Source organism: Solanum verrucosum, unplaced genomic scaffold (assembly GCF_900185275.1).
Source record: "Solanum verrucosum unplaced genomic scaffold, falcon-dt-bn FXZP01000062.1, whole genome shotgun sequence".
Classification (NCBI taxonomy): domain Eukaryota; kingdom Viridiplantae; phylum Streptophyta; class Magnoliopsida; order Solanales; family Solanaceae; genus Solanum; species Solanum verrucosum.
The window spans coordinates 3,272,935-3,343,539 of record NW_026020477.1 but is presented as its reverse complement, the minus strand read 5'-3'; the positions used below and the strand labels follow the sequence as shown (position 1 = coordinate 3,343,539).

General features: G+C 34.1%; 2 protein-coding genes and 2 pseudogenes across 2 annotated transcripts; all 4 read right to left on the bottom strand.

Annotated features, from left to right (window-relative positions):
* Positions 1-12,221: 12,221 nt before the first annotated feature.
* LOC125809239 (uncharacterized) lies at positions 12,222-13,329 on the bottom strand (annotated as a pseudogene).
* Positions 13,330-15,722: 2,393 nt separating this feature from the next.
* On the bottom strand, positions 15,723-42,046 carry LOC125809264 (exocyst complex component SEC10b-like). Its single transcript, XM_049488929.1, has 24 exons — positions 41,978-42,046; positions 41,651-41,896; positions 41,497-41,571; positions 41,011-41,112; positions 40,649-40,699; positions 40,440-40,545; positions 38,832-38,951; positions 37,016-37,107; positions 36,670-36,835; positions 36,510-36,586; positions 36,087-36,185; positions 35,908-35,998; positions 34,997-35,082; positions 34,304-34,480; positions 33,260-33,313; positions 28,930-29,058; positions 28,732-28,824; positions 28,497-28,643; positions 28,212-28,309; positions 27,878-27,962; positions 27,143-27,201; positions 16,294-16,392; positions 16,126-16,209; positions 15,723-15,911 (listed from the first exon to the last, which is right to left on the bottom strand). The coding sequence occupies exons 1-24, from the start codon at positions 42,044-42,046 to the stop codon at positions 15,842-15,844; spliced, it is 2,475 nt and encodes an 824-aa protein (XP_049344886.1). The 3' UTR covers positions 15,723-15,841.
* Positions 42,047-48,912: 6,866 nt separating this feature from the next.
* LOC125809384 (uncharacterized) lies at positions 48,913-49,444 on the bottom strand (annotated as a pseudogene).
* Positions 49,445-53,276: 3,832 nt separating this feature from the next.
* On the bottom strand, positions 53,277-53,822 carry LOC125809383 (uncharacterized). Its single transcript, XM_049489036.1, has one exon. It carries the CDS (start codon positions 53,820-53,822, stop codon positions 53,277-53,279), a length of 546 nt encoding a protein of 181 aa, XP_049344993.1.
* Positions 53,823-70,605: the final 16,783 nt, after the last annotated feature.

Here is a 70,605-nt window from a genome sequence, read left to right as displayed (position 1 = left end):
TACTACTTCCAAAAATATACTTAGCTCATATGTTTTAAAACAAAACTTCTTTTTTTGGTTTGAGATAATTACAAACTTAGCTTAAAAGCTCTCTTGGAATCGATGTTCCTTTTCTTCCTCAAATGTGAAAATATTTTGAACTCTTGCCAATACTTAGTTCCCGTATAATGTTTTAAGAAATGAACTTTTACTCTTACTCTTTACTCAACTCAGAGCTTAAGTCTTAAAACAAAGTTAAAACGTTTGTAAAAGACTTTTGGAAAACTGTATGAATTTCTCTTCACTTGACTCTTAACCTTCCTTGACTTGACTCTTAACTTTCCTTGAATTGAATTATATATTCAAGGTTTGTGATTTGTGATAGGAACGATCTCATGATATTTAGAAGTGTTTTTAGATAGTTAAACATGAGAAAAGATCAAGAAATCACTGTCTGGAAACTAGTCCGCGACGTGGAGATGTATTTCAATATTTGGTCACGAAAATAATTTTTGAGGCAGCACGGTCTGTGACAGCTCTGCAACGCGAGGAAGAATTCTGCGAAACTGGGGTCAGGTCCGCGACGTGGACTGGGGCACCAGATTTGCCCGACTTTTTCCTTCTTCGTTTTCCCAACCCCAATTCACCTAAAATCGGTTCTTTTCCAAAAAATTTCTTTAGATTTATATACCCAACAAATGTATCTAAGAGCCTAACTCAAGAATGACATCAAATTCAAGAATACAAATCAAGAACATCAAACTTTCAACCCTTTTAGGACAAATTCACGCTGAGATAAACATGTTTGGCACGTGAGTGAACGTACCCAACGTTATGAAAGCCTCACATACCTCGTAGGGATCACCCCTTGACGTAATCCACAAGCGAATATTCTTGAAGAACTTGACGATTCCTGTTACTTCTCCTCTTTTCTCCTCTTCTTTTCTCTTCTCTCAAAACCATAACTTAGTTTTCAAAAGCGTAAACTGACCAAGTTCAGTTTAGACCCTTAAGTAATTACCAAAAATGAATTAATTTAGTTGGGTATGGTAAAGACCAAAATACCCTTCCAAAATCCGGTTTAGACTTTCCTTATTTGAACAGCCCAACTTCAAATGGGCATATTCACTCATACGAACTCGGAATCGCGCAAACTTGGCGGCGTTGGAAATATAATTCCAACATTGTTCCTACGGTATCTGGAAGCACACCTAAATGATCCTGAGCTAGGAGTTATGGTCGTTTTAAGTTGACCAAAAACTCAAACTTAACATAAATTAACAAATTTCCAGATTTTTCATTCTTTCCTAAAAAGACTATTTTCAATTCTAACACTTTCTAGTTCTTTGAATTAGAGAGATGTTACAGAATCTAATACTCCATTTGTTTCAAGTATAAAGCTTACAGAAAATAATGGAAGAACAATGGCTCAGTTATAGTATGCAAGTGCAATTGGCAGTTTAATGTATCCAATGCACCAGGCCTAATATAGCATTTGTCGTTGGTAAACTTTCAAGGTTTACAAGAAATCCAAGTAGCATTCATTAGAAAGATATAATTGGAGTACTTGAATATTTAAAGAAGATAAAACATTTGGGCATCTGTTATAGTGGTTTTCCTATCGTATTAGAAGGATATTTTGATGCAAGTTGGATTACAAGTATAAATGTTACTAAGGCTACTTCAGATTGGATATTTACTTTGGGGGAGGTTCCATTAGTTGGGTATCTAAGAAACAAACCTGCATTTTCCATTCCACAATCGAATATGAATTTATTGTATTACCAGCTGCTGGAAAAGAAGTGGAATGTATGAGAAACATGTTACTAGATATAAAGTTGTGGCAACAACCTATGCCAACCATTTCCATATTCTGCGATAGTGAGACTACTATGTGCGTAGCTCATAATAAAATGTATAATGGAAAATCGAGATATATAAGCTTAAGGCATGCTTATATAAGAGAGTCAGCTACCAACGGAATTATAACTATAGTGTATGAGAGATTAAATAAAAATTTGGCTGATCCATTTACAAAAGCATTAAATAAAGGTGCAGTACAACAAACTAGTGATGTTAATGGGATTAAAGCTCTTAAATTGAACGCAAATATCAGAAATCCAACTTTGAGTTATTATACACTCTGAAAATATAAGTTCAATGGGTAATAACAAGTTATTTGTGTTGTTTAAGCATGGGTCTCCTCACTAAAATTCTTGATTCCGGTGTACTATTTACTGTTATGGGAGGAGTTTAGAAGTTGTTAAATGTCTGTAATAACAAGGTCATAATCACAAATTTTAAAGTGCATATTGTTACAAGAAAGAGGATGAATTAATTCGTAGTGAGATTGACAAATGCCTATAGTAACAGGGCCATAGTCTATTTTCACCTATATGAATATTGAGGTGGTGCCGCTTCGAGCAAAGATTTAAAGAGTTGATCTTGTAAATATCCATGAATTTGGATACGCACACGTCTGTAAACATGCTAAAGCATAATATTGGATTATTTTGCTACTTTAAAATAGTATGTGTGTGATACTTTTGGTTTGACAAAAAGAGATGTGGTTCAAATCTTAGGATACCAACATCTTCATCTAACTTGAAAGTATTTACACTAACGGAAAGTTCAAATCTAGATAAGATATTTTTCGATATACGTGATATTATGAGACACATTACAAACTAGTGGGGGATTGTTAGAATAGTGGCGAAATTCCCACATTGGTGGTAGAAGCCATTTTTAGGTTCTTTTAAGGCCTAGCCCATTTAGTCTATTTAATAGAGTAAATCTACTTATATATATTGATAATATATATCTAAATGACTTGGACTTGGGCGCGGGCCAGGTCGGATCTTTAATTGAATTTAAAGATTTTTTTTCCGTAATTTCTTTTGAACAAATTGTTTATTTAAAATTTGAATTTAATATTTAAATTTTAAATGAAACAAAAACTTTTGTATGTTCAGATAGGGAGTAGCGTCTTTTCAAAAGAGAGCAACTAAAGATTGTAATTGTTCAGAAAATGAGTCTCTTTCATGAAAAGTCAATTGTACATGAAAGAACATGACTATTATGAAAAGTCGTGAAAGAACATGACTATTATGAAAAGTCATCTATGTTCATGAAAGAACATGACTATTATGAAAAATCATCTCTTAAATTCTATAAATACGAAGCATTCCCAGAAGTAGCGAATTCAATTGCATATATGTTTCAAGCTTTGTTGTATCTTGATAGAGAATTGTTTGTCATCCCTAAAAGAATATACATGCAATAACTCTTGAAAGATTGTGATCTTTCATGCCTTAAAGCTTTGAATTTCTATGTTATTTTTCTTCTAACAAAAGAAATACAAAATACAATTCAAAACAAATGCATTCTATGAAATACAAAAAATAATTATATACACCTGGATCATCACTGTGAGGGTGAGAGGGAGATAGAAGAGATAAATTTGCTATAAAACCCTACATATAACTATAAATTATAATTTTTTAAACTATAGTGGTTTATCGTAAAGACATATCATATGTTTGCCTTGTTATATAATTTTTCCTACTATTTTCCATTTTTTTGTGTGTGAATAACTAATTTCGATTTTCTTCTCAATAGCACTGCTGCTACAAGTGTTTTCATTGTTAAGAGTATCATTCGAAGATTGCGGGAGCAAACAACCAATTGAGAGTGTCTGCTTATGTGCAATGACGTTAAGAATCCAAAATCATTTGTTAAAGGAAGCAATCACAACGCCCTACAAAAAAAAGCGGTACCTTTTGCTGACAAACTACAACTAGTTAGTAAACACCCTCCTTTTAAAATAGGAAAAATTGGTCAAACATGCCCTTTTCTGAATAAGTATATTATTTTTTCTTTTTAAACACATTTCTTCTTAATTAAATTATTATAAAATAACCATATTCTTATTTTCTTTCTTTTAAAATCACTTTTAAAATAAAAATGCATGAAATATTTTTTTTGTTCTTAATCTCATATTATCAATTAAAATAGAATAACTTCATGTACCCTTTCGACAGATAATATATGTCATATATATAAGATCATAATATATCCATCATTAATTTATATTTATATAACGATAAAATATAATTATAATAAAATAAGAAATATTTTCATTTTTTTATTTTTTCTGAATTGAAGTAAGATAAACAGTTGCTAAATTTAAAAAAATATTATTAGAAATAGAATGTGTTAAAAAGAAAATAAATAATATATTTATTTGAAAAACTAAGCATTTTTTACCCAAAATAATAATAAGGGCATTTTTGGACAAAGGTATTGACGAAAAGGATATTTTTGGACCAAACTATAAATGGATGACATTTTTGTTCCTTTCACATAGTTTAAGACATTTTTTACCCTTTTCCCTTTAAAATAATACCTTATATTTTCACTATCTCAAATAACAATAATAATGGAAAAATTGTTATAAAATAATATATTGTGGATGTCAACTACATCAAAAAGTTACTCCATTACTTTCCTCCATTATGAAGATAACTATAACCTCCACCTTTATAACTCTTTATAACCATTATTCTTGTTACCTTTCACGTCCATAACCTCCCCCATTATATTCATGTTAATGTCATGTTTATGACTAACCTTTTGTATGCCTCTATGTTACATTATAAATAGAGGCATAAGGGTTCATATTGTATAGACTTGAAGACTTGGAATAATAAGAAAAGCTCTTATCTCTTGTCTCCTTATTTCTATTGCTTTCATCTTCTATATTTCTTGTCTTATATTGCTTTAGTTTTACAACACGTTATTAGCACGATTGTTCTACTATTGAAGGATTGAAGCAAAGTAAATATAAAGGAGGTAAAAATATTTGTGTTTATTTTTCTCTCTGAAACAAGATAAATTACTATATAATCTATTTTATATTTTACTTTTGATTATGCATTGTTAGTTTTCTTACCATCTCAAAATTATATGAGTCCAACAGTTTGATCACTTATATATTTAAAAAGTAAAATTAGTTTTGTAAGTTAATAATTTGTAAAGAAATTGTTCTTTATGATCTTGTTTTATTAAAAGATAAGTTATTGAGTTATGTGGCATATGCATATTGATTGGATTATCATTATTGGTTACTTTTGCACCTCTTTATTTTTTTATCTAAACATTTACTTGTTGAGTTATTAATATATTATTTGTACTAACAAAGTTTATTTTGAGGTTATTTTAAAATGGTTAGTAAATTATGTTAATCTTCGTAACAACATTGAGAATGAATGTTAAAAGGTTTTAATTTATTTTAACTTGAGACTTTTATATGATTTCAATATGTTGTTCTAATTAATTGGTCTTGTTCCATTTTCTAATGCTTTAAGTCAAATTCAGATGATATTTATGGTTTTCGATAATTATATTTTTTGGTAACATATTTGGTTTATCAAGACATTCATTGAGGGTAAGACGGTGAATTCAAGTTTCACCGCACCAAGTGGGTAAGACATCGAGTTAAAGTCCCGGTGCACCATGATAATAAGAAGTTGGGTTCAAGTCCCATTGATTTATGACCAAAGACGTCTTTAAATGGGTAAGACATGGGGTTTAACTCCTAATGCACTATAGTGATGATATGATGATGACTAAAACATAAAGTTGTATACATTTAACTGAAAGTCATGAAATTTGCCCAATTGATTCGCTCCATTCTCTTATGTGAATGTGGTAGCAGTGTACAATATGTCTGAAAGATGACAAGTGATTTAATGTATGAATATGGGCGTGGTAAAATGTTAATGGTCATCATTATGGTAATTAAAAGAAAGGACAATATGGGTTCTTAAGATGATCCTTCAAAAGTTATTTGCCACATTGTTGTTGGTGCAACCCAATTTGAAAAGTTTTGTAAATCCTCCATCAAAATAAAGGAATACAAAGTGGTAGTACATCTGGTACATTTGACCTCTTAAAGTGATGTTGAGGTGAGTCACATAAATTTGATAAATGCAAAATCATGACAATGAGTTTCTAATAAAAATTTAAGGTGCATGTTCAAATGGCTATGGTCTATTTCTTAAAGAAAATGTGACTTGTGTTCATATGGATAAGAACATGTTCATGTATTGTTGGATAAATGTCACTTCTCACCTCTACGGGAGGTTTGAGAGATTAAAAAGAAATATTTTGACATAAATGGTCATTTAGTCATATACTTTAAGTACTACCCAAATATTGTGGTATATTATATTATGAACTATTGAAGGACAAAAGAAAGAAATAATTCTTTCCTATAAAGGTTGTGACCATGACCAAAATAAATATTATTGTGTGTAACACAAATTTGTTATTGGTTGTCAAGAAATAAGTCTTGCAGTAATAATTTTAACCATGACAATGATAATAATTTTCTACTTGAAGGAGATGGTCACCATAAAAATGGTGTTGTGAAATTTGTTGTAGTACACAAAATTAATTGAAAGTTTCAGAAGGATTAATTTGTTACTATCCATAAAATGAAATAGTTCATAATATTGAGGTTGTAGTAAGTCTCAAAAGAAACTTTTTAAGTTTCGGAGGAATTGAAAAAAAAATTATTATATTGAGACCGTAAATTATTGAGAGATTAAATATCTTCTGATTACTACAATCAAAGTGGGTTATGAATATTTACATAAAAGGTTACCCGCCTTTTTTTTGTTTGTTGAATAAAATATGGGCATGATGAAGGAATCACATGCAAAAGTAAACTAGAAGTTTACTAGAATAAATATCAGTTAGCATAATCGGTTGGTTCCAGTTCAAACGTGATGCAAAATAAAATTGAGAACTCACGTGGCTATATGTTTGAAGAAATAAAAGATTCTTCAAGAATTCTCTTGTGTTGCTTGTTCTCATGATAAAATGATCATTGTACCAGCTAAGGTTGGGATTGTACCCCCTGAAATTATTTGGAACATATAAAAAGGTGAATATGGGCCCGTTCACCTGTCATGTGGATCGCTTACTATTATGATTTAATAGATGCATTTATGGTATGGTCACAGGTGCATTTGTATCAACTTACAATTTGATTTTTGTAAGGTTGTTTGCTCGAATTATTAAATTAAGAGCACAGTTTCAAACTATAAAATTATGTTGATAATATTGGTTGGTTTAGCAGAAATGGTTTGCCTCTAATTATAGCTAGACCATTGATTGTGAGAACAAATCTCTCAAATAAAATTTGGTGTGAGATGAGTTTGTTCAACATGTATGCATCAAGCCAACAAGGTTCTCCCATCACAATTGGTTCAGGGTCAGGAACCAAATAATTTCCATTTAAAATTTGATGTGTGCAAATATGATTTTATTGCTCCACCACACACAAAGATGGATCCCTGAATGAGGTTGGGGGTAAATGTTAGATTTCCTAACATTAGGGGGAGATATGTTTAGCAGCTGAAAATTATGTGTGGGGTGAATTATCTAGATCCTCGTTAAAAAAAATGAACTTGAAGTTCAAGAGATAATTCATTTGCAAAATGTTGCAAATAATTTGCCAGATGTATTTGCTGACCCAATATTTTAATTAAGCCGCAAATGCTCCAATAAATAGTCCTTGAAGGACAGAGTCTATGGTACGAGCGTGATAGACCAATCGATTTCAAACGTAAAACTCCTTGAGGAAGGAGAGGAGCAAATCATCAAAATGGTCATGATAATGATGCAAGTGCTTTGAAAGAGCACTATGACATAACACTTCATAAAACCTTGGCAAAGGTTCAGGTACCTGAAAGTGATGAAAAATGAAGAGATCTCTATAAGTTATGTCGTGTTGGAATCGATATCAAAAAGATTGTCGACGATATCTTTGATATGAAGTAGCACTCAATGTTATAAATGGTTATGAGGATCTTATTCGAATTTGTCATATAGTGTGGACAGATAAATGATTGGCACTATTCAAGTATATTTTGTTTCACTTAGAAAAGTGATGTTTTTGATCTTGTAGTTCATGGATCAAAATATAATGTCAGTGTGGTACAAATGAATTATTGTGCGAAAGTATAACCGTAAGATATAAAGTGTGGTTTGTGCCTCGAGGCATAAAGGGTTTTCGCAAAAATCCTGACATTATTAAATGGAGATATATTCTCCAGTGGTGGATGCAATGAGACTTGTTTCAGTCTGAAAATAGATGAAATATTTGAATATGCATAATGAATGATTATCATGTCTAACTAAACGATGAAGGTTATAAGAAAATCCTTGAAGAATTTAAAAGGTCTTAAAGCAATTCCATTGAATACCCAATGGTTTTGAGACTGCTTAACACAAAGAAATAATCTTTTTGATATCATGAAAATGATTTAAAATGTCGTGTATTAGTGCAATTGGTACACTTATAGATTGATGGTTATGCAAATGCTTATTTGATATACATAACGAAAGTTATGTGAAAGGATTGTCATATTATCATTCAAGTTATGATAAGAAACTAACAAAGCAATTGACTCAACACATAGAAGATATGTGATTTTCTTTGCGAAGAAAAGACGAGCTTCAATAGAATTGAAATGATCAATCTCCATGTCAAAAATAATTTGATTATGTAGATGCAGAATATTTATTTGATCTGCATAAAGCTCGATCACAAATGGACTATTTATTTATATATAGAGGCACAACAAAATCTTGGCATTCAAAGAATCAAATCATGCAGAAATAATATTGATCTATAAAGAAAGTCGGGAGTGTGTTTGGTTGGAATCATGATCTTTCATATTTAGAAAATATGTGATTTTCTTTTGAAAAGGATAACCATATACAAAAATGATATATAGCTCAATTGAAGGGAGGATACAATCAAAGGAGATCAGACAAAGTATATTTCACCAAAAGTTGTTTTCACACGTGATCTTCAACAAAATGGTGAGATAGACGTTCAAAGACCCATTCAAGTGATAATCTTGTAAACTTATTCACTAAGGATTGTCAACATCCATATTTGAGAAGTTGTGATGTAAGATTGGAATGCATCATCCCCGAGATATCAAGTAAAGTTTTTATCGAGGGGAGAAAATTACGCGTTGTACTCTTTTCCTTAACCATGATTTTATTCCAATTGGATTTTCCTGGTAAGGTTTTTAATGAGGCAACATTCAAACCGTATTAAAAGATATGTGTACTCTTTTTTCTTCACTAGGATTTTTTCCCAGAGGGTTTTTTCCTATTAAGGTTATAACGAGGCATATTATCTATGGATATCCAAGGGGGAGTGCTATAAAATAATATATTGTGGATGTCCACTACATTAAGAAGTTACCCCATTACTTTCCTCCATTATGAAGATAACCATAACCTCCATAACCTCCACCTTTATAACCATTATTCGTGTAACCTTTCACTTCCATAACCTCCCCCATTATATTCATGTTAATGTCATGTTTATGACTAACCTTTTGTATGCCTCTATGTTACACTAGAAATAGAGACATAAGGGTTCATATTGTATAGACTTGAAGACTTGGAATAATAAGAAAAGCTCTTATCTCTTGTCTCCCTATTTCTATTGCTTTCATCTTCTATATTTCTTGTCTTGTTTTGCTTTAGTTTTACAACAAAAAATGTATATAATAGCAAACTATTAATTCAAATTAAATGCTATAACCATAATTTGATTTAATTGTACCCCATAGCAAATTGTTGCTATTTCGCCTCTCTCCCTGGTGAATCTTGCTCGTCACTCTCGTTCTCGATGGGCAGTCTCGCTCGCCTCTCTCGCTTTTATACAAACACAAATGTGTAAAATGTATTTGTGTTTGTATAAAACGAGATAAAATTGTATATATACATATATTTTCGTTCCCCTCTTCCAGATCTCGCTCGTCACTCTCCCAGATCTCGCTCGCCACTCTCACTCGCCTCTCTCACTTTATACAAACACAAATGTATACATTGTGTTTGTGTTTGTATAAAGCGAGAGAAAATTGTATATACAAATACAAATGCATATATTTTCGTCCTATACACTTATGATTTTACAAATACGATCTTCCCCTGCCCAATTTTCTTTTGTCTTTCTCTCTTTCTCGCTTTATACAAACACATATTATACAATTGATTCTTTTGTATATGTATACCGAAACAGATTATACAATTGCTTTTTTTGTATCTATGTATAGCGAAATAGCCAGCTTGTTTTGTATATATGTATAGCGAAATAGTCATAACAAACATAAAGTTTGCTATAAAGCGCAATTATGCAAACTATATCTATAATATACAAATATGATTTTTGTGTTTGCTATATGTGAAAGTTGCTCTAATAATTACATATTTAATGTAATTTTACAAGTTGTCTTGAGAAGATAGAATGTATGTGGACTTTACATCAATGCAAATTTGTATGGCGTCAATATCAATTACATGCTTGAACCAAAAAGCCTAGAAGTCAACCTTGTTGGTGATATCAATGAACATGGTGTAATTATCATAAACCCCATTTAAAGGGACCTTTGATCACGATATTCTCCTTAAATTGGGATCAAATTTTGTGGATTGTTGGCATAATTAAGTTATTTTCTCTGTAATTCCTTCATTGTTGGTGGTTCTTCTTCCTGGAGCAGGTGCTTGTGCCATAGTACACACTGTAAATAAGCTTTCCGATGGCTCCATAAGGTGGAGTGTGAACCTCCTCAACCAAAGTGTCTGTTAAAGGCAGTTATGAGAGGAGAGGAGAGAAAAAAAATCATTTTCTGTTGCCTCCATACCATGAGTTGAGGTCGATCCCAACCTAAGTTTGCAAGTTTAGCCATTTGTGATTATAATTACAAAATTCACGTCAAATTTTATCTCAAGTTTAGCATATTTCTTGTGAAATTCCGACACGCGCATCAAAAGTTTGGTTTGCCAAGGTTAAGCTTTCGAGATATACGTCTGAACTCTGAAGTTTAATTTGCGAAGCCAAACTTGAGGCATTTATGCCTAACATCATATACACCTCTGGTTATGAATCATCATACAAAGTCATTATCCAAGGGAGTAATAATAAATTATAGGATGCAGTCATCTAGTAGATTTAACAAATACAATAAATAAATGTAGAAAATCAAGCAATTATGATAATTGTTACAACAATTGCAATAGTTGTTGCAACTATGGTAATACTAATTACGATAATACAGTTGATATAGCAACTGCAGCAGTTGCTTATATTGTTGCAGCAACTTCAACAATAGTAGAATTATTGTAGCAACTTCTGCATAGTTGCTGCAGCAACTTCATCAATTGTTCAAAAAAATTGGCAGAAAATGAGGTGGAGAAGGAGCTGGCTAAGGAGATAGTGGTTGTGACAGAGGAGAAGGTCGGTGGTGTTGATGGTGATGGTGGAAGAAGAGGTGATAATTGTTGTGGCGGTGGCGAAGGAGGAGGAGGAAGCGGTGGTGGTAGATGAGGAGAAAAACATGGTGGTGATGTCAATTCTTTAGTTATTCTCCATGAGACTATTACTTGATCATCAAGATGAATGTAATTGGGAAAAAACTACCACTAATATCGAAGTTCGATATAACCTTGAAGTCTAAGTGGGGAAATAGCTTCGATTGGTGTATGGGCAAAGCAGCTGCCACCCTACCCATTATAAGTAACAACAACTAGCTATCCATCTTACTAGTTGTGAAGAATGCATATTCTTTGGTAAGTGCAAAAAGGATACCTCTTTATACCAAAAAAAAACTATATCTTTCTCATCAATCATTATCAATATAGCAAATATCATGAGAAACTTTTGCAGGTTTCAAAAATATATCCTCCCTCTATTTTCAAGCTCAGAAATAAAAAGATCCATTATGAGATGGAAGAGCTTTACCATATCTATCTAAGCTACTAGCAGAAAAGGATTTCTTATCTTCAGAATGTAATTTCTGATCCAACTAAGCTAATTCCACAAGGAGCTGAACATTGATGCAAGCTTTGCGTTCTTGTAATCATCACGGAGTTGAATAAACCTGAATTTGCACACAAAAGAAAGAATTTCTATACTGCTTTTCTTGTCATTAAACAAGAACCATCAGTTGAACAGAAAATGAAACTGATATCAATTTCTAGTTTTTGTCATCCTGTAATTTTTTGAAAAGTCATCGTGCATCAATAGATCTCCAGCATTGAAAAGTAAACAAGCAGTAATATGCTTGACAAGAGCATAAAAAAGATATTTTCAAGGAACTGAATAAACCTCTTCGCTCTGCAGCCATTGTCTCCACTGTAAGGATTTCTCTTTAGCTTATACTTTTCATGTATAAATCATACATCTCAGGCATCTTTTCCCTGAAAGAAAGTACATATTTCTTTTGAAAATCCAGTTCAGAATATGACACAGCAGTGTAAAGACTTGGCCACCGTTTTACCAGCTGGTTTTCCTTGAGAAATTTCAAGATTTCATTCCTTGGCATGATCCTCTTCTCTAAGCTAAGCTTTAAAAGCAGTGCACGGGAAGCCAGATAATTAGGTTCATACCCCAGTTCGTTCATGAAAAACTTCAACGTAGTCCTTATCTTAGCCTCTGATGAAGTCAAACAGTAAGGAAGTTTTTGCACCATTAAGCAGATATCAGAATCAGACCATCCAAAACTCCGATAAATATGTAATTTCCTTTCTAATTTGGATTCATCAAGCGACACAAGTACTTGAACACCATGAAGAAACATCCCTGAACTGAGAGGCATATGAAAATCCTTTTCTAGTCGATTTACTGCTTTCTCAATCCACTCAGGACTATTGAGCAGAAGCCTAGGATGCCTGTGAAAAGCCTTGAGAATATCGGCCATTGAAAAGCCAAAATTTTGCAACAATGATATATTGGGTGTCATAACTTTAGGAAGATTACAGGAAAGCAACCTAGGCTCTTTAATAAGACTTATAGGTAGATGGTCATGAATGGGCAACAAATCCCTTAGATAAACAAGATTAGGCTCTATAACAAGTATGTAAACCTCTTCTCAAAAAAGAACTTTTTGTAAGAAATGTAGCAAGTTGAGACCCAGATAAGCCAAGTTGTTGTAAAATCTTAATTTTGGGTTTGAGATTTTCGTCAACACGACAAAACAACAATTGCGGAGAAGAAGAAACAAGGGTTTTGATCTGTGATTTGTTCATACCCATTTCATCAAGGAGATGAAGTAACAAATGCGGGTCATAGTGTCTGTATCTCAAACGAGTTAACTTGTCTCTTGTGGAAATGGCTTCTTTTGTTGAGAAGTCGAGTGAATTTACCAGGAACTCCATCAATACATTAGCAGGTGCCGCCGCCACCGCCGCCGCTGCAACTGTGGAATAAAGGCAGGAAAATAGATGATTTTGTGCGCCATTGCAACTAATTCTAAGCATCAATACAAGCAATCTTCGTATTTGTCGGCGGTATTCTTGCTTCCCCTCCGCTGCTTCACACGCCTCACCAGATAGAAATATATGACAGGGCCGGGGCGTTCTGTAGGTCTCGTTCACTTTGTGATTAGGTGAAAATGTTAATTGAATTTATTTATGAAAAAATAATTCCTGAATATATAACTTAATTTTTTATATTTTCTAAAATTTTCTACCATTTGAAAAATTACAAAATTCTCTATTTTCCTCACTCTCTTTTCTAATCTCGAATACATCCCCCAAACTCTCCACACACATCCTTAACTTCCCCAAAATCACGGTTAACTTCGTCAATTTCAAATTTTTAAAAAAGTTGAAGAATTTCTTCATCATTTTTTTGTTTCCAATATATCATAGTTTTTACTAATCTCCAACTCAATTAAACGATACATATGGATTCACTATCATCGTTTAGTATTAGTCTTACTTAATTAGATCCTCAAACAAAAAAATTTGTTCCTCATGAGTTTGATTTGGATATTGATACGTAATTGCGAAAGGATGCCAGTTCAAGTGCAAAATCACCAGTTGCAAAAGCTTCAAAAGGGGGGCGGGGGGGCTCAAATTTCTAATGTATTTGTTTGATATTCGTGTGTTTACTTATGTATCATATTTATGTTTCAACTATAAGATACATTACAACTTTATTTGTGCACAAGGTACAAATGTTACAGTTGATACATAACCTCAATTATTTTAAACTAGATGATACATACAATCCTATTTATTGTTATGTATCAAATACATAATCATGCTAACTTTCATTATATTTTAGTAACCGATACATACAATACCCACTCTTACGTATCATATACAAAGCTTACACAATACATATAGTTATGTATCAAAATTCATGCATCACATTTGTATTAGGTGTGTTTAGTCATGTATCCAGATTATCTTCTACAATGTATTTGATGTCTATTTTTTTTCCTCAATTCATCAATTTTTACCTGATACATACAATATCCATTGTTATGTATCGAATACATGACTAAACACACTTAATACAAAGATGACACAATACATATGATTATGGATCATAATTCATGTATCAGCTTTGTATTATGTGTGTTTAGTCATGTATCAGAATTAACCTTTTAAGATGTATCTTATGCCTAGTTTTTTTCTCAATTCATCACTTTCTAATTCAGCTGCAATTGCTGATTTCAAATTCACAAACGAAATATTTTCTCCAATAACAATTTCATTGCTTCTGTATCGTTCATACCTTACTTCAGATTCTCAAATTTCTGAATGTCTCAACAAAATCGATATATTCATTATATGTTTGCATGAATATATTATCAGGAAAAACCCAAAATAAATTGAAAACTCAAAAAACCCCGAGATTGAAAAATTCAAATTTTATTAGTTTGATTTGGTTTATAAATTTTAAAATACGATAATAATTATTTGATTGATATTTGAAAATTCCAACCCAACCGATCATGTACGTGTCTACTTATGTGCAATGACTTTAAGAATCCAAAATCATTTGCTAAACGAAGCAATCAAAACGCCCTACACAAAAAGTATTAACTTTTGTTGATAAATTACAACCAGTCAATAGGTACCCTCCTTTTAAAATAATTCATTAATACCTTATAAATTTCAATTCCTCAAATAACAATAATAACATATTCAATATAATTTTATTAGCGTAATTTGAAAAAAGTTGGACATACACAGGTCTGATGAAGTCAGAAGGTAAACAATGTAAAGTCAATTTGCCAAGACTAAACTTCATAGATATACGTCTAAAGTCGATTTCATATCAATAATATACAAGTTTTATGTATTTATTGACATGTAATTAAAAAGAATGTTTCATAAAGAAGGCATAAATACAGAAAATTACTCTTGCATTTGAAACTTTTCATTATGAAGGAGACATGAAGAATGTGATGGTAGGTACTGTACAAACTTACCCTGCTTATGTACCAGCAACTGAAGAGGAAGGAGAAGCAAAAGAAGGGAAGACATAGAAGCTTTTGTCTGAAGTTTCTAACACTGCCCGATCCGCAATAAGCAGGGGAACCGCTGTACGACCCATTATAAGTAATAACTACTAGCTATCCACCTTACTCGGTGTGAAGAACGCATATTTTTTTGCTAAGTGCAAAGAGTTTCCACACAGGAAAAAAGGATACCTCTTTATACCAAGAAAAAATTATATCTTTTCTCCTCGATCATTAACAATATAGCAACAGGCACATCTAGCAAAAGTCAAGTTAAATTTTGCAGGTTTCAAAAATATATCCAGCAAAGGGAGACTGAAGAATCACCAAACGTAAGCTCGAAAGAAGACTTAGAATTAGGATGAACTACCTTAAAATTAACTAAACTTCCCCATATTTTCAAGCTCAAAAATAAAAAGATCCAATATGAGATGGAAGAGCTTTGCCATATCTATCTAGGCTACCAGCAGAAACAGATTTCTTATCTTCAGGATGTAATTTCTGATCCAACTAAGCTAACTCCACAAGGAGCTGAGCTTTGATGCAAGTTTTGCATTCTTGTAATCATCACGGAGTTGAATAAACCTGAGTTTGCAGAAAAAAGAAAGAATTCAGAAAACTGTCCGCCTTAAACTTGTACAGGCAGACAACCATAAACAATATAAAAGTCATTCAACCTTTTGTTACGTAACTATTCAGAAAGAAAAAAATTGGTTATTAAAAAAACTGTAGTGGACCTTTCACTTGAACCCATTCATAACACAAAAAAGGAACATGAATATGTAAACATCTTAGTTACCTTTGAGCATCTTTCTTAATGCTTGGAGTTCCCTCAAACAACGGGCCTAGACTTTCAGGAGCAACAATAAACACATTCGCTATGCTGAAGCAAAAGTCAAAACAGGAAACATTAGAGGAAAATATATTTTGTATGAGGCCTAAAATTTTGAGAAACCTAGCAACTTACATTCCAAGTTGTTCAAATTTCTCATCAACCGGAGGGGCATTGAAACTACGAACAAACTCTCCATATTCTGTTATGTCACGCTTCAAACGCAAGCCTCCACTGCAAAAGTCAAGAGAGAATTTTTCAGTAGATGAAGCAACTTTCAACAGAAGTGCATTACAAATAAGGGAATTTACCTAAATGTCAAACCAGATACCAAGCACAAAGTTTTACGTTTTATGTTTCTCTAACCATTTAGACACTGGTTTCAATTCAGAGTGCTTTCTGTTGGAGATCTTACGGAAAATACTAAATCACAAACACTACAGAAAATTCTTTTAAAGCTTGAGGCGTGACAATGACACCGTCCTAAAGGTTTATTTCACCCGGTGTAGGTGTATCCCTCAGGATTCAACAAACTCTTCTAGTATAAAATTAGGAGCCAGAAACTAACAAAGATTAAATAATATAAAATCCGAGAAAAATAAAAGAAGAAGAGAAAGAATTGCTCTCTATTTTCCACACTCCACATTAGAATTTTAGCAACATATATATAGAAATGAACTTATGCCAATGGACACAAAATATTAAGGCCATTAAGGCAATTTGCCTTAAAGAAAAGAGATGTTGGGATGGGACAATGGCAGTAAAGAGAAGTAATGATATTTGACCAAATAAATTTCTGCTCTAAATATTCTTTGAGATACTAAAATAATTGTTTTATCTAACAATTTTCCATATATCTCAAAAATAATATCAAGAAATACAATAAGATGTTTTGTTGGAGTTTCACATATTAGTACAATGTGTCGATTCTAGTGTTCGTAGACTGTGAACCAGACCTGGATAAAACAAGATAGGGACTGATGGAACAATTGGTGAAGTTTAGAACTTTTATGAGTCAAGAATTCTTTTGTAAGCCTAGAGATCTTATTCTATCACATCATACTTGCACAAACTTTGTCGTTATCGCAATTTTGCAGTAAAAGGCCATGAGTTATCCCGGTATTCATGAGTTCTCTAGAAATTTGTCACAATTTCATAGGAGCGACATCACTCCAGGGGCGTATCTAGAGGGGGTTCCATGGGTTCACGTGAACGCATGCTCCCCTCTCTAGATCATATATAGTAGTGTTATATTTTCTAAAAAATATTTAAATATAGGTGTGAACCCACATTTAAAGTGTAATATAATAATACAATGATGATTTGGTGCACCTCTCTGAGTGAGGATAAAAATTTAAGTCTTATATTTATCTTATTATTTTGAATAACACCTCTTGAAGTGGTTTTTTTTTTTTTTTTTTTGATGACAAGGGAAACCCGCAGCCGCTACCCTTTGGGTGCGCACAGGGTAAAACCCTCGCTCCTATGCAATAGCTCGCAAACCACATAGGAGAGGTAATCCGCACTAGGCAAGCCCGGTGCGACGAGCTCACCCAGAAGGCAAACCCCTTGCTTTCGCTGGCAAGGGGTTTCGAACTTGAGACCTCCAACATCGAAGTCCCAAGCCCAAACCACTGGGCCACCCCGAAGGGTCCCTCTTCAAGTGGTTATCAATAACACTTTTGGCATTTCAACTAATTTTTCTTTTGTTTTTTTGCTTTAATCTTTCAAAATTTTCAAGTGTGTTACATTGGAAATTCCTAAAATATTTAGCATAAAACTTTTATATAATTAAATCAAATGAATATATTAAAATTTAAAACTAGTAGTATTATATATTTTGGACCTATAATTTTTAAAATTTAACAATTCATATTAAGATCCTAAAGATCCAACAGGTCAAAATTATATCTTAGATGCATTTTCTCATAATAATGCACCCATCCTTCTGAAATCCTGCATACGCCTCTGCATGATTCAACTCTTATATAGGTCTAATTATCAATTGTATTCTACGGATCAATACACCATCTAAAAAGGATATGAATTTCATTAAGAGTTTAACTCAGCCTAACTTAGCCTTGCCGTATTGTACTATATTCACACATCATAGGAGGGAGATAATTTCATAGTGCATACTTGATCATCTAATGACTTGTTATTATTCATATGAACCTAATTCATGAAATCTCCAATCACACGGGGTGGGTTATCAACATTGTTGATCTTCTCATATTGACCGAAGTCTCACTCCCCTTGATGTTTCTTTTAGTCTGTGAATTGATCATATTTACTCCTGACTACACATAACTTACGTAAATAATTCATCCATAGTAGCTACTTTATCACATTATATCTCAAATAAATGTGTTCAGTTTTGCCATAAAAAAAAATATTTTTCGCTACAGCATGGACTACCATAATGTAGACACAAAATTAATATGTTGGTTATATTCCAATTGGAATAGTCACTAAGAGATCTCCTAACCGCTTAGCCTCATAAGTAACCAACTCGCAAATAGCCAATTCAGATTCATAGTATGACATCCCCACTAAGGGTAAACATTTAATCACTCATGGACCTTGTCTCAACTGAATAAATATTCAATTAGCATCACTATATCCTTCTAGTGCAGCGGGAAGTCCAATTTATTTAATACCAATATTATCAACAATAAAAGTGTAACAATCATTATCAATTTTTTTTCTAATCTTTGTCCTCAAATAATTTTAAACAAGGTCATATGATATATTTTCAGTTCTAAAGAACTCAATAATTTTTCTTTTCAACTTTAATGTTGTGCTCAATCACATCATTATCAATAACAAGAAGGGATAGTTTCAAATATACACAATAAACTAATTAGTTTATAACAAATATATCCATGTTTTTATTTACATAAAAAATAACCAAAAGTCATAGAAAGTATACACTGACTATACATTATGGTACACTCAAAAAGTTGAATATAGCTTAGCTATGCACGGACTATATATTATGATACACTCAAAAAACTGAATATAAAGTATGCACTTACTACTCAATCCCGATCAACTCAAAATCTCTTCTAAACAATCCGAAATTTTAGATATGAAATCCTCTCGATGTTTCAAGTCTTTTGATAAATTATTTCGCTCAAAACGGTTCATGTTTGCAGTACGTCAAATTTTAAAGGAAATAGAGAAGAAACGAATAAGAGGAAGAAGAAGAAGAAGAAGAAGGAAGCAAGAAGAAGAATAAAAAGAATAAAGAGGATGGAGGACGAAGAAGAAGAGAGATTGTGTCTGACCATTTTTTGGGTAAATAATATGGTTGAACGACCATTTCCCCTAATTTGTATAAGTTGGGCTAAATAGATGGTAAGTAAAGTTTATGGGAAGATAATCTGCGTAATTATCCCTAACAAAAGAATTCAGTATGCAGCACTATTCTTAGCACACTCAATAGACACAATAAATTATTTTTAGACCCAACGATTCCTTTCTTTAGTATCATATTAGCATAACCTTAGCGTTATACCACCACACTTTCAAATATTTCAAAATAAGTGGGATAACTTTTTCGCAATTCATAAGGTTTTCATTTTTGTATGCTACATACAAATTTATATAGCACACTCAATAGACACAATAAAAAGTTTTTAGACCCAATCATTCTTTTCTTTAGGATCATATTAGCATAACCTTAGATGTTATACCCCCACACTTTCAAATATTTCAAAATAAGGGGGATAACTTTTTCGCAGTTCATAAGGTTTTCATTTTTGTATGTAACATACAAATTTTATATATTAAAAATATGTCAAGGCTTCATATATTTTTCTCAACAACTATACTTTTACATATCTAGAAAAAACACCTATAAATGTGACATAACACAATTCGTCACTTCTGGTTCATTGCTTGTTTCAAGTATCAAAAATCAATAAGAACTAATTAACAACTCAGATACTACTCTAAGAACCCAAGTATGTAAGTTTTTAGCATGCTTAGTTTCAAAACAAATTTCATACTGGAATTTTTTAAGACCTTGCATTTTCTTAATATAAAATAAACTAAGTAGACTATAGGTCTTAACATGTCACAAGTTATATGAATCAATCAAGTTAACAACAAGCATGACAAACATGATTTAGGCCAGTTCACTCTCAGGTGAATTCATGGCACTGGTTCAAGTTGGTGCTCCCTCAGCTGTGACACCCGATCAAATCATAAATAACACTTGTTATTTCCATTAGATTTTTTTTTGTTTTAATTTAAATGGCTTATAACAATATGCATGACAAACATTCGCTTTGCATCTTTTCCGTTTAGGAAAAATGTAAGCGCAAATAATTGAATAGAGAATCTAACGCGGGACAATTAATACGTTTTCACACCCTTGACCAGCTATCACTCTTAGGTGTTGCAATAGTGTTAAAGTTTAATTATTATTATAAATCCCATTTGACCTATATACTTGTACTTTCTCCACTGCTCCGCCATCTGTGACCAGTCCGACACAACATTATCCCTCAGTCGTCCGTGGAAGTTTTGATAGCATCTGTGTTAAGATAACGGTGTCCTCGTAGTTTTCAAATCCTAGGTCCGCTTCTATTGGCACCATAATTATCATGTACACAGTAGCAGATGCAACTCTTAGGCAAGGAGTTCATCCAAGCCTAATATTTTCGACGTTAAACATAGATCTATGAATGAGAGCATTCTAAAATTGAAAAATAAATAAATCCAAACTCATATTTTTAAAAGTATAATGAGTAAAGCCTTAAAAATCTAAAAGGTCGAATATATCATGTTTAAATCCTGGATTCACCTCTGCATGCTAGCACCTGGAGGCTCCTCCTCCCTCAATATCCAATGAGATATCGCCATAGCATTACTTTGAGGAGACTCAAGAATATGGACCAGATCCTCCTATATATACATAATACGCATCCTCACCAACTCAAGGAGACAGAAGCTCTTAGATAGAAGAAACACATCTCCTCGTCACACATTATGTATATTGTCTTCTTCGAGACATCTGTTTCCTTTCTTTCTTGTTCTTTTCAGGACATTACTGATCTGTTTATAACTTGATGTATCAGAGTATGTGACCCCTTCTAAATCAACATTCACTCTAATTGTGATGTCCTGTGCAGTAGATACAAACACAATTCACACACTGAACCAATGGGCCATAATATCTAACAGATCGAAGTCCAGCCTCTATTCCTGTTGATCAATCCGAGCATCAACAACTTAATTCTCTAATATTTTCTCTTTATCACTCTCAATGTCCTTGACGCAACTGTTTGATATCTTTATTGAAGACTTGATGCAACTCTCTCTTGATCAATACTTGATTGATGCTAATACATGAACAGGAAATCATCAATTTATCAGGAGGATTCCTCCCTGAAAGAGGCCACCATTTTTCACTGAAGATTGAGTCAAGAAATAATGGCCATAAAATATGACAGTACCCATATGCCAAAAGGAACATCTATGCTGATGACAGTCTAATGATTCAGGATTGGGACATCACAATTTAGATACTTTTACCTTGAATGCATAACCAAGAAAATACACTTTTGACTTTTTATTCTCCTACATTAACATGCACATATTCAGGACAATCGAAAATCTCTACGTTTGAATAATCAGCAAGTTTGCCGAGCCAGTCTTAAGCTCCATAGCGGTCAATGGTGAACATTTAACCCATAAAAAACATGTGATAGAGACTGCCTCGGCCCAGCATTTGGAAGTGTATACACACCATACTCTCTCCAGAAGAATTCTATTCATGCTTTTAGCAATCTCATCATTCCATTGGTCGTTACAATATCACAGTGTTTGACAATTTCTTGAACTTAGCAAAATTTATCCAAACGACTTTCTTCATATTCTAAAACATTGCCTTGCTTTACTATCTCCTCAGTCAAAGACTTTTACTTCTTGAAAGTACAAGAACTTTATGCTTGTGCTATCCCTTCAGATGAAAAACTTGATGGTCCCCAATTATCAGAGTGCATATAACTCAAAGTACATTTGATTTTATGCTCTAGTGCTAACATCAAGCCTTTTATGTTTTCCATATATATGTACTGCTCACATGAATCCATATTTCATGTAATCTAACACAAATAAGTCTTGTCATAACTTTCTCACGAATATGCTAACATTTAACTAAAAGTAACTTTAGTTTTATGATCTGGTACAAAAACGAACAATTTTATGTTTGTTTATGTGAGAAATATATGGGAAAAATATTATTGAATTGTGTATCTAAATAGTTACATTGAGACCCTATTTATAGACACTACATTGGAATCATTTTCCAACTAGGATTCCTATTCTAAGTAGGAAATACTTATTTCTATTCTAACACTCTCCCTCAAGCTGGTGCATACAAATCATATGTACCTAGCTTGTTACAGATGTAATTAATACGAGGACATGTGAGGAACTTGGTGAAGATATCTGCAAGCTGATCATTTGACTTCACAAATTTCGTAACAATATCTCCCGAGAGTATCTTTTCCCTGACAAAGTGATAGTCAATCTCAAAGTGCTTAGTCCTTTCATGAAACACTGGATTTGATGCGATATGAAGAGCTGCTTGATTATTACACACAAGTTCCATCTGATCAATTTTGCCAAATTTTAGTTCTCCCAGCAACTGTTTGATCCAAACTAGCTCACAAGTTGTTGTCGCCATTACTCGATATTCTGATTCTGCACTAGATCAAGCAATCACATTCTGTTTCTTACTCTTCCACGACACCAAATTACCTCCTACTAAAACACAATATCCAGATGTCGAACGTCTGTCAGAGGGTGATCCTGCCCAATCACCGTCTGTATATCCAATGATATGCTCATGGCCTTGATCCTCAAAGAGTAGTCCTTTACTGGGAGCTGACTTTATATATCGCAAAATACGAACAATTGCTTCCCAATGACTATCACAAGGGGAAGTCATAAACTGACTTACAACACTCGCAAGAAAAGAGATGTCAGGTCTAGTCACTGTGAGATAATTCAACTTTCCAACAAGCCGTCTATACCTTTCAGGATTACTAAGTGGCTCCCCTGTCCTGGAAGGAGTTTAACATTCGGATCCATAGGAGTGTCAATAGGTCTACATCCCATCATTCTTGTCTCCTCAAGAATGTCTAAGGCATACTTGCGTTGAGAAATAACAATACCTGATCTAGACTGAGCAACCTCAATACCTAGAAAATACTTCAATCTGCCAAGGTCTTTAGTCTGGAAGTGCTTAAAGAGATGTTGCTTCAAATCGGTGATACCATCTTGATCATTACCGGTGATAACAATATCATCAACGTAAACAACCAAATAGATACATCGACTTGGTGCAGAATGCCGATAAAACACAGAGTGATCAGCTCCACTACAAGTCATGCCAAACTCCTGAATTACTGTGCTGAACTTCCCAAACCAAGCTCGAGGAGACTGTTTCAGACTATAGAGTGACCTACGCAATCGACATACAAGGCTACTAGACTCCCCCCTGAGCAACAAAATCAGGTGGTTGCTCCACATAGACTTCTTCCTCAAGATCACCATGCAGAAAAGCATTCTTAATGTCCAACTGATGAAGAGGCCACTGACGAACGACAGCCATAGATAGAAAAAGACGAACAAATGCTATTTTAGCCACAGGAGCGAAAGTGTCACTATAATCTAGCCCAAATATCTGAGTATACCCTTTGGCAACAAAGCGAGCCTTAAGTCGATCAACCTGACCGTCTGGAACAATTTTGACTGCATAAACCCAACGACAACCAACAGTAGATTTACCTGCAGGAAGGGAGACAAGCTCCCAAGACCACTCTTATGTAAAGCAGACATCTCATCAACCATAACCTGCCTCTATCCAGAATGAGAAAGTGCACCTGTAGTCTTAGGAATGGAAATAGAGGATAAAGACGACACAAATGCATAATGGGGTGATGATAGACGATGATAACTTAAGAAGGTATAATGTGGGTTAGTATTTCGAGTGGATCGTATACCTTTTTGAAGTGCAAGCGGTTGGCTAGGAGGAGGCAAGTCCGCAGTAGGAGCAGGGTCCGGCGCATGACATGAATCATCTGGGACTAGGGTTGGACGTGGACGACGATGATAAGTTAGTAGTGGTGGCACTACAACTGGAGATGTAGAAGTAATCGTAGATTCCTCAAAGGTTGGCACAAGTAAAACCTGAGGTATGGGTAAGACCATAGATACATCAGGATGATCAGAAGATGTATAGTAAGGTTGAGACTTAAAAAATGTAACATCAGCGGACATAAGGTATCGATGAAGATCATGTGAATAACAACGATACCCCTTTTGAACTCGAGAGTAACCAAGAAAGACCTATTTAAGGGCATGAAGAGCTAATTTATCTTTCCCCGGGGCTAAATTATGAACAAAGCATGTGCTCCCAAAGACACGAGGGGGGATAGGATAGAGATGTGACTGAGGAAACAATATGGAATGTGGAACCTGATTCTGAATAGAAGAAGACTGCATTCTATTAATTAAATAACAAGATGAAAGGACTGCATCACCCCAAAAACGCAGCGGAATATGGGGTTCAATGAGGAGAGTGCGAGCAGTCTCAATGAGATGCCTATTCTTTCTTTCTGCTACACCATTTTGCTGAGGAGTGTATGGACAAGATGTTTGGTGAATAATTCCTTGGTGAGACATAAACTCCTGAAACTGGGATGATAAGTATTCTAAGGCATTATCACTACGAAAAGTACGAATAGAAACACCAAATTGATTTTGTATTTCAGTAAAGAAACTTTTGAATATAGAAAATAACTCAGAACGATCTTTCATTAAGAAAACCCAAGTGCATCTCGAATAATCATCAATGAAACTAACAAAATAACGAAATCCTAAGGTGGAACTGACTCTACTAGGACCCCAAATATCAGAATGAACTAATGAAAAAATAGACCCTGAACGATCCTCAGTACTACGTGAAAATGTAGCACGAGTGTGTTTCCCAAGTTGACACGACTCACAATCTAATGTGGATAAACTAGACAAACTAGGCACCATCTTTTGCAGTTTGGATAGACTTGGATGTCCCAAACGTTTGTGAATTAGATCAGGGGAATCTATAACGGAGCATGCTGTTAAGGAATTTGAAGAGGTAAGATAGTAAAGGCTTTGTGATTCATGTCCTATTCCAATCATCTGTCCCGTACTGCGGTCCTGCATGAGAAAAAAATCATCAAAAAAGGTTATGCTACAATGTAGGGCTTTCGTCAAACGACTAACCGATGCTAGATTAAAAGGAGAACCAGGGACATAAAGAACAGAGTCTAGGGTGACAGAAGATACGGGTTTGGCTTTTCCAACCCCTTTTGGTTTTGTTTGGATCCCATTTGCTAAAGTAATAGCTGGAAGAGATTGTGAATAAACAAAATCAAACAATAGTGATTTATTACCAGAGATATGATCAGAAGCCCCTGAGTATATGACCCATGATCCAAGAGTGCTAGACTGTGACACACAAGTAAATGAATTACCCGCAACAGAAACATCAGGTTGTGCAACCGAAACTACTTGTGGAGACGTTTGTTTATTTGCACGATACCGAAGGAACTCTTTATATTCCTTTAGAACAATAGGATCATAACTGGGTGGTGGACCATGCAAAATATAACATATGTCACGAGTATGTCCAGGTTTATGACAATGACTACACTTGGATCGAGGTTTTCCAAAACGTTGTTTACTTGCGCGATTTCGAAGGAGCTCATTATATTCCTTTAGAACAATAGGATCATAACTGGGTGGTGGACCATGCAAAATATAACATACGTCACGAGTGTGTCCAGGTTTATGACAATGACTACACTTGGATCGAGATTTTCCAAAACGTTCTCTCCTTCGTCGATTCTCCATAGACTGGTATGTATGCTGGAAACTGACAGAAACTGCTACAGTGGTCTGAAAATATTGAAAGCTGCCGGAATCTGCCCACAGTAGCCTGAAAATTCTGATTTTACCGGGAACTTGCCGGAAACTGCCTGAAAATCACCGGAACCCTAATTTCGGTGATCGGATCTGGAGAAAACTGATTGGGTTCTGGTCGGAAATACTGGACGACCCCAACAGAAGAAAACTGCTCGAAAACAGATGACTGGAGCAACACTCACGCGCCAACGCGTGACCAGATCTTGCCGGAAAACTTCCACCTTCGAACGGCGCGTGGAGGCGCGTGAGGGGCTATTTTCCGATGGATCTAATTGGGGTTCGGTCGCCTGAGCTTCCCGAGCCTCGTGATGGTGTTGTCTTTCGCACAACACCTTCAGAACTAAAGATGACACGAATCAGTCCCAACCGTCGTCGCCGAAATTTGACACGGTGACTTGAAGTTTCTCACCAATGCTCTGATACCATGTGAGAAATATATGGGAAAAATATTATTGAATTGTGTATCTAAATAGTTACATTGAGACCCTATTTATAGACACTACATTGGAATCATTTTCCAACTAGGATTCCTATTCTTATTCCTATTCCTATTCCTATTCTAAGTAGGAAATACTTATTTCTATTCTAACAGTTTATACTTGCAATGCTCTCAGGAATCTATCTTTCCTGCAATTTGACCACAAAGAAAATGATTTTTCAGTTTTGGATATGAAGGCTTAGGCTTATTAAGGTCAAAGGCTTCACTTGTGAGAAAGTAAGAGGACGTGTGATCGATTTGTTCTCCCTTCTAACTGATCCTCTGTGTGTTAAATTGCCATATCCATAGAGGAAGAAGGCCAAGTCCTTGCTTGTTCAACAAAATTAGGTCTTTTCTCACTTATATGCCTACCATTATATACCACAATAATGTCAGAATTAGACATAAATGATGTGGCAATTGCTGCAATAACTGTACCAGTCGGACCTTGATATACCTAGAAACTACTACTACTACTACTACAGCTACTAAATCAAATGAACAAGAGAAAGGAATTACCTAGGATTAAAAGTGAACTTTTGCCAATGGTTAAGCAACCCCTTGTGCAAGCGACTCCCCTATAAGAACATTTTAAAAATAGACAAACATAGTATCAATAAATTCTGGCAAAGAAAACTAAATACAGAATCAAAAAGGTTGCAGCTAATTTAGACACGGCTGAATTATCAGACACAACAGAAATACATAGCACTAAAATGGATGCAGAGACAAGTTTCAATTTCTTCCTACCATTTGCACAACAAATGTGTGTATGCACAAACCAACCATGTGTATATTCTTAGCAGATCAATTTCATGGGTGGTTTTATTAATTGGTGATTTTTGAGAGTTACAGGCTAGGACATGTGTAAAGGTAGTTCAGTTGATTATGAAATTTCAAACAAGCTACCGAACAATTTCCAGAAACAGAACACTCTGAAACTATAAAAATGACCGATTGGGTCAAGGATCAGTTGTCGTGCGTCTAGCAACAGCATTAACCCAGGAAATTACAAGAAGATAACTTTGCCTAACAGATAAAAAAGAGAAGTAATAGATCTGATAGAATCCCTTTAAGAATAGGAAGCGATGCGTTTCTTTGTGTCGATTGTAAATACTTTTGGTAGCACTTTCTTGGTGCTATATATAACACACTCAACCTTTCTTGGGAAAAAGATACTTAAGAGAAGATTTGCAGCATCAAGGTGTTGGACGAAAAATAATAGTAGTCACAGCAATAAGAACAGTAACATACCAGTTCAGTCAGGAAGGCTTGTTTGTTAAGTCCTTCCAGTCCAGTGAATGCCGATTCAAGCACACGGGAAAGGTATGCAACAGCACTGGTTATGGAGATAATATTAGTATACTGGTAAAATGAAATTAAATGATTGCCGAAAAAGACGTAAATTCCAAGGATCTTAAAATATACTACGCCAGATATAGAGAGGAAAGCAATCACAAGATCAACTGAAATTTCATACTTGGATATGTTCTTGAAGTTTCAAGAATACATCTTTCTATAAAACAGAGAAATATCAGAGTCACAGACTAACATATGTGCATCTTCTAATTAATATATAGGGATTCACCATGCACAAGCACTTGTTGGACGATGGTCAGGGATAATGCCATCATCAGGTGATCGATAATCTGTTGCCTTTTGTTCAGTTGACAGTAGCCTTTCTACCTGAAAGCAGTCAAAGGGGAAACATGATATCAAACAAAATGTTGGTTTTAGAGGACAGATGAAAGAGTTGGAAAACATAAAGTAGTTGGTAAAAGTGACCAATGAGATATTTTGCCTAGGGAGGATAAGTGTCCCACGTATAGCACTTATCAAGCCTATACAGAAGAATAAATATTCTAAGTCAAACCTCTGCTATGACAGTTTCAATGCACTGTTGAAGCCCCTTACAAGCAACACTCTCTGCACGTGACATAGCTGTTGCCATTTCTTCACTGGAAGCAGCATGAGCACCATCCACAGGAAGTAAACGCCGCGATATGGAGTTCACAAAATACTAAAGAAAACCAGGAGTTAAGTGCAATTGAGTTAAAGCTACATCTACATAAATTTGAATTGACTCCACTGGTATCAAACCAACCCACTTGCTGCAAAATAGCCACACTGCTTCCACAACGTTGCACAGATGCCATGAAAGATTTGAAACTGCTTTCGCCAGCAGCAGCTGCATTTTCTGCCTATATAAAACCAATCATATAACAAGACAGCTGGTCGCTCTTTAATAATTAGATGTTATACAAAGTACAAAACTTAAGATCAAAAGAAAAGACTGGAATAATTACGGCAGAAGCAGCTGCTGCAGCAACTCTTCGGCTAACACTAGTTCCCAGCAAGTGTTTTTCCCTTAAGGCAGCAGCCTCAGTAAGGCCTTCTCTGGATCTTTCAAGACCTCCTATTATGTATTGACTGACCTGCAAAAGTCTAGAGTGAGGAAAACAATTGTACCATAACTACTGTTACGCCTCTTTCCAAATTAGTTGGGGGCTGGTAAGATGGATCCTCAGTAACCACTCAGCTCTATTTGTCCTGTTTCATTCTATACCCAATAATTTGTCCTAAAGGGGTTATCAGAAGACTAGTGATCCTCTAAACCATGTACTTATTCGTGCATCAAAATATAATTTCTACCCGAACTAAAAGGATTCTTGTCAAACACCAGACCTGTTGTTAGTGAACCCAGGATGAGGACAGCAATGTAAGTGTTCAACTAACAAACACCAGACCTATTGTTAGTGAACCCAGGATGAGGACCCAATGTAAGTGTTCCACTAACAAACACCAGACCTGTTGTTAGTGAACCCAGGATGAGGACCCAATGTAAGTGTTCCACTAACAATTGTATTCATTTTGTGGACATGTTGAGCCTTGGAGGCCAAACATTGCGTCCATATAAAATTACAGATTTCACGAACATTCTGGAGAACTTACCTTTTACTTTGGAGGTATCCTCTGAACGCATAGCACAGCCTTAAGATTTCTCCATTCCAGTGAACCTATTTTAATTCTGTCGTGCAACTTCATCTAGATGAATTGACTGCATATAGTCATCTCACTCCTTTCTTCTTGTGTTGGCTAACTTATAGTCTATATGATCTTTGCTTACTTCTACTTTTCCTAAGACCATTACTCTCTTGAGTGCTTCTCCATGGTTCAAACTTTTGGTTTGACTTCGCTAGTTTAGGGCTTTCGGCGATTAAAACAATAACTTCGACAAATAACATACTCCATTGAATCCCATTTTGTATATTATTGATAAACTCATTCATAACTAGGGTAAGAAAACAATGAAATCATGGAGATGACTCACTTATTATATGCTGATGACACTGTGGTTTTCTGCGAAGCTGAACAAGAACAAATTTGCTACCTAAGGGTGATACTGGTGATCTTTGAAGCTTGCTCTGGGTTGAAGATTAACTGGAGGAAAAGCAATATTTTTCCAGTGAAAGAGGTGCAACAAATTCAGTCTCTGGCAGATATTTTGAGGTGCAGGATAGAGGAGTTGCCCACAATTTATTTGGGAATGCCATTGGGTGCTAATCACAAAGCTGTGAATGTATGGGATGGAATAATAGAGAAAACAGAAAAAAGACTAGCTCTTTGGAAATCACAATACCTTTCCATGGGACGTAGAGTTGTTTTGATCAATGCAGTCCAAGATTCTCTGCCAACATATGTAATGTCTTTATTTCCCATCCCCGGTGAGGTGGTGGAAATCTTAGACAAGTTGAGGAGGGATTTCTTATGGCAAGGAAGCAAGATTGAGAAAAGTTTCAACCTGGTAAAATGGAGCGCAATTCAGCAAAGCAAGAGTTTTGGAGGTCTAGGAGTGAGGAACCTAAAGCTTCATAATAAGAGTTTACTTATCAAATGGCTATGGAGATTTACTCAAGAAAATCAGTCCTTGTGGAGGGAGATTATCCTTCATAAGTATGGTCTGGAGGGGAAGTGGTGCACTAATAAAGTGACTAATACATATGGGGTTGGGGTTTGGAAATCTATCAGGAATCTATGGATGACTCTCAAGCTAAACACTAAAGTTAGAGTTGGTAGGGGAGACAAAATACTTTTTTGGGAAGAGGACTGGAGTGGCCATGGCACACTTCACTCCCTTTTTCCTAGACTGTTCTCAATAAGCTTGAATACTGGATGCAGTATACAAGAAATGTGGTCCCCTCAAGGGTGGAACCTGACTTTCAGAAGACCCCTAATTGATTGGGAAATACCATGGGTAGTAGATTTTCTAAAACTAATAGGAAACTTCCCGGGCCCTAATACAGACTCAGACAAACTCATTTGGAGGCACCACAATGATGGAATTTTCACTGTTAACAGGGTATACAAAAGGGGACTGAGTGTTGCTGCAGGCAGGTCAACTGGACCTTGGAATACTATATGGAAGAGTGTGGCTCCTAATAAAGTAAAATGCTTCACTTGGCTAGTAGCTAGGAATGCATGCTTGACACATGAGGCATTGCAAAAAAGGGGGTCCATCATAGCATCTAGATGCCAGAGGAGGCACTAGAAACCAACAAACACCTTTTCATGCATTGCAAAGTAATGACACAAGTTTGGGTTATGTTCACTTCCATTGCTGGAATCAACTGGATCATGCCTGAACGTACTGCAGATTTGCTTAGCTGTTGGATCAGAAGAGGAGGAAGCAAAAGCCAAAAAAGATGGTGGACGACAGTCCCAGCCTGCATCTGGTGGACCATTTGGAAGGAGAGGAACCAGAGGATCTTTGAAGGAAGAGAATCCTCTATTTTGAAGATTAAGTGGAAAGTTATTACTTCACTAGGTTTTTGGTGTAAAGAACAGAATATAGAAGAGGAAATCCAACTAGTGGATTTTTGTAACACCCCAGAAAATTTTTGAGCTAAGACTCGAACCGTTCTTAGTAGTGAGTGAGATTTTTCCAAGGAATTTAATTTTTCGTGAGTGTTAAGGTCACTAGATGTAGCACCTTAAGTTTCAAGAAGAACTAAGGAGAGTTCATTCAAGTCATTCCTAAGTTTTTCTTAAGTTTTGGGTCAACTTCAAACGACCATAACTCCTAGTACAAGATGAGTTAGGTGAGCTTCAAGATAGAAAATTAAAGCTCTTTGAGTCCTCTTTCCAACGCCACCGAGTTTGCTCAATTCCGAGCTCTGAGTAAGAAGTTATGACTGATTTACTAACGTCGCGCAAACCTGGCAGCAGCTCCGCGACGCGGAGCCAATACGGACCTCACTGCCTGGTGGAAAATTATTCCGACTACCAGCTCGTTTTAATTATTTCTTTAAGGGTATTTTAGTCCTAAAAACCCTTAGGAGGTCATCTAAATTGCCCTAAACGTGTAGAAAATCAGTTTTTCTTAAATCAAAACCCTCTCATTCACTCCAAAGATTCTACGCTCAAGAAATTCAAGAAAAGCTAAGGCTAGGGTTCTTCTTTCTAGATTTTTCCTTCAAGTTCTTCAAGATGTTCTTTCAAGTATGTAAGCTTCCATAGTGTTGGGTTTGTTCACCCACACGCCAATCATGTTAATTTCAGCGTTAAGTTCGTTCTACACAGTTGAAAGTATGATGTTCTTGAATTATGTTCTTGAAATTGGCTTTAGTTCTTGAGTTTTGATGAGATTATTGAGTTCTTGATGAAATCATGTCGATTTTAGAGTTGTTTATGAGTAGGTTTTTGTGTTCATGTGTTGGGTATCTAAATCTAAAGAGGGATTGAGAAAGAGAATTGAATTTAGGCGAATTGGGGTTAGATAACGAAGAAGGAAAAGTCGAGCAGATTTTGGCACGCAAGTCCGCGTCGCGGACTTGCTCCCCCAGTGACCAAAAATTTTCTCCGCATCGCGGTTAGGACGCGGACTCCTCTGTCTCAAAATATTATTTCGCGACCAAAGATTTTAATGCAACTCCGCGTCGCGGACTTGCTCCCTAGACAGTGTTTTTCTACCGTTTCTCATGTTTAACTATCCAAAATAAATCCTAAACATCATGAGATCTTTCTTATCACAAATCACAACCTTGAATCCATAATTCAAATTCAAGGTAGAGTTAAGAGTTAAGTTTTGAGAATTCTTTCGAACATTCTAAGAAAGTCCTATAAGTCCTTTTTTGAGGAGTCTTCTACAAATTCTAATAACTTGTTTCAAGACTCGAGCAAGAGAGTATGAGAGTGAGAATAATGTATTCATGAGTCTCCCTTGTCATCATGAGATCTTTCTTATCATGAACTATAACTCTTGAATTCATAATTCACATTCAAGAGAGAATAAAGAGTAGAGTTCAAGAAAGCCTTTGAGTTCAATTGTGAATCCTTTGAGATCAACTATCGATTTGAACTAAGTTTTGAGGAAGTAAGTCAGAGTATAAGAAGAGTCGTATACATGTGTTCCATATAGTTATGTAGACCATTGAGTCGAGTTGTTTCATGCCCATAATTTCGCATGAACTTCGTAAGTTGAGCATTTTTCAGAAAAGTGGTATCTTCAAGTTCTAAGCATTTTTCAGAAAAGTGGTATCTTCGAGTTGTTTCATGCCCCCAGTGACATGATGAAAGAACTAAAAGACGGCAACAATTGAAACAAACTATAAACGTAAAAGGAGGTGATGAACTTACTTGGTCCAGAAGGCATGTGAAAACAGGTTTAATGCTAGCAGCAAGTGCAGCAGGCTGTATATAAGACATATAATCAATTAGCTAATCCCTGTAGGTTTTTAACTACTAAGTATAACAGTCAACAAATAGATCATCAAGTTAGGAGAATGGCCTAAAGACGTGTATCAGCAGCAGAAGACACTAAAAAAAGATAACTACAACATACTTGATTACTACAGGCCACATTGTAACTTTACTTGGCAAATCTGGTATACATAATTGAACTTATATTGAATCTAGGGACAGTGCCTTAAGTTTAAAACAAACAGTAATAAGTTGGCAAGGAGAAAAGCTGAGGATCAGATGTAGGCATGGAGAAGAATTCCATGATGTATATTTTGGACCGTTTGGCTAGAAAGAGATCACATGTGTTTCGAGAGGAATCAGATTCCTGTTTTGCTAAAAGTTGAAGTCTTTTTAGAATTAAAAGTTTTTTCTGTAGGATTACAGGTTGATGTGAAGGAATGGTTGTAAATGACATAGATACAGTACTGGATTTTGTAGATTGCCTACATTCTCAAGGGACAAATCTAGCTATTTTGCATAAAATCAGAACAGTCTTGATGCTGAGGTCTTCTGAATAAAATTTATATTTCTTACTAAAGAAAGTATGGAGAAGACTCTCACTCCCTCTGTATGTATGTCAACTATAGATCTTCCACTATTCAACTAACCTGTCTACGAAATAAATAATTTACTGATGTGCCAGGGGAAATCTCCGCAACACGATGTCCAAAGTAGAGGAACCTACGCAATCACTACCAACAGTCATATGGATAAACATCTTTTCAATCTAAATTCTAATCTGACTAGCCTAAAGCATCTTTTTAAGATAATAGGTCAAAAATTCTACTGGACTTGAAAATGGACATGATGTGAATGAATCTACTCCGGCACGAGCCTTAAAACAATAACTAGTTCCTTTTAGTTTTCCAGCCAAAGGAAAAAAACTGAGAGATGATGAAGGTGCAGCTTCAGCAAGATCTTGAAACATGTCATATATACCTGTAAAGAAAACAAACTGCATCTGGATATTGCTTCTTCGTTCCAGCGAACAAACTCTGTTACCACAGTGACAGAAATTTCCGGGTTAGAAAGTACTATTGAAGCACCTTTTGAGCGTCCAATTGTCCCAGACGACTCAGAGCTGGATAGCTGACATTCACTACGCAGTTCATCCATCTGCAAATTAAAACAAGAGGTCTGTTCAAAATTGTTCAAGAGAAGGTTCACCAGAATGCTATGTTACAGGTGGAACACTTTCATAAACATCTATAAGTTAAGAAAGTTGTTGGGTATCATTGTTACAATAACATTGTGGAGCTTCAATATTGTTTAACGCTCTCCAGAAGCAGGTAGCCTTGTCAGCTAGAATACCAAATTTCATGCAAGCTAAGTTTAATTTGGTAGGAGCCTATGTGGAGCAAATATTTTGCAATTTACATGGCACCTACTTGGTGCTTTGGAACAGAAATATTTCAAGGTTCCCTAGAACCAGTTTATACCAGAAATTGACAACCAATAATTTCTTTACTTCATTTAGGAGTTCTGATTGTTTACATTGTGGAAAATAGCTTCTTCCAAAACTTCCTTCTTTTACCTAAGCAAGAGAGAGAAAGGAGTGCCTTAAACAGAAACTAGTGCCTTAAACAGAAACTAGAGTGATAAGACTGTTCAGAAGGAGAAATTGCCACAAACCTTAGCTTTGTAAAGTTGTTTAAGAGAGGCTTGCTCGCACTCTATGTATATATCTTTGTGTGGTAGAAACAGTGATTCAGTCAAACCTGAACCAGAAGAAAATGGAGATGACAAATATAATTGACATAAAAAAAGTCAGTCAAACAAATTATAAAAGGAAATAGCCTATGGTCAAGACCATCTAGATTGACCTCGTGGTAAAAACAGAAGTGAGTATCTTCAAGAAACTGATTCTAGTACCCAAATGAACCATGGTAGTAAACCACAGTAAGTGACCTAACAGGACTAGAACGTTTTCTGTAATACTTGGAACTGAAGTTAGATGTAGAAACAATCTTAGCAAATTACAAGAAACATAACACTTAAGATTTGATATAGACTCTCATCTATTTTCCATTTCTCTTAAACAGGTAAAGGAGAAAAACGACTCTACAATATTAATTGATCATTAATGTCTGAAGCAGTACATGCTTCAACGACGGAAAAGAACATAACTTGGGTGTCAAGACTTCTCTTTTATTAAGAACCTGGCCTTCTAGCAATACCTAATACTCAAATTTCTTCAAGAATCTGTATTTCCCTACCACTTTTGCTGAACACCCTGTCCTCCTTTATCTCTTCTTTTTAATTTCCTCTATCCGTGAAGTGCATAATATGCCCATAATAGACAACTCTTTATTTCTTTAGAACCTTGTCATTAACTGTCCTAGTTGACAGAGATTTCAGAATGAAGACTCAAGAGGATTAAATCATGCATTTACATGTCTCTGTAAGGTAAATCCTTAAAATGCCAGCATGTTCGCCAAATTAAGCAGTCATATGCAGATTTTGGCACATGCCACCTCTACATTTATTTTCAACAGCTATATTAAGGTAAAAATGAGATGGCACAAAGGTTATTTCAATTGTACCTTCAACATCCAAGTCACCACATCCGACACTACGCAACTCCTTATCAAACTCTTGTGTCTTCTCATATGCGACAGCCAGCAATCTGAGATACTGAACATTCAAAGGCAACAAAAGAGTCAGCCAAAGGCCATATTTTCCTCTTCTGATAGAAATGAACAATCTCTGTAACGTCACTTACTAATACAAGTCCGCCTTCTGCCATGGGAGGTGGGTTAACAAGAGATGGTTTAAGTAGGAGCTTCTCTAGAAGTTTTGGAACACGATCCTCCAAGACACGCTGTTCATAACCTCAATCTATTAGTTACCAGTTCCATAATTGCACTTGTTTTGTGGAAATACTCACTCAGTAAGCACTTTACTGGAATGGAAAATATCAGGCAGAAAAATTGGAGGAAACTCAAGACATTCATGGATAGAAATTGTTTTTGTCTAAATTAACTGGTGCACGTCCACAGCTATGTTATTCTTTTTATGCATACATTGTTAAAGCTCTGCGACGACAAGCCTGAACTTGCTTTCTTTTGCTGCTGCAGCACCATCATACATAAAACAAGATAGACATAACTGCCTCAAGCACACCATAAGTAGTTATCAACCATACCTGAACTAATATCGACATTACATCTTTAGGGGAAGGGAAAACTGCTGCTATAGTGGCTGCTTCTTTTCGCACCGTGTCTGGAAGAAAGATAATGTGTTAAAATTCAAAAGGCATGCATTTAGAAGAGAAACACCGTTTTATAAACTTCAACCAAAATAACCTGCAATTTCTTTAAACATTGAAGAAAGGCCATGAGCAACATTGCTAGGGCTGGGTTGGGCACCCTCATCACCAAGGACCAATTTAGCATCCGCATTCATCACCTCAACATCAAACATGGGACGTAATCCCACGTAGTGTTGCATGGCACTGGTACCCCTGTTAAACTGCTTGGAGAACGAACATGTCAAAAGATGAGGTGTTCTTTTCAATAGAAAACACCAAGAATCAGGTTTAAATTCCAGAGAAAAAATAAAAAACTTTCACGTTATCCCTGTTTACAGGAAGTTTAATAGAGATTTAACATGAAGTACTTATGACAGATCTACTGAAACGGCTTAATTTACCTGTGACAAAATTTTACCATATTCACCCATTGTAGACAAATCACGCTTCTGTGTAGCCGTATCAAATCGAGCTAATAATCTGTTTTCCAAGGCTAGCAGGTCACCAAATAAGAAGACTACTTAGAATGTCCTTTAAAATGAAACTATGAATGTGACATCATAGGAAAGACATTAAATAAATATATCAACCAAGAGCACTTTAGATAGCTAAAACCATCAGAAGAAAACAAAAGCTAGGCATCCAAACAGCGAATGTAAAAATTGAGGACTATGCTTAGTACGTCTTTAGATCTTAAAACGCAGTACTATGTGCCCATATCAAAAAAATCCATTTGAAACTACAGAGAGATTATGCAAGTAATGTTTGCTAATGATCAATTTTTACAAGTTAAAACAGAACTTGCTACTTTTCCCCGAGAAACTTCCTGAAAATTAAAACGAGAAACCTGAGAATGAACAAAAGGTATTTGCAACTCTATGCCCTTTTAAGGTCTAGTCTTCTAATATGATATGCCATATTTACATCCATTGTGCAAAATTTTAGGAGTCAGAGCAATATGGTCATTGAAAGAGCTAGAACATAGCATATTAGCATGCATTATTGCCCTTACTTGAACAACAAATGTTTAATTGGCCTCTTTCCTTGTTCTAATTATTCTTATGGATTCAGATGCACCAAATGAACATCTGTATATCCCTTTATTAACTTGTCCATACATCTTCCTAGATGAAAAAACAGTAAAGAGACATGAAAAAGAGTAAGACGTCGATGTTACGAGTTTCAAAGATACTGTGCCTGTTCATTGGTCTGAGACGTGCTTCATGCTGGACTACACACAGCATAAGAACCTCATGGCTGAGTTCATAATTGAAAATCCTGTTGGTTTGAGTCTTAAGCACTTCTATTGATGTCAAACGAAATAACGATTAAAATTGAAAAGATTATAGTCCCACGTCCCAATTATGTGACACTATTTCCTTTTAAGTTTAATCCCAAAAGGGACACCTTCTATATTTAGTAACAATTTGACTTGAAACTTCCCATTATACCCTTAATGAGATGAATCACACAATTATCTATGGCTTATTCTAGACCACAAGTTTCAAAAGTCTTCCTTTCATTCTTAAACTTCGTGTCCTATCAAACACCTTCACATAAATTGGGACGGGGGGACTAATTAGATGAATAATTATTGTTTAGTGTTGCCATCTTCAAGATAGATCTCATGGGTAATAAAAAAAAGCAGGTCTTATTGCTTGGTGCCTGAACATAAGAACTACCTAAGCGAGCGAAGCAGCCAACCTGTTTTGCACCTAGCTTCAGGACCTAAAGCACACCTTTTTGTGCGCCTTTGACAACATGCCACTAGACTCCAGCCTTTACAAGTAGATTCGCCACCCAATCCTTTTCAGTAGGTATAACAAACTCTAAAGCCCTCTCAAAGGAAAAAATAGAGTAATTATAGATACTAATAAAATATAAAAGCACAAAGCGATAATGTGAACATCCTAAGAAATCTCTTAAGAAGTTTGTTGTAGGGTTGTCAGAAGGTTCTTAATACTTCATATCTTTCTACTGACAAATAACCTACTTCTGCTCTACTTTTTTCATCAAAACAAGTTCAATCATATATTATGCTCCTCTAAAACAAAAGGGACTTTCTGAAGCAATTCAGATTCTCCATTTCTTGGGGTGGTAGTTTGTGAAAAACTAGCTAATCAAGAAGAACAGAAGTTGCAAACACGGCATTAGAATAAATTCATGAGGAGCACTAAAACATCAGTAGTTAAAGAAATAAGTAGTTCGCTGTTGTACCATTGCAGTACTCCTGGAGGTTTGTGATAGCAACTTCCAATCCTTTATTTGAAGTTGCATTTCCAACAGCAGAGGAGACAGTTGTTTTTTGTCTTCCAATATCTTCATCAGCAAATGATCCTGCAAATTACTTAAATGTGATTATATCTGGGGAAAAATCATACTGTTACACAATTGAAGATGAAAACAGATTCTCTAAGGTGAAGGATATACAATTAATCACTCAAAGGCTTCATTTTAAATGACAAAAAAAGAAAATGTAAATGCAGCAACAAAAATTCTCTGTTGCTCCAATCCTCTAGACCAAGTACAGGAACCAGGATTAGATCATTGTTTTAATGGTATAAACAGGAGAAGCTGAATTAGTGGACGATTAAATGTCCTCGAATATCCTCGTTCATCGAAGGACTTGATGAGAAGTAAATATTTTAGTGTACGTATTGACAATTAGAACCAAAACCTTATGCAGTATCACCAATGGGAGATCAGACAGTTAATAAGAGAGTAAGTCAATAACCTGAAGCAACCCAGCTGTCAAATTTCTCCGTCCGGTGTAACTCTCAGGAAATCCCACCACCCATCCAGAAAAAGTAAAAAGACAGAAATGACCCAACCTTGTATCAAGTATCCCCATTATGATAATTCTCCAGAGAAAGAGAACTAGTTAAACATTACAAAGTTATCAGAAAAAAAAACCGAACCTAAAATTTTAAGTTTTCTCAATTATTTTTGGTGACGACATGATATTTTAGATGTTACTGAAGAATTTGAGAAGAAGAACAGGCTTATTTCGTATTTCAGTATGCCTTTCCATCCCATGAGAAGGGTTATTAATTCAATGAATCCTATAACTAATTCAGGAAAGTCAATCAAAGGAAATATTATATTCCTATAACTACTATTGGAAAAATAGTCTCCTAAAATCATGCTAATTAATTAACAGCATCAACACCTCGAAAGAAGCCAAAGGTACTGCTTAATCATGCTACTCTGAGGGTAGTTGAAACTGAAGAGCGTTAACCAACAAGGGAAAATATGAGAAGGAGAGAAAGAGAGAACTTCAGAAGAGGTAAAACAAAAATAATATGCCTTAAATCCATAGGTAATAAATAGTATAGTTAAATAACGGAGAAATATGATAATGGAGTAAACGCTTAAAATGAATGTGCGATGACAGCATATCCTAATTTGCACCAACTTGAGATAGATAAGTTGTCTGAGAGTCAGAAACACTGAGCTTCTCAGATAATAAATAACTAAAGGAGGAGGAATATTGATAATTGATAATTTTTCTAATGAAGGCATCTGATTCTTGGTACAAGTGAAAAACGAAAATATTACACCGTTAATAATAACAATGGACAAAATATCCCCCTTACTTTTTGTTGGCAAAGAAAGATCAGATGGAAACTGGTAAGCAGAAGTAAAGGAAAAAAGTCAAGAGTGATAAGCATGGTTATTACCTTTTGACCTGGTTGCAAGTTATTACCAGTTATCTAGTTTGACCTTAGAATAGTCAGCTCAACCAAAGATTTTAAAACAAAATTTGGCAAAGAATTTTCACATTTACAGTTTTGAGAATATCCAAAGAATGGTAATGAGCATTACTTAATTTCTGGGCAATAGAAGCTGCTTCAGCAACACGGTTATCATCAATGAATAAAGGAGAAAGTTGTGTCAGGTCTCCTGCACTTCTATTGAACTCCATCAAGTACTGTTGGAGGGAAGTCAATTTATACCATCAATTATTTCATGAAGAACACAGACACAATAAAAGTTCCATGAATGAAATGACTTTTAGATGGTTACACGTTTACCTTTATGAGCTCTATCGTCTGACTAGCGGATTCTCTCTGAGTATCTGCACTCTGACAGGCAACAAAGGTTATGAATGTACAAACTCAGTCTCAAATAACTTGAAAAACAGATTGATCTAGAGAAATTGAATTTTTTAGAAGAAATGTCTTTCTATTGTCCGCAGAAAAGGTGGCATTCTTGTAATGGACGAAGCACACTTGTTTTTCTGGAAGTACCAAACTTCAATTGAAGATCAAGAACCAAATGTTACTTTCTTACTTGTGTTACAACAGAAACAATCAGATAGAAGTAAACTAATTTCTTGTAATTACCCTAGCAAAGAACTAAACAGTCTAAGTAATAAAGCAGAGATAGCATTTACCTGCAAGTGATCTCCTATTTTGGCAGCAGTATGACCGACACTTGATATACGCGAATCCAGACGTGCAAAGCTACCAAACAAACCATCAACACCTTTTTCCAGCTGCACTTTTTTTAATACTCATAAAAGCTAAGCTCAAGGTTTTCAGAAGATCAATGTGAAATAAAGAAGCTCCATGTAACATTAAAGATACTAAAGACGATTACAAGTATAACATAAACAAAAGATGATTTGAGAGGCAAATGAAAAACCAAATGTCTATCCTGCTTTACCGAGACAAATGTATTAAACATATCAAGTACATTTTCACATCATAGAATGTCATTTAAACCAGGTCATCATTTCATGCTTCGATTATTCAATTCTAGTTCCATGAATCCATGATCATCATCTCAAATAAAAAGAAGGTTTCTCATTAAACTAATGATGTATCTTATTATGCCAAAATTACGTACACACGCATGTGTGTGAGTGTTACTGACTGACCTCAGCAAGTGTCTTACGGTGCTTCAGGTCTTGAACAGAAACTTCTTTTGTGAGATTGCTTAACTTTGCATCAACCTTAATAGCACATCAAAGATAAAGGGGTTTTAATTAAAAACTCTCGAGAATGAATAGTCGATATTGCATAACGATATACCTGTCTTTTTTGTTCCACCAATTGTGAGCTAGAATTCTTAAACAGAGATAACAAGGCATCAACTTCAGGAAACAGTGGGCTTGAAAGTAACTTCCCTGCATTTGACATTGATGGTGCCCTCATATGCCCATTCGATATTCCATCAATGTTGCCATGACCTTCTAATGAATCTACTTCTTTTTCGAGACACGAAGGCAATACCTCAGTTACCAAATCACCAAACAAACCATCAAATGAAAAATCCCCCTGCATGACACACACATTAAACATGGCTATTTTAGCAAATTACTACTAAAATTATGTTGCATTGTAAATAATGATCATCACCTTGAAATCACCTACATCAAGAACTAGTGGAGTACGGTTGGACTGTGCTCCATCTCTAATCTCTTTCATGGCTAGTACAAATATGGATTAAAAAAAATGTCAAAACCCCATTTTCAATTTTAACAATAATTAGCCTATACGTACATATATACTACTATGTAAATTAACTTACAGTCTTTATTCTTACCTTACTTAGTGTAATGTGATTCTTCTTCTTCAACAACAATTGCTGCAGAGTGAACGCATGTCTTGAGATATATTGAATCTGCAAAAAGGTTACGAGTTTTGCGGTATTCCTAATACTATTTCAAAAAACCATTAAAAACCTCCCACGTGTTTATATATATGCAAATTAAGCTAATATAAATTCTAAGGCGTTTCGCTTATCAAGGAGCAAGTTTGGATGTCTCCAAATATGGGGCAAATCTTTAATTATATTTTAATAAAATAACATAATCTATATTTATATTACTTTAAAAGCATAAAATTCCTTTAAGATGTTTATTGAACTTTTTATCTTCGTCAAAATATATGGTAAGAGATATTAGGAGAATATATATGGTAAGATAAGAAAATACATGGTAAGCGGTATTAAGAGAACTAATAATTAAAGAGTCTTAAAATATGGTAAGAGGAAAAAAAGTATGATTCGAAAAAGATAGTGAAGTAATAATATATTATTTTGTATTCCATCATTTTTATTTTTGAATTGTTTTGAAAAAATGTTATTGTTCATTAGAATTTTTTATTTGGCACTGTTATTTACGAAAGTCAAGTTGGATGAAAGAGCTAAATTCTTGAGGTAAGTATACTAATTTATGTATATTATTTACAATGTAAATCCTCTTAGTAGATGATTTTCCCTTTTTTTTTACCATCACAACTTCAGATTGTCACCTCTGATTCACCATAATCCTTTCTGATATTGTTAATTTATTACAAGTGATTGTGTTATATTATTATGCTTATATACAATGTAGTTCGTTTTTCTTTTACATTATAGTTTAGAAAGTGTTTTCTTTATCAATACCAACATAATTTTGATTTTTGATATCAATGACGAAATTTTGTTCACTACATTTAGAGTTTGTTTGGCATTGCTGTTAGGAGACCAAAAAGACTTATGTTGAGTAAAAAAAAAAAATTCAAAATAAGGTGTTTGGCTAATTAGTATAACTTATTTTAAATGGAAGCAGAAACAATTTTTTTATTATTGAGAAGAAGTTAAAAAATTCTGCTTCTTAAAAATAGCAGAAGCAGAAAATTATTTATTACAAGACCAAAAAATTTCTTCATGTATACATATTTATCAATATATATCTTATATTTATTTATTTTTATGATGAGGTTTTTGTATGTAGTTATTTAATTTGTGGAATGATTTTAAAATTTATTTTGCTTGATATTTTTTATTATATTTAAATCATGATGTTAATATTATATATTATAATATTTAATTTATTTTTGTATTCATCTATGTATAATATTGGTTGACGATTTGAATATGTACATTTTAATTTTTTTTAAAAAATTAATTAAATCTTATAATAGATATATAAAATAATCTTCATATTAAAAGTGCATTGATACTTGTCCTTTTCCGTAATTGACACTCAAAAGTTATTTTAAAAAAAATAGCCAAACACAATTCGCTCATCAAAAGCATTTTTGTCACACCCCGAGCCTACACCCTGGATGTGACCGGCACTCGAGAACCATTGTTGGCCCCAAGTGAACCCTTGGTCTGGCTCAACTCTCAGCGGAAGACTTACTCAACAATAAAAGAACTCAAAGTAAAACTTTAAACTCAATGTCTCAAATAATAATAACTCATAAATGTTTAAAGAAACATTCGACTGGCCAAAAGAGGCAACTCAAGTCTAGAACATTAACAACTGAAATGTAAAAGACTCATGAACTGCAATTGTCTATCTATCTATCTATGAAGCCTCTAATATTATGAGGGATGTCAGGACAAGACCCCCGATCATCCTAATAAAACTGAAATAGATGAAAAATAAATAAGGGATCCTCTGAAAGTAAGGAGGCTCACCAAACAACTCTGGAACTGCAATTGGTATCAACGAATCGCCTGTTGATGACCTTGATCTCTTGTATCTGCATCATAAAACGATGCAGGCGAAATGACATCAGTACATTGAATGTACGAGCATGTAAGGGGAATATTGAACATAACATAAAAGCTTGAACTTGGAAATAAGGAAACATACTCACCTCAACTCTACTTAACTCAACCTCAACTCATAGATACTCAACTCAAAGCAGTATAAAAACAACACTAAAAATGCAGTTTATATAAAGCATTTTAAAACAGTAGATAACAACTCATTATATTCGAAAATACAATAATAACTCAGATCGTATGTAAAAATACGAAATAACTCTGTTTGAGTGATTCTCTAACCGTCAACCATCACTATGAGCTATGTGATGATACAACGTCTCGCCCACGCTGCCAGAACTGTCATATACCTTGCCGGGGTATAGAACTCCTCAACTAAGTGGATCCACTAAGCTATGTCATCTAAAAAGTATGACCCTTTCTATCCACGTTGGCTACATGGTTTATGAGGACTTTGAGTAATTTGAACTCGTCCCCATATCGGTGCGCAATACTACTCCTAAAATATAACTTAGCTCATATGTCTAAAAACATTTCCCCATCCTGAACTTGAGATTATTACTCAAAATATTTCTCTTAAAAGAGAAAGTACTCAAAACTCCTCATGAACTCCTTTGGATAGCAGTGTTTCCCCTCTTTTTAAATGTAAAAACATTTACTCTTGGGAATACTTAGTTCCCATATATTCATTTTGAAAAATGAAATTCAACTCTCCTCATCCTCAAGCTCAAGTACTCAAGTCTTAAAACAAGTTTTAAAAGATTGTAAAAGACTTCTCAAAATGACTCAAAAGAACTCTCAATACTTTACTCTTAACTCTACTTGAATTTGAATTATGAATTTAAGGGTTATGAATGTTATGAATGATTTCTCGATGTTTAGATGTAGTTTAGGGTAGTTAGAATCAATAGGGAGTAAAGGTACACTTTAAAAAGACTTAGACAAAGCAAACGACGAAAAAATGATGAGGGCAGGCGATCATGGCGCACTGCTGGCGCGGGGCGCCAACCCCCGAACTTCAGAGACTAGTTTCTGACGCACTGCTGGGGCGCCGCCCCAGCCCTCCCCAAGAACCTTTCGACAAATTTTTCTTCTCGTTTTATGATCCTAATTCATCTAGAATCGATTGTTTTCCTCAAATTTTCCTTGGATTCAATTACCCAATACAAGTACACGAGAATCTACTCAAAACAACTCTCAACTCAATACATTTGTCTCAAGAACTCATCAAACCCATCCTAATTCAAGAATGAAAGCAACACTTCAAGAACACTCATCAAGAATATTAACCTTCTCAATATTTGGATAGATTCACAAAAGAAACTCATGATTGGTGTGTGAGTGAACGAACCCAACACTATGAAAACTTACATACCTCGATTTGGCGAAACAAATCTTTGATTCGCAAGAGATCTTGTTCGTTCTTCCTTTTCTCCTTTTTTCCTCTTCTTGAACTCCTCTCAAAACCCTAAGCGTAATTTAGGATTGTAAAATTGACCCAAATCAAATTTAACCCCAAAATATTTACTAAAAATATTTTAAGCTGATGGGGGTAAGGAAAAGACCAAAATACCCCCTCACTAATTCGGGTAACTTTCCTTAACTGGACAGGCTGACTTCAAACGGGCATATATCCCTCATCCGAACTCGAAATTTAACAAACTTGATGGCATTGAAAAGAGGATTCCAAAACCTTTCATTTGATATCTTATGGACCACCTAACTCATCATGTACTGAAAGTTATGACCATTTGAAGCTGACCAAAAACTCACAACTTAATCTTAAGGCGGGATGTCACAATTTTTCAAATGAATTTACCAAACACATATTATTATTTTTCAAAAGCACTTTTCTGAGAAGGTATATTTAAAAAGTGCTTCTAAAAATAAACAATTTTTACCAACAATACCCAACATGCTCTTAATTTTGCTCCTTAATTGTTAATGTGATTGTGAGTTATCATGTTCCTCTTTATGTACATTTTTTACCTTAAGGTGAAATGTATAGGAAAAGCTCTTTCGCATGGAAAATTTCAATCTGTCGAGGAGAACAAAAAACATTAAGATGAAATGTATAGGAAAAGCTCTTTCGCAACGTGAAAGAACTTAAAAGGAAAGACATAATAGAAAGATTAGCAACCTAAAGGAGAAAGAACCGCTGTAACACCAAAACCAAAGTTTTGCCAGAAAAATGCATGAATTATTTTTTACCAGCTTTTTATTTTAACAACTTGTTTACTAGGTAGTTGATGGAAAAAAAACACCACAACCATAATGTAATCATTACCACGATGACCATCTAATATTAGAATTCCGTAATTTTCTAAAATTATGTGAATAAAAGCCGATACTTTAATCAGTCATTTCACAACATCTTTTCATTTACAAGGCTATGAAAAGGCATTTTTCATATCTAGTTGCATAACTTGTTACATGAATACTTCACATGGCATTTGCCTTACCATAGAGAGACATAAAGCAGAATTTCAATCCAAGCCAACATAAAAATATCATTAATCATGTGAAATAAGCAAATTGAACTTAAAATGGTCATGTCAATTATGTGGTCATTATATAGGGTATCTGTTAATTCTAAAAAAAAAGGACTAAATTGATATATAGATTACATGATGTATCCGTAAATTTGAATTGACAAAAAATCATAGAGAAGGACCTTCTTTTGTCTTACTGTTCATGTGCTCCTTTATGTCGCTTCCGCTTCCATTTCAATTGTACCTCTTATCCCACTTTTCATTTTGTTGCCCTCTCTTTTCAATAGTAGTTTTATCCACGCTCGATCTTTAGAGTAGTTAACTGACACATTGCTTAACTTTGAAACAAAAGAACTTGGAGAACATTAAAGTGTATAATAAACATGAACAACACTTGGACCTTGAATTCTTCTACAATAGTTAAGTAGAAAGAAGAAGAGACTATGCTTATTCAGTAGAAGCCAAATGTCGCGTACTTCATAAGGCTTTTATAACAGTTTAATGCAGTGTTCTTCCTCAAACATGTTTAGTACTTATGGAAACCTTATAAGTGTTTGAGAAAGTAGACAAAAGTGTAATTTTTTTTATTCTCTTAATATTTGGTTTTCTCATAAAAAAAACCCTGCTTTTCAACCTTCTGAGTATCAATTCACTTATAAAGAGGCTTATGTAAAGTTTATTTGACGAATCTAAAATATATTAAATTGCTTATAACAGTATTCAAGATAATATATTACAAACACACTATTAAATAAAAAAAAACTAATCTCTACCAGTGGTAAATATCTTATCTATTTTTTAAAAATTTGAGATGAGTGAGACCCACAAACATCAAATCCTGAATTCGCCTCAGTCCTGATTCTAAGTATAAAATGTTAATTCTTATATCACGCAGAGATGCAAGTTAGGGAGGCAAAAGTATGTCAAAGGCGCAGCAAGACATGGTCAGGGCCATGTATTAACACAGGTAATTGCAGCCGTCAATGCAAGGAACAAGAGGATGCTCGTTTTGGAGCTTGTCACAGAAGTGGCTTTGGATTTGCTTGCTTTTGCTATTTCAAATGCTAAATTATTACTAAGAGTGTGTGCAATCAAATATGTGACAATGTTGTGTACTATTGTTTGAATAAGGACGTCCAATTTACTAAAATTGGATGTACCCATAGTTATGTTGGTGTGTCCAATTTATGTATTGTATCGTAATGTATGATATTGTATTGTATTGATGAATATTATGTTTGAATAGATAATATTATTCTCCATCTTGTCATAGTGTCACGTGACATCAATAATTTAAAGAATAAACTTTCATATTAGAAGTCTATAACAGAAAGTAGGAAATGGATAGAGCTAGCTATTATAGATACATAAAGGGCAAAGGGTAAAATATGATTAGTAAAAAACAAGAACAAGAAAAATGAGAGAAAGAATTAAGAGTGATGTGTGCCACACCAAATCGGTCTTGTATAAAATGAGATTTTTAATTATATAATTATTCGGTGTGCAAATGAAAGTTCCACATTAATCAGTAGTGAAAAGATTGGAAAACTGCATATAAGTGTATGATCTCTAAATGATATGGCTTGAGCACCTCTCCTTCTTCTTGGACCTCATTGGACCTTAATTGGGCTGACAATACACATTGGCCCAATTTTAATAACTTGAATGGATTTAATGTCCCTCAATTCCATTGGGCCTTTCATCATGACCTATTAGTGTAATGAGTAACTTTTAAAAATGACTATAAGCTTAATAAGAGATTAATAGCTATAGTTTGCTCAATCACGATTCATAGCAACATTTTAATAGGAGGAGAGAAATGGGCGAGAGGCGAGATCAGAGAGAGTGAGACGATAAAGGCAAGAGAGAGATTGAATACATGTTGTATTCGTTGTATCACGAATACAATTGATTTGTATTAATGAATACAACCTAAAGAGGCCTAAAACATAAATTGGCCCAGACCCTACACAAAAATGGGCTCCAACTATTGAGGCCAAATATTGAAATTAGTGAAAGAGTGAAGTGTTTGATTAATTAGCTGATTAAAAATGATAATAATAGAAATCCAATTGCCTAATAACCAAATAAGAATTTAGTTGGTTAGTAATTCAACCTAACTTTCTATATGATGGATACTTTTAATTTATGTTATTCTTTAAGCAATAGCCCTTAATGATCTCAATAGTGTCACCTTGACAAGTATGACATCCTTCGATTAGAATTTTCTTAGTACTATATAGTATATTTAGACAGAAATAAGTGAGAAATTATTAATTTCTTTGGTCCATTTTAGTTATTCACGGACAATTTTGAAGAAGTTGTTGTTGTCGGTGGAGACGCAATGGTACCAGACATATACTAACATCAAATTCTGAATTATCTAAAAAATTTTAATCTTGAAGGCGGTAATGATCGATCAATTCGAATCCATTCGCACGGAGTATTAATTTCCTCACTTGTATGCCTTTCATTTCATGGCTTCTCTCTTTTACCCTTCGAAGGCTACGTGTCCACCTTTAACGTGATAACTGATTTGGTCGACGTTGGCATTTTGAGAAGGAGTTTTATTTTTTGATGTTCCGACTTAACCACAACATTCTTAGTCAGTTCGAAATCTGTGATGAGTTGAATGTGAGATCGGTCAAGTATATCAGAATAATGAACATTTAGATCATCGGCTAAAACGTTACGTTTGAAGATTAGGGTTTGTTTTGGTATAGGAATACCTTGATATTTTTGTATCTTCTCTTTTACCTCTAAAATAGTGTCAAAATAGCCAACTTCAATTGCAAATGAACTTCCTTTTGTTGGGTAAAAAATCAAATCCATTTGACTTGGATATCACGAATAATAATACCTAAATTATCAAATTAGTTTGTTGTCGAAAACTGAATTGTATAAAAACAATAGTCTGAATTTAGTCAAAACAGAACTTTCACGGTTAAATTTATAAGAAATAAATGGTGAATGAATATTAAAGAAGATTAGATTTTGGTACTAAATATTTTATATTTTATGGACAGTCATTTATTATTATTTTTCACATTCTGTAAATGTTTTTTTCTATTATTTTTTTTGGTCAAAATATTAACATCTGTTTTTAGTCTTCTATTTAATGTCTTTACTTTTTTTATTAGATAATTTTGATTCACCATTTAATAAAATATTTAACATTTTAAGAATATCATTTGTTCATAATTAATAATTAGCATATAAATGGACACTGATATCACTAAATTATAGTTAATTAATATATTTTTTTACCTTAATTCATCATTTAATTAGCATAAGTATTTTTTTTATAGGATCATATCTGTTGACTTGTGGTATTTATAGAAAAAATGATTAAAATTTAATTATTATAATTTAGAAGTTAATTATATGACATGATTAATTTTCTATATTTGATCCGTTGCATGTTTTCTTGGTTTTTTATTTGGTGTCTGATACCTTCATTGAAGATTGACTAATTCAGATTCACGCCAAGTAGGACCATTTGGGAGACTGTCAAGGATTTCTTGACTCTATTTTATTTCAATATAATTAATATTTTTCTTTCTTAGATCAATAAAATTAGGAATTTTTAGACTAGACATTCTTTAAATTAAATCTCATATTTATCCCTTCACGAACCTAAAAATCGTTAATATACGAAAAATGTTCTTGACAAATTTATGAATTTTTTAGAGCCACACATATATTTCTTTAATAGTTGATTACTAATAACAATTTTTTACAAAAAAAAAAGAAAAAGAATAACCAAGAGTTACTACTCAAATAATTGTTGAGGGTTATATGTAGTAACTTTTTAAACGTGTGTTGGTGCTATTTAATTATAGATCAAGAAAATAATCAGAGGACTCAGATTTATTCAGACTCTAATATAGTTAGATATGAAGCATTTGACACCAAGGCGTGAAACAAAAAAAAAGATCAAGATTAATAATCTATGTTGTCTCTTAATTATCATAAATTATAATCTTGATCATTGTGTTTTACGACTAATCATATTTAGTTTTCAAATAACTAAAATATGTATTTTTGATCTCATTATATTGTTGACAACTCAAAAAACAAATGAATAAAAATTAGCACATATTTTACAATCCACCCACCAAGTTTTTCTTGTGAAGCATATATCCTGCAATCATAGACAATACAGAGAAGTCAAAATATATGAAAAGAGAGTATAAGTTGTATTATATTTCAACCGTCTCAATTGAAAAGTCTCATCTAAGCTCAGATGTAGGTACCTAAGTAGACCGATCTTTTTTAGCCCTTTTGCTGGTGTGGATGATTCAATTTTCAACCCAGAGCTTGAAGATTCGGGTAGAGAATCAGATGGTTCTAACAATATCTCACTTGTGCTTAAAGGCTTGACCTTTTGATGCTTCTCTCATTAAATGTTGGTGGAAAGATGACTTCTTTTTCTATGTAAGATAGTACTGATAAAATGTTGTTCATAACATTGGAGCTTCACCAGGATGACTGTTGTAGCTGAATTCGAAAGAGTCTATTTGACAGCATGCCTTGAACATGGTTAATGGGCAAGAGTTGCTTCTGGAAATGAAAATAGGTGTTTCTTAGATTTAATTAAAATATATGTTGGACATCTTTGCAGTATTAGTAAATTTAAAACATATATAAATTATACCAATACATTTAACTAAAGGGTAACCACGCAAGTTGTGTCAAATTTGTGTTCAGTTGTCATGTAAATCATTTTTTCAGTTAGATTTCCATAAATTAAGGCTGATATCGATCCACTTTCATCAATCAGGTCACTTAGGAAGGTATACATGCAATCATGGTGAGGAAAGATATATGGTATTCATCCAACATGTGAAATTGCACAAATCAGTTAAATATAAAAGGTGGTCAATGCTTACTCTCATCTACTCTATCAATGTATTTGTTTCAATAATAAGTAAAATAAAGTTGATCAAATATCAACACATATCAATGGAAGTAATACTATCAAGTCAATCAAGTATTCACAACGTATTAATCGCAAGTAGTAAAAAGTTATATAGTTTAGAACCAACATTGTTCAACGTAATGTGAATGACCTTCATCCATGGGATATCGATATATTTTGTTGTAATGTAATATATACGTAAAAAATATAATACCGAGGCACTAATGTTGTCTGTCGATGGTACATTGTGCATTCAAACTCCTTTTTGTCCTTTATAAGCTTTTTCTGCTAACATCCTGAACACTCAAGCCCACAAAACTTTTGTAGGTCATTTGAAGTATCATTTGTGCCTCCACATGGAAAATTTCAATATGTCGAGGAGAACAAAAACATTAAGGTGAAATGTATAGGAAAAAAGCTCTTTCGCAATGTGAAAGAACTTAAAAGGAAAGACACGGCAGAAAGATTAGCAACCTAAAGGAGAAAGAACCACTATAACACCAAAAACAAAGTTTCACCAAAAAAATGCATGAATTATTTTTGACCAGCTTTTTAATTTAACAACTTGTTTACAAGGTAGTTGATGGAAAAAACAACACAACCATAATGTAATCATTACCATGATGACCATCTAATATTTGACTTCCATAATTTTCTAAAATTATGTGAATAAAAGAAGATACATGAAGCAATCATTGCACGACATATGTTCATATACAAGGCTATGAAAAGGCATTTCTCATAGCTAGTTGCATAACTTGTTCTATGAATACTTCACATGACATTTGCTTTACCATTGAGAGACATAAAGCAAAATTTCAATCCCAGCCAAAATAAAAATACCATTAATCATGTGAAATAAGTAAATTGAACTTAAAATGGTCGTGTCAATTATGTAGTCATTACATAGGGTATCTGTTAATTCTAAACAAAATAATTTTTTTAGGACTAAATTGATATATAGATTAAATGATATATCTGAAAATTTGAATAGACAAAAAATCATATAGAAAGGCCTTCTTTTGTCTTACCGTTTCATGTGCTCCTTTATGTCGCTTCGGCTTTCGTTTCGGTTGTACCTCTTATCCCACTTCACATTTTGTTGCCCTCTCTTTTAAATAACAGTTTTATCCACGCTCGATCTTTAGAGTAGTTAACTGACACATTACTTAAATTTTATACAAAAGAACTTGGAGAACATTAAAGTGTGTAATAAACATGAACAACACTAGGACCTTGAAGTCTACAACAATAGTTTAGTAGAAAGAAGAAGAGACTATACTTATTTAATAGAGACCAAATGCCGCATACTTTGTAAGGCTTTCATAACAGTTTAATGCAGTGTTCATCCTCAAGCATGTTGAGTACTTATGGAAACCTTACAGGTGTTTGAGAAAGTAGACGAAAGGGTATTTTTTTTATTCTCTTAATATTTGGTTTACTAATAAAGAAACTTGCATTTCAACCTTCTAAGTATCAATTCACCTATAAAGAGGCTTATGTAAAGTTCATTTGACGAATTTAAAATATATTAAGTTTCTTATAACAATATTCAAGATAATAAATTGCAAACACACTATTACATAAAAAATAAAAAAATTAATCTCCACCAATGACACTACCCTTAAGTATCTCAATAGTGTCACCTTGACAAATATAACATCCTTCGATTAGAATTTTCTTTGTACTATATAGTATATTTAGACAAAATCATGGAGTAATTATTAATTTCTTTGGTCCATTTTAGTTATTCACTGACGATATTGATGAAGTTGTTGTTGTCGGTGGGGATGCAATGGTACCAGGCCAGATACTAACATCAATTTCTGAATTATCTAAAAATTCATAATCTTGAAGGTGGTAATGATCGATCAATTCGAGTCCATTCGCACGCAATATTAATTTACTCACTTGTATGCCTTTAATTTCATGGATTCTCTCTTTTACCCTTCGAAGGCTAACCGTAACATCCACCTTTAACGCGATAACTGATTTGGTCGATGTCGACATTTTGAGAAGGAGTTTGATTTTTTGATGTTCTGACTTAACCACAACATTCTTATTCAGTTCGAAATCTGTGATGAGTTGAATGTGAGATCGGTCGAGTATATCAGAATAATGAACATTTAGATCATCGGCTAAAATGTTACCTTTGAAGATTAGGGTTTGTTTTGGTATAGGAAAACCTTGATATTTTTGTATCTTCTCTTTTACCTCTAAAATAGTGTCAAAATAGCCAACTTCAATTGCAAATGAACTTCCTTTTGTTGGATAAAAAAACAAATCCATTTGAATTCAATTTCACGAATAATAATCTCTAAATTATCAAATTAGTTTGTTGTCGAGAACTGAATTGTATAAAGAAATTTAGTCCGAATTTAGTCAAAACAGAACCTTCACGGTTAAATTTATAAGAAAAAAAATGGTGGATGAATATTAAAGATGATTAGATTGTGGTACTAAATATTTGATATTTTTTGGATAGTCATTTATTATTATTTTTCACATTCTGTAGATGTTTTTTTCTATTTTTTTTTTTTGGTCAAATTATTAAGATCGGTTTTTAGTCGTCTATTTAATGTCTTTACTTTTTTAGTAGATAATTTTGATTCACCATTTTATAAAATATTCAACATTTTAAGAATATCATTTGTTCATAATTAATAATTAGAATATAAATGGATATTTGTATCACTAAATTATAGTTAATTAATATATGTTTTTACATTAATTCATCATTTATTTAGCATAAGTATTTTCTTATAGGATCATATCCATTGACTTGTGGTATTTATTGAAAAATGATTAAAATTTCATTCTTTTAATAGAGAAGTTAATTATATGACATGATTAATTTTCTATATTTGAACCGTTGTATTTTTTCTTGGCTTTTCATTTGGTGTCTGATACGTTCATTGAAGTTTGACTAATTCAGATTCACGCCATGTAAGACCATTCGGGAGCCTGCAAGGGATTTCTTGACTCTGTTTTATTTTAATATAATCAATTATTTTCTTTCTTAGATCAATAAAATTAGGAATTGTTAGATTGGACATTCTTTAAATTAAATCTCATATTTATCCCTTCACCAACATACAAATCGTTAATATACTAAAAATGTTCTTGACAAATTTATGAATTTGTTAGAGCCACACATATATTTCTTTAATAGTTGATTACTAATTACAACTTTTTACCAAACAAAAAATGAAATAACCAAGAGTTACTACTCAAATGATTGTTGAGGGTTATATGTAGTAACTTTTTAAACATATGTTGGTGCTATTTAATTATAGATCAAGAAAATAATCAGAGAGCAGATTTATTCAGACTCTAATATAGTATCACGATCTGAGTCTACACCCTGGACGTTGCCGTCACTCGAGAACCATTGTTGGTCCCTAAACGAACCCTCTTCCTGGCTAACTATAAGCGACTAACTCAAGCATACATAAGCTTAAACTGAATTAAATTCATTAAACTCAAATACTCAACTTTAAAAATTCTGAACAATACTCAATAGATATCCTCATAGAATTTGTAAAACAACTCAAAAGAAAGTAAATACTGAAAAACTCCTCAACTTTGCCTATCTATGAAGCCTCTACTATTACAGAAGTATATCAGAACAAGACCCACGACATCTCAAAACTACTATTTGTAAGGTAAAGTGAAATCCTCTGAAATATAAGAAGGCTCACCAAAGCTGACATGAGTGTCACATTACCTCAACGAAATGCCTGTTGATGATCATGAACACCTGTATCTATATCAAAAAATGATGCAGGTCGAATGACATCAGTACATTGAATGTACGAGTATGTGATAAGTTTAGAGTAAACAATTATCTGGCTTGAATGACTGAAAGCAATACCTAACTAAACTGACAAGGCTAGAAGAAATACTCGCCTCAACTCAATACAAAAACGACCATGATAGATGCAATATTTAAAAACATTATAAAACAGGAGATAAAACTCAATGCTACATAAAAATATAATAAAATACTCTGTACTCTTATTTGGGAAATTCTCTAATCGACAACCATCACTATGAGTTACGTGATGATGTAACGTCTCGCCCATGTTGGCAAAACTGTACTATACCTTGTCGGGGTATAGCACACCTCAACTAAGTGGATCCACTAAGCTATGCTTAAAATCAATAAGGAATCATCTAAAAAGTATGACCCTTTACTCATGTTGGCATACATGATTTTTGAGGATGTTGAGTTGTCTGAACTCATCCCCATATCAGTGCTCAATACTACTCCTAATAATATATAACTCATGCTCATATGTTTAAAAAACTTAACTCTTCCACAATTTGAGTTAATTACTCAAAAGATCCACTTAAAAGAACTTACTGATCTTGAAATATTTTTGAACTCATAACTAATTTAGAAATCAAAGTTTCTCTTTTATCAATGTAAAAACTGATACCTTTGCGAATACTTAGTTCCCTTATACTCTTACTCAATTTCATACTTGAAATATCTTTCTAAAAATATATCAAAATCATATTGTGATATGATCATTGATGACACGGGAAGTCATACTGCATAAATATTGATGGTATATCTAGATACCATACTGCTTAAACATTGATGGTATATCTAGATACCATACTGCTTAAACATTGATGGCATACTCGATTGTCATACTAATCATGTTTTAGAAACTCTTTTCTCAAAACTCATCTTTACTTTCTCAAAACTCAGTTTAAGACTCAAGTGTTGGCCTTAAAAAGCTTCTCAAGATGTATAACTTAATTCATAGGGTTCATGCAGAATTATAGACATGAACAACTTAACTCAGGGTCCTAATAGCAACATGGAAATTCAGTACTCAGAATTCAAGAACTCAAGGACTCAAAACTCAATGATACTACTCCTCTCAAGGATACTCAATTCATAGAGTTCATGTGGAATTATGAGCATGAACAACTCAACTCAAGGATCTCAATGATAATATAAAACTCATGAGTACAACTATTCTCATTCTCATGCTTACTTCCTAAATACTTAGTTCAGAACTATGGTTATTTGAAAAGAATTCTCAAATTTGACTTAAAGGACCATCTTGAACTTTCCACTTAGTCTCTCTTAAATTTGAAATGTAATTTAAGAGATATAATTAGGATATGTAGGAAATTTCAATGATTAATGAAGACTTAAATAGTTAATATCAAGGAAATAACGAAGACACGATTCAAAAGAACACATACGAAACGAAGAACGGAGAAGAAAGAGGCCGAACAATTCTAGTGTATTAGTGGTGCGTCGTGCCAGCCCCTGTACTCGGAGTACTTTGCGCACACTGATGGTGCATTGCTCCAGCCCTCATGTTGCTATGGGGGCGTATTTCCCCAGCCCTCCTGGTGCTATGGGGGTGTATTTCTCCAGCCCTCCTGGTGCTATGGGGGCGCATTGCCTCGGCCCGGACCCAGAAATTTGACGAATTTTAATGTTCAATTTTGGGTCCTTACTCATCTAGAATCGATTGGTTTCATTCATACTTTCTTTGATTCATAAAACCAACACAAAATCATCAATATCTCACTCAAAATCTATGAAGAAACACCACTCATTCGCAAGACCCTTACCTCAAGAACTCAAAACCTCCTTTGATAAAAAATGAGGCTAAAACTCAAGAACTACTCAAAAATCTTCACATAAACGATTTCATGAATGAATTAATGGAAGAACTACATGATTGACATGAGGATGAACAAGTCCATCACTATGGAAAACCTCCATACCTGGAAAGAACCATGTTATTGGCAAAAATCAACGAATCTTGAAGAACGCTTGAAAACCTCACTTTTCTCCTCTTGAAACCTCACTTTAAAAACCCCAAGTGTTTTGAACGTGAATGGATATTTTAGAATCTGATTAAACCCTTAATTGGGTCAGGAAAAACGTGTTAAGACAAGTGGGGAAAAGGAAAAGACCAAAATACCCCTTCCTAAAATGAATGGAATGTCTTAAATGGAAATGCTTCACCCAAACAATGATAAGTTTTTACTCGAAGCTCAAAATTTAGAAAACTTGGTGGCGTTGGAAAGAGGACTCAGAGACCTTCGATTTGATAGGTCATGGGACACCTAACTCTATATGTGCTAAAGGATATGATTGATTGAAGTTGACCCAAGTAACAACTCATAGTGAAACTCAATCGTATAGAAATGTTTTAACTCAACTTTATGCTAGGAAATTCTAGTGACCCTAACATATAAGAAAATTTAGAATCACTTGGTGCAAATCTTATTCATCATAAAGAATGAATCGAGTCTTAACTTAGAAATTTTCGAGATGTTACTATATTTCCCCCTTGGGATCATTCATCCTCGAAAGACGGCTGGACTGAGAATAGGAAGGGGTTACTCTTACTATATTCAAGCCTAATTAAAAATCACAAATTACTTAACATAGGGTGATTGTTATGATCAAAATCACAAGATTCGGGTTTTATACCTCTTTAGGGAATCTCATCCCAAGAACACTACTCCTTACCACTACATTATACCAACCTTGAGCCCATATCCAGAAACACCTAATGCATCATGCATTTGTCCACATGTTACCAATACCACATTCAAGCCTAGTACTATAACCCCTCCATGGACTCCTACTAACCACTCCTCATAAAAATTCCTCATTCAATTTCCACTTCTACCAACATAATTTTCATGCATTATTACCAGGAACTACCTTATTACTCATACCTTATTTCCTTCGTCCTCCATAATTAAAACCTTAGATTGAATAAACATACCAGCACTATCACAATAAGAAAATAGCAATCCGTTTCTCTATTATCACACCACTACTATCAACAACACCACTCCCAACTAAAAAGAATCATTGAGAGAGCTTTAGGGCAAAAGGTCATCAACATGATTCATTCGAGATATCTAATATAAGAATATGCATGGCATAAAATTATGTTGCTAGGCCATTGAGAGTAAATCGAAACTGAACATACTATGAGACATGAATGCTTATATGAATAGGTTTATATCATGAGGATGATATCCATAACTTTATGGATTAAGCTTGAGGTTAATGGGATAAAGTCTTTGCCCCTCATTGTGGAAACTAAACATAGATGTGAATCTCTCTGAAGTGTATCAACATAGGTCACAAACACAATTCTGATATAAGAAACATCATGATGATGTTGTAATGACTAAACTTTGAGGAATACGCTAGAGTATGAATGGATTGATGTACCTCTAAAACTCATTCGGAAAACATCACTATCTCATCCTCAACCCTTGACTTGGTTTCTCATCTTATCATCTCCCCCTTGGGTCTAAAGTTGACACATGAAGGCTATGGATCTATTCCATCATCTCTAAACTAGTCTGCATTCCTTTACTCTAATACTCGAAAAAGGCTTATCTCATGCCTACTAAACTCTCCATATGCAGGTAATAAGAATTCTTCTAAGACCACTTTCTAAGATACTTTTCTTAACCTCTTCTCATTGGCTTATAAGGCTACTCAATCTGACTATTAATAATCTCATTTGTCCTTCTTAGCTGTCACGACCCGAGTGTACACCATGGACGTGGCCGGCACTCAAGAACCATTGTTGGTCCCCAAGCGAACCCTCATCCTGGCTGACTACAAACAGAAGACTAACTCAAGCATGCAAAAGCTTAAAACTGAATAAAGTTCATTAAACTTAAATACAAACTTTAAATCCAAAGAAAACTCTGTTTAATAAAATATATACAACTCGCCATAAAAAGACAACTTTAGTCTTTAAAACATTTAATAAAATAAATGATACAGACTTCTCATCTATACTGACTATCTATGAAGCCTCTAACTGATAAAGATGGAAGTCGGGACAAGACCCTCAACATCCTAACAACTGATATAACTGAAAGGTAAATGAAATCCTCCGGAAGCAAGGAGGCTCACCATAGCTAACTCGAACTCTCGAATGTATCAACGAAGCTCCTGTTGATGATCCTGAATACCTGTGTCTGCATCATGAGAAGATGCAGGCCAAATGGCTCAGTACGTGGAATGTACGAGCATGTAAGGGGAATTCTAAAACATAAACATAAGCTTGAAACTTGATAGAAATGAAACATACTTACCTCTTCTCAAACTTACTCAACTCAAGGAATACTCAAGGGTACTCAAAACTACTCAAACTTACTCAACTCAGAAGTACTCAAGGATAAGATACTCAACTCCGAGATTAGATACTCAACTCAAGGATATGATATTCGACTCAAAGATATGATATTTGACTCTGGATACTCAACTCGAATACTCAACTAAATATGACTCAACTCATTTCAATATAAAGCAATTTAAAACAAGTGCAATATAAAGAAACAAATTTGTTTAAAAACATGCTGTCAAATCTGTGTGTATGCAAGGATACAACATAACTCTGAAATGTATATAAAAATACAATAAGCTGATGTATATAAAAATACAATAACTTCTGTGGGAGTTTCTCTAACCGACAACCATCACATAAGAGCTATAGTGATGATACATTGATCTACCTCACGCTGCCAGCGCATCCTATACCCGGCCAAAGGTATAGGACCTGAACTACTAATGGATCCACTAGTCTATGTGAAAAGGGTTCATCCAAAAAGTATGACCCTTTTCTACCCATGATGGCTACATGGTTTATGGGGGCTGTGAGTTGTATGAACTCTCCCCCATATCGGTGCTCAATACTACTCCCAAAAATATACTAGCTCTTATGTTTTAAAAGCATACTTCTTTCTGCTGATTTGAGATAATTGCTCAAAAACTTAGCTCAAAGGCTATCTTGGAAATCCAGTTTCCTCTCTTGCTTCATTTAGAAAGTGATTACTCTTTTCTGAAACTAGCCCGAAAGCTCTTTTGAAATCTCAGTTTCCGTTCTTATTTAAATGTGAAAAAGTTTATAAACTCTTTGGGAATACTTAGTCCCCATATACTTTTGAAGAAAAAGACTTCAAACTTTACTCTTTACTCTTTACTGAACTCAAAACTTAAGTCTTAAAACAAAGTTAAAACGTTTGTAAAATACTTCTTAAAATATGGTTCATACCGAATTATGGACATGAACTACTCAATGCAAGGTTTTCAATAACCATAGTTAAAACTCAAATACTTGGAACTCAAGAACTTCAATGATACTACTCATTTAAAGAATGCTCAACTCGGAGGGTTCATGCAGAATTATAAGCATGAACTACTTAACTCAAGGATTCAAAGATACTTCTCATCTCAAGACTGTTCGACTTATAGTGTTCATGCGGAATTATGGGCATGAAATATTCAACTCAAGAACTCAAAGATACTTCTAAAAGAGGTATTAAGAACTCAACACTTAAAGGCTTAAAACTTGAAGATACCATTTCTCTGAAAGATGCTCAACTTACGAAGTTCATGCGGAATTATGGGCATGAAACAACTCCACTCGATGGTCTAAATAACAATATGAAACTCATGTATGTGACTCTTCTCATTCTCTGACTTACTTCCTCAAAACTTAGTTCAAATCGATAGTTGATCTCAAAGGATTCACAATTGAACTCAAATGCTTTCTTGAACTCTACTCTTAACTCTCTCTTGAATTTGAATTATGAATGCAAGAGTTATGATTCATGATATGAAGGATCTCAATAACAAAATAGCTATTCGATAATTAGGAATAGAACTTTTAAAGAAACATGAATTCAAGAACTCAAAATCAACTTTATCTCAAGAATACTCAAATCTAGGGAAAGTATCATAGATTTCTCTTTTACTGATCTGAAAGTAGATGTAGGGCGTGAGGACGAACTAGTCTAACACTATGATAGCCTTAGGTACCTAGAAGAAAAAGATTCTTTAAGAATCTTGAAGAAGAACTTGATTAGAAGCCTTGAAACCCTAGCTTGAAGGTAAACAATCAAGAAAACCTTTCTTGAGATTCTTGAATTGGTTTCTTGAAATCTCTATGGCCAAAAATTATGATTTTCATGAGTGAAGATGAAAATCTAATTGTTTTGAGCTTTTTAATTAGTCAAGAAATTCGTTGATGGTTTTCTTGGAGGTAAAAAGACAAAAACGATTATTTTCAATATTTTCCCGTTGGCTAATTCGTAACAGCACTGTATAGGTTACTAAAATAGTCATAACTTTTTACTCAGATATTGGATTGACGTGAAACTGGTGGGGTTGGAAAGTAGATTCAATTACCTTTAATTGGATAGGTTATGACTCACGTAACTCTTAATATTCTAAGAGATATGGTCGTTTAAAGTTGACCCAAGTAGAATCTTACATCAAAACTTAATGAAACTTCAAGAACACTTGTCAAGAACTCATCAAGAACTTAAATCCTTAAATTTCAAGAACGAAATTACGCTGAATAAATCATGATTGACATGTGGGTGAAAGAACCTAACACTATGGAAGCTTACATACCTCTTAGGGATCAAACCCATGGCGAAAATCCGCTACAACACGCAAGAATCTCGACGAACGCTTGATCCTCTCCTCTTTTCTCCTCTTCTCTCTTCTTTTCTCTTCTTGAACTCTCAACTAAAACCCTAGGCTAATTTTAGGATTATAAAACTGAACCTAATAGGATTAGACCCTTAAAATATTACTAAAATCGAATTAAATCTGATTGGGTAAGGAAAAGACCAAAATACCCCTCTTTATTTTCGGCTAACCTTCCTTAACTGGACAGCCTATCTTCAAAAAGTCATATCTCACTCATCCGACCTCGAAACATAGAAAACTCTGCGGCGTTGGAAAGATAATTCAAAGATCTTCGCTACGGTATCTGGTAGCACACCTAATTCATCCTGAGCTAGGAGTTATGGTTGTTTGAAGTCGACCCAAAACTCATACTTAAGCATAACTTGCAAAATTTCAAATTTTGCTATTTCCAATTTAATTCTTTTTGAAACTTAAGGTGCTACATCTAGTGACCTTAACACTTAAGAAATTTTAAACTCCTTGGTAAAATCTCACTCACTACGAAGAACGGTTCGAGTTTTAGTTCAAAAATTTTCTGGGGTGTTACATTAGCCTTCCAATAACATCCTTGTATGTTCATATCAACCTAATTGGAGGAAACTTTGAACTATATTGAAGAGGCTCGTCATTGATAAAATCCTTTCTACCAAATTCTTATGGGTAATAAATCATTCTTACTTCATACTACTCCACATTGATAACAGAAATATACTCCCTAGGCATACATGAAAACAATAAACTTAATTAGAATATCATCTAGTTACATACAACCTCAGGTACACCTCTTAATGCTCTTGTTACTCTAATGACTTAGCCACACTTCAATACTCTTACCTCAAAGTTAGAATCTTATACTTGTACCACTCACATTCATTGTAACTAACCTCTTAATTCCTCACCTACTCTATGTCAAATCTACCAGATCAGATCTCAAACTAACATCATAACTCTCATGTTTCCATCCTTTGGTCACAACACTCATCTCAAATTCAAGCTTAGTGTCTAGTTCTAAACACAATTGTCAATAAGATTGCTCACATACTATACTAGCTTACAACTACTAGATGAAGTTAAGAAACACTCGCCCACTAAGACCTCATGACGAGTAGTAAATCTTTATCTCTCAGTCTACATCCTTACATATTACTGTCACATTTCACTTCACAACTTAAGTACTATTTACTCATTCACTATACATCATTGTCTAATTAGTCATATATCATTTTGAATATTATGGGCTCTCCCTAAAGAAACCATAAGCCTAGCTTAGATCTATCACCTCATGAATACTCTGCTCTTTTATTCAACACCTATACTTGGCCTTCACTAAAATAATAACATTGATTTAAACTCCCTTCTGATAAATGCATACTCTTACTCATCCTGACTAGTAACTATTCATCTACCTTCTATCATGAAATCTATATAGAATTATTATTCCTTAGTCTACTCAAAAAGGAAAAACTCCTTATTAATAACTTACTAGGTGCATGACTACAATAACAAAATTTGCAATAACAAAATTTGCCTCATCACCCTCCCCCTTCTTAGATTACTATACCTTTGCATGCATTCTTCTAACTCTGGGCACTTTCACTACTACTTCTCATAATCTCCTAATTCATACTATCTTTTCAGGTGAAAATATTACCCAAGCTCTAAAACAAACTTCCCCATAAGGGTCTCAACTGAACCAAGGTTTAGGAAAAAAGTTTGAGAATATATCTCGCTTTTAGCTCAAATGCACGATGCATATGAAATTAACAGTGCATTCTTTCAAATCTCAACACTTAAGCTTACTCACATGCTTCTCTCAGGCCCCTCTGAGGTCTCTTGACTTTTCTGAAGACTTTTGCTGAGAGTAAATCATTAATAATGATCGGGCTTTGCTTTTCAACTACCTTAAGTATTAGGGGTAGTCGAATAGATCTGAGATACACACGAGTTTGAGTAAGTTCCTTATAACACAATTCTATTGCACGATTTAGAGTATGAAATAAAGGAAACCTTTCTTAAATGTCTATAGTCCCTCATTTATAGAAGTGGGCCCCTCACAACCATAAATAAAATCCTACTTGACACGGCTTCATAGATACCCTAGGACACTTGAACTGTGTGCTCTGATATGAAGTTTGTCACGACCCGTGTCTACACCCTGGACGTGGTAGGCACTCGAGAATCATTGTTGGTCCTCAAGCGAACCCTCATCCTGGCTGACTACAAGCCGAATATTAACTCAAGCATACATAAGCTTAAACAAAAATAAATTCATTAAACTCAAATACTCAACTTTAAAATGTCTGAACAATACTCAATAGATATCCTCATAGTTTGTAAAACAACTAAAAATAAAGTAAATACTGAAAAACTCCTCAACTCTGTCTATCCATGAAACCTCTACTATTACAGAATGATATCGAGACAAGACCCACGACATCTCAAAACTACTAACTATAAGGTAAAGGTGAAGTCCTACGGAATATAAGAAGGCTCACCAAAGCTGACTGGAATGTCACGTGACCTCAACGAAACGCCTGTTGATGATCCTGAATACCTGTATCTGCATCATAAAACAATGTAGGTCGAATTCCATCAGTACATTAAATGTATGAGTATGTGTTAAGGTTAGAGTAAACAATTATCTTGCTTGAATGACGTAAAGCATAACTAACTGAATTGACACGGCTGGAAGAAACACTCACCTCAACTCAACTCAATACAAAGAGACCATATAGATTCAATATTTAAAATATTATAAAATAGGAGATAAAACTCAGTGTTGTATAAAAATATAATAAAATACTCTTTACTCTTATTTGAAAGATTCTCTAACAGACAACCATCACTATGAGCTACGTGATGATACATCGTCTCGCCCATGCTGCCAGAATTTTCCTATACCTTGCCGGGGTATAGGATACCTCAACTAAGTGGATCCACTAAGCTATGCTTAAAAGCAATAAGGAATCATCTAAAAAGTATGACCCTTTATCCATGTTGGCATACATGGTTTATGAGGATTTTGAGTTGTCTTAACTCATCCCCATATCGGTGCTCAATACTACTCCCAATAATATACAACTCAATATCATATGTTTAATAAACTTAAATCTTTCTAAATTTTAGATAATTACTTAAAAGATCCTCTTAAAAGAGGTAACTGCTCTTGAAATATCTTTGAACTCATAACTCATTTAGAAATCCAAGTTTCTCTTTTATAAATGTAAAAACTGATACCTTTGGGAGTACTTAGTTCCCTTATACTCTGACTCAATTCATACTTGAAATTTTTTTCTAAAAAATATATCAAAATCATATTGTGATATGATCATTGATGACTCGAGAATTCATACTGCATAAATATTGATGGTATATCTAGATACTACATTGCTTAAACATTGATGACACACTCGATTGGCATACAAGTCATGTTTTAGAAACTCTTTTCTCAAAACTCATATTTACTTTATCAAAAACATAGTTTAAGACTCAAGTGTTGGCCTTAAAAAGCTTCACAACATTTATAACTCAATTCATAGGGTTCATGCGGAATTATAGACATGAACGACTCAACTGAGGGATCTTATTAGCAATATGGAAACTCAGTACTCAGAACTCAAGAATTCAAGGACTGAAGACTGAAGAACTCATAACTCAGAACTCAACAATACTACTCCTCTCAAGGATACTCAATTCGTAGAGTTCATGTGGAATTATGGGCATGAACGACTCAACTCAACGATCTCAATGACAATATAGAACTCATGATTACAACTCTTCTCATTCTCATACTTACTTACTAAAGACTTAGTTCAAAACTATGGTTGATTTCCAAAGGATTATCAAATTTGACTCAAAGGACCCTCTTGAACTTTACTCTTAGTATATCGTTAATTTGAAAGGTAATTTAAGAGATAAGATTAGGATATGTAGGATCTTTCAATAATTAATGAAGACTTAAATAGTTAATATCAAGGAAAGAATGAAGGCACGATTCAAAGGAACTTATACGATATGAAGAACATAGAAGAAAGAGGTCGAGCGACTCTGGCGTACTAGTGGCATGTCGCGCCAACCCCCAAAGTACTAGGAGTACTTTGGGGCACACTGCTGGCACATCGGCCCAGCCCCCAAAGTACTAGGAGTACTTTAGGGCACACTGCTGGCGCATCTCCCCAGCCTCCTGGTTCCATGGGGGAGCATTGCCCTAGACCTCCTAGCGCTATGGGGGCGCATTGCCCCAGCCTGGACCTATACATTTGACGAATCTTAGTGTTCAATTTCGGGTCCTAACTCATCTAGAATAGATTGGGTTCATCTAAACTTTCTTTTATTCATAAACCCAACACAAAATTATCAAGATCTCACTCAAAATCTATCAAGAAACACCACTAATTTTCAAGACCCTCACCTCAAGAACTCAAAACCTCCATTGATAAAGAATGAGGCAAAAACTCAAGAACTACTCAAGAATCTTTACATACACGATTTCATGAATGAATTAATGGAAGAACTACATGATTTACGTGAGGAAAAACAAGTCCATCACTATGGGAAACCTCACATACCTGGAGAAAACCATGTTTTTGGCGAAAATCAACGAATCTTGAAGAACGCTTGAAAACCTCGCTTTTCTCCTCTTGAAACCTTGCTCTAAAAACCCTATGTGTTTTGAACATGAATGGATATTTTAGAATCTGATTAAACCCTTAATTGGGTCAGAAAAAACGTGTTAAGACAAGTAGGGAAAAGGAAAAGACCAAAATACCCTTTCCTAAATGAATGAAATGTATTAAATGGAAATGCTTCACTCAAATAATGATAAGTTTTTGTTCAGAGCTCGAAATTTAGAAAACTTGGTGGTATTGGAAAGAGGACATAGAGACCTTCGATTTGATAGTTCATGGGCCACCTAATTCTTTATGTGCTAAAAGATATATCGATTGAAGTTGACCCAAGTAACATCTCATAGTGAAACTCAATCGTTTAGAAAGTTTTCAACTCAACTTTATGCTAGGGAATTCTAGTGACCCTAACATCTAAGGAAATTTAGAATCACTCGGTACAAATCTTATTCACCATAAAGAATGACTCGAGTTTTCACTTAGAAATTTTTGGGATGTTACATATAGTTAGATACTGAGCATTGCACACTTGGTGTGAAACAAAAAAAAAAGATCAAGATTAATAATATATATGTTGTCTTTTAATTATCATAAATTATAATCTTGATCATTGTGTTTTACGACTAAGATTATTTAGTTTTCAAATAATTAAAATATGTATTTTTGATCTCATTATATTGTTGAAGACTCTAAAAACAAATGAATAAAAAATTAACACATATTTTACAATCAATCCATCCAAAGTTTTTCTTGTGAAGCATATATTCCTGCAATCATCGACAATACAAAGAAGTCAAAATATATGAAAAGAGAGTATAAGTTGCATTATATTTCAATCGTCTCAATTTAAAAGTCTCATCTAAGCATAGTTGTAGGTACCTAAGTAGACCGATCTTTTTTGCCCTTTTGCTGGTGTGGATGAGTCAATTTTCAACCCAGAACTTGAAGATTCAAGTAGAGCATCAGATGGTTCCAGCAATATCTCACTTGAGCTTAGAGGCATGACCTTTTGATGCTTCTCTCATTAACTATTGGTGGAAAAATGACTTCTTTTTCTATGTAAGACAGTACTGATAAAGTGGTGTTCATGACATTAGAACTTCTCCAGGATGACTTTTGTAGTTGAATTCGGAAGAGTCTATCTGACAGCATGCCTTGGACATGGTTAATGGGTAGGAGTTACTTCTGGAAATGGAAATATGTGTTTCATAGATTTAATTAAAATATATGTTGGACAACTTTGCAGTATTATTAAATTAAAAACATATATACATATACTTATACATTTAAATAAAGGGTAACCACGCAAGTTGTGTCAAATATATGTTCAGTTGTCATGGAGAGCATTTGTTCAGTCAGATTTTCATAAATTAAGGCTGATATCAATCCACTATCATCAATCAGGTCACTTTGGAAGGTATACCTGCAATCATGGTGAGGAAAGATATATAGTATTCATCTAACATGTGGAATCACACAAATCCGATAAATCTAAAAGGTGGTTATTTCTTACTCTCATCTACTCTATCAATCTATTGTTTCAATAATAAGACAAATTTGATCAAATATCAACACATATCAGCGGAAGTAATACTATACCGTCAATTAAGTATTCACAACATATTAACCGCAAGTAGTACAAACTTATAAAATTTAGAACCGACTTTGTTTAGCGTAACGTTAATGAGCCTTCAACCATATGATAGTGATATATTTTGTTTTAGTGTAATCTATACAGAAAAAATATAATACCGAGACACTAATGTTGTGTGTCAATAGTACTCTGTGCATTCAAGCACACAAAAACATCTGTAGGCCATTTGAACTTATCATTTGTGCCTCCACATGGAAAATTCCAATCTGTCGAGGAAAAATGCATTAAGGTGAAATGTATAGGAAAAAGCTCTTTCTCAATGTGAAAAAACTTAAAAGGAAAGACAAAGTAGAAATATTAGCAAACTAAAGGAGAAAGAATCACTGTAACACCAAGAACAAAGTTTCGCCGAAAAAATGCATGAATTATTTTAGACCAACCTTTTCTTTTAACAACTTATTTACAAGGTAGTTGATGGAAAAAACACCACAACCATAATGTAATCATTACCATGATGACCATCTAATAATTTACTTCCATAATTTTCTAAAATTATGTGAATACAAGTAGATACCTAAAGCAATCATTTCACAACATCTGTTTATTTACAAGGCTATGAAAAGGCATTTCTCATAGTTAGTCGCATAACTTGTTACATGAATACTTCACATGACATTTGCCTTACAATAGAGATACATAAAACATAATTTCAATCCCAGCCAGCATAAAAATACCATTAATCATGTGAAATAAGCAAATTGAACTTAAAATGGTCATGTAAATTATGTGGTCATTATATAGGGTATTTGTTAACTCTAAACAAAATAAAATTTTAAGGACTAAATTGACAGATAGATTAAATGACGTATTTGTAAATTTGAATTGACAAAAAATCATAGAGAAGGACCTTCTTTTGTCTTACCGTTTCATGTGCTCCTTTATGTCCCTTTCGCTACCATTTCGGCTATACCTCTTATCCCACTTTTCGTTTTATTGCCCTCTCTTGTCAATAGAAGTTTTATCCACGCTCGCTCTAGAGAGTAGTTAACTGACACATTGCTTAATTTTGAAACAAAAGAACTTAGACAACATTAAAGTGTGTAATAAACATGAACAACACTTGGACCTTAAAGTCTACAACAATAGTTTAGTAGAAAGAAGAAGAGACTATGCTTATGCAGTAGAGGCCAAATGTCGCGTACTTTGTAAGGCTTTTATAACAGTTTAATGCAGTGTTCATCCTCAGACATGTTCAGTACTTATGGAAACCTTACAAGTGTTTGAGAAAGTAGACGAAAGGCTAATTTTTTTTTATTCTCTTAATATTTGGTTTTCTCATAAAGAAACCTGCATTTCAACCTTCTAAGTATCAATTCACCTATTAAAAGGATTATGTAAAGCTCATTTGATGAATCTAAAATATATCAAATTGCTTATAACAATATTTAAGATAATATATTACAAACACACTATTAAATAAAAAATAAAGAAACTAATCTCCACTAATGACACTCTATACCCTTAAAGATCTCAATAGTGTCAGGTTGACTAATATGAGATCCTCCTATTAGAATTTTCTTTGTACTATATAGTATATTTTGGCAAAATCATGGAGTAAGTATTAATTTCTTTGGTCCATTTTAGTTATTCACAGACGATTCTGAAGAAATTGTTGTTGTTGGTGGGGACGCAATGGTACCAGACCAGATACTAACATCAATTTCTGAATTATCTGAAAATCCATAATCTTGAAGGCGGTAATGATCGATCAATTCGAATCTATTCGCACACATTATGAATTTACTCACTTGTATGCCTTTCATTTCGTGGATTCTCTCTTTTACCCTTCGAAGGCTAACCGTAACGTCCACCTTTAACGCGATAACTGATTTGGTCGATGTCGGCATTTTGAGAAGGAGTTTGATTCTTTGATGTTCCGACTTGACCACAACATTCTTATTCAGTTCGAAATCTGTGACGAGTTGAATATGAGATCGATTGAATTTATCAGAATAATGAACATTTAGATCATCGACTAAAATGTTACCTTTGAGGATTAGGATTTGTTTTGGTATAGGAATACCTTGATATTTTTGTATCTTCTCTTTTACCTCTAAAATAGTGTCAAAATAGCCAATTTCAATTGCAAATGAACTTTCTTTTGTTGGATAAAAAACAAATCCATTTGACTTCGATATCACGAATAATAATATCTAAATAAGTTTGTTGTCAAGAATTGAATTGTATAAAAAAATTTAGTCTGAATTTAGTCAAAACAGAACTTTGACGGTTAAATTTATAAGAAAAAAATGGTGAATGAATATTAAAGAAGATTAGATTTTGGTACTAAAATAT

Excerpts from the sequence above, each read along its gene's own strand:
- LOC125809264 (XM_049488929.1), bottom strand. The coding sequence starts at position 42,046 with ATGAAAGAGATTAGAGATGGAGCACAGTCCAACCGTACTCCACTAGTT. Across the intron at positions 41,572-41,650 it reads TGGTGGAACAAAAAAGACAG|GTTGATGCAAAGTTAAGCAA; the intron begins GTATATCGTTAT and ends TGTGCTATTAAG. Across the intron at positions 40,546-40,648 it reads AGACGATAGAGCTCATAAAG|TACTTGATGGAGTTCAATAG; the intron begins GTAAACGTGTAA and ends TCCCTCCAACAG.
- LOC125809383 (XM_049489036.1), bottom strand. The coding sequence starts at position 53,822 with ATGGATTTGTTTTTTTATCCAACAAAAGGAAGTTCATTTGCAATTGAA.